Source organism: Amblyraja radiata, chromosome 40 (assembly GCF_010909765.2).
Source record: "Amblyraja radiata isolate CabotCenter1 chromosome 40, sAmbRad1.1.pri, whole genome shotgun sequence".
In the NCBI taxonomy this organism is placed as follows: domain Eukaryota; kingdom Metazoa; phylum Chordata; class Chondrichthyes; order Rajiformes; family Rajidae; genus Amblyraja; species Amblyraja radiata.
Window position 1 is genome coordinate 9736744 of NC_045995.1, and position 72089 is coordinate 9808832.

Here is a 72089-nt window from a genome sequence, read left to right on the forward strand (position 1 = left end):
TAATTTCTTTCAGTTCTCTTAAATTTTAAGAAAGTTATCGGCTTTTAATTATTTAATTAGTTATCGGCTTGTTCTCGATCACAGCTTTTGTGTTAAGTCAATGAAAAAGCAATAGGGAACAAGATGCCAATTTCCAAGTATTAAAATGGCCATAACTTTTTTAATACTGAAGATATGAAAGTGAATTAGGTGTCAAATTAAACTTCTTTTTATGCTTTATCTGATGGGATAAATTACAGACTTGATTTTTAAAATCTCAAAATTTTGTAACATTGCTACATAGTCTCAGAATTAAAGAGCGTGCCTTTAGAAAGGTGAGGAGGAACTTCATTGCCACAGAGGGCTGTGGAGTCCAAGTCAGTGGATATTTTTAAAGCAGAGATGGACAAATTCTTGATTAGAACGGGTTATTTTTGGAACAGGGGAGGGTTGTTGGGTGGAGGTTGCTATGACAGGAATCTGCAATCTCTATCCCTCGATGATTTCTGCCAATTTACCTCAACCCTGTACAATAAAAAACCACGCTACAATTTCCCAGCAGAGCCCATTGCTGCTTTTTGGTCATGATGTGTCAATTATTAAGTTAATGCAGAGAACAGGAGTTACTGAGACATTTTTAACACCTTGTCCCCAAGACAGATACTCTCACACCATTTACAAAGTATCAGGACAAGTACCTGAATCAGCAGGTCCTCGGGCAGTGTGATCAAATGCAACACAAAATATGCTTTCTCCGATTTCCTCTAAATCTTTATTTGCTTAAAAACTTATACCCTCTGGATTTAGGCACCTCTGTAAGCTACAGGCAAATGCTGCCAAATGGGATTAGTTGTATGGGTACTTGATGGCTGACGTGGACGTGTTGGGCACAAAGGGCCTGTTTCTGTGCTGTATGACTTCATAAGTGGAATTAAAAAATCTAAACTCAATTGAATCTACTGGCAATCTACATTCAGGTGAGAGGAATGGGGAGCATAAAGCATCGTAGTTTGGTTAAAGCAGATGGAAGGAGCCCAATTTTCCTTCAGGAAGGATATTTTTGCTACGGAGGGATCACATCAAAAGTGCAGCAGATTAACTGTAGGGATGGCAGGGCTGACGTCTGAAGAGCAATCTGGTCAATATTCACTTGGGTTTGGAAGGAATGATAATTTTATAGAAACCTACACAATTTAGAAGTTCTAACAGGACTGGAAAGATTAGAGGTAAGATGTTCCTGATGCTGGGGAGTTTCAGGACCAGTTTCACAGTGTTCAAAAAGGAGTCTGAAGAAGGGTTTCGGCCCGAAACGTCGCCTATTTCCTTCGCTCCATAGATGCTGCTGCACCCGCTGAGTTTCCCCAGCAATTTTGTGTACCTTCCAGTTTCACAGTGCAAGGATAAGGCGAGGTCATGTAGAACTCAGAGGGGGAGAAATCTCTTCATCCAGAGTAGTGAACTACCACCTCCAGTTTAAATTCCATTTGGAATATTTTGGAGGACCAAGAACCAAGAACCAAGAATTCTCTATCATGGAATGCAATTGAAATCAGATCGTTCAATATACTCATGTGTTAAATATTGTTTTTGTAGCTAGAGGGACCAAGAGGTATGGGGAGACCCCCAACTGGGGATCAATTTGGATGATCAGCCATGATCACACGGAGGGGTTGAGTGGGCTTGAAGGGCCACATTGCTTACTCCTGTTCATAATTTCCATGTTTCTATTCCATATTCCAGAACTGTGGTACTGAACAAGCACGCATGATGGGCCAATGCATGACATTTGTTGACATATATATCAATACCTTGCATTCTTCTGACTGGGAAGAACTATTATGCAGACAGAGTATGTTTCACATAAACCTGGGGAAAAGCAGAAGACACACACTAGTTGTGGTGCCCCCAACAGCAAATCTTGAAGTTGTGGACCTATAGCGTCTATACATTTCTGCTTCTAGGAGAGGATTTGAAGGTCACTGCTTTCAAGACAGAAGGGAGCAGCAGTAAAAGGATTATATACCTGAATGGCAGCTCTGGGTGAGTGAGATTGGTACCACAGTGGAAAGACAAACAGACTAAGAAGAGCAGTCTTGGTCTCTAACGTCTCTGTGCAGAGCGTGTGGATCACAGTGCCACCTAACAAGAGAAAGAATAATCATAATCATATCACTGAATGGACAAAGTTAATCATGAATCCTTCAAGAAATATGCAGGTTTGCAGAGAACTGCAAAACTCTGGCAGAGGGATTGGAAAGTTTTTGCTTGAGTGCTGCCCACTAAGAAGAATTTTCCAATTAGTCCAAGAACTCAACACATCCAGCACAACTGCAGAAATAATTTAATGTTACAATCGCAATTGTTTAAGTAAACTTGAAAGCTAATTTTCATACAATGTCCAACAGGTTGCACAGAATCCAGCTGAAACTTTAAATGTACAGTTGAATGGCCACCAGGTGGCAGTGGTTGGATATGTACCCTCCCAAATCTCAACCATTTACTTGCTCTCATTATTTTTCCATTCTATACAACTATAATAAACAAGGAGCTATTTTTGCAAAACATTAAGCACAATGAGAAAGATTTCTGTAACATAAAATGGAAGCAAAACTTCTACCCGCTGACCAAGATATAAAAATATTGTTATTTGTGGACAGTTAGCTGGGAACATGTGCAACAAATGACTGCTGTCTGCATAGGTTATTTTCTCAATTATATAAAGCCATATAGCATTACATCTGACCTAGTTTAGAGACTTACCAGAAAGGACAATTTATATTGTAGAACATATATTTTTCATATATTGTAGAACATATATTTACATCGCAGGAACAGGCCTTTTTGGCCCACTGTGTCTGCACCGACCATGATGTCAGCCTAACTCATCCCATCTGACTGGACATGGTCTACATCCCTCTACTCCCTGTCTGTACATGTTTCTGTCCAAATGCCTTTTAAAGATTACTGTTGTATCTGCTTCCACCACCTCCCCCAACAACAAACCTACAGCTGTGCAAGAAAAACTTGCCTCACACATCTCCTTTAAACATCTCCCCCTCTCACCTTAACCCGATGCCCTCGCGTATTTGACATTTCCACCATGGGGAAAAGACTGCCGACTCCATCTATATATCTCTCATAATTTTATATACTTCTATCGTCTCGTCTCAGCCTCTGACGCTCCAGCAAAAACATTCCATTTGTCCAACCTCCCCTTATAGCTAATATTCTATTCTAGCATTCTGTCTAATCCAGGCAGTATCCTGGTCATTCTGCAGATGGCTGAAACCTAAAGCAGATCTTCAGTTTTCTACACAATTCCAATTAAATCTAATATTAGCTTGAGAAGACCCAAGCTTCTATCTACATTTCAAACCATGAGCTTGTCTTCTTTTCTTGCACTTATACAGGTGTTTAGAAACATAGAAACATAGAAAATAGGTGCAGGAGTAGGCCATTCGGCCTTTCGAGCCTGCACCGCCATTCAATATGATCATGGCTGATCATCCAACTCAGTATCCTGTACCTGCCTTCTCCACCAATCCAGCTGGTATCGACGTTCATCTCAAATGTCTCCTGGTCTCCAGTCTATCTATTTTGTTCTCACTTTCTCTGCAACTTAAACTTTGCTTCAAGGAATAAAACTGGCTAACCAACAGAAGAGCACAGCACAGGGAAGCACAGTGACGGATCGGTAGATCTCCTGCCTGACAACACCACAGATTTGGGTTTGATCCTGACTATGGGTGCTGTCTGTACGGAGTTTGTACATTCTCCCTGTGACCGCATGGATTTTCTCCCATTTCCTCCCACACTCCAAAGATATACAGGCATGTAGGTTGATTGTAAGTTGTAAAATTGGCCAGAGGGCAGAATAAAATCCACCTTTTCTTCATACGCATTAAATGACTGAGTTCCAGATTTGCAGATAATACTGTGAGCTGGGGATATTAATGGAATTCGAGGCAAATACAGAATAGGGTTTGAACAGGCTAGTAACAGTTATTATTCAAATGTGAAATATTTCATTTTGGGAGGAGGAATAAGGCAATGTAAACTAGAGGGCACAATTCTAAAAGGAGTGAAGAAACAACAGTGTCTCAGGAATGGGTGACGTTTCGGGTTGAGACGCTTCATCAGACCTTCACATCCTTCTTACACACATGGGTGATATATGTGCCTAGTTTACTGAAAGAAGGAAGTTTAGGATGTTGTTTAAAAACTCCTGTACTTTATAAATAACGGCTTAGGGTAGAAGAGCAAAGAAGTGATGGGGAACTTTGTAAAACACAGGCTTGGCCACAGCTGGAGTAGTGCATCCAGTCCTGGCCACAGCTGGAGTAGTGCATCCAGTCCTGGCCACAGCTGGAGTAGTGCATCCAGTCCTGGCCACAGCTGGAGTAGTGCATCCAGTCCTGGCCACAGCTGGAGTAGTGCATCCAGTCCTGGCCACAGCTGGAGTAGTGCATCCAGTCCTGGCCACAGCTGGAGTAGTGCATCCAGTCCTGGCTGCCTTGCCCTCAGAAAGGCATGAAGCTTTGGAGAGAGTGCACAAGAGATTAACCAATGTGTTTACAGGGATGGTGGAGCAGTGGACAGAATGAAGATGGCCGATGGTGCCCCAGGGCAATGCCATCCAACCGATGGCTCGGCCTTTAAATTAGTTGTGGCTGGCGCAACATCAAACAGTTACAAGTTAAATTAACATTCAGCAGTGTGAACCTCAGCAGCTCTGGGGAAACGTGTACTGTGAACATAGATTTGTACTTGCCTATTCAGGGCATATCGCCCAGTGTGAAAGAGTACCCCATTCCACAGGAGCAAGTCAAACATGACTAAAGTGCCAGCCCACACAACACCCTTTCAGTCTGTTACATTCACCGTTTTACTTGGCCCCGGCTTTTATCTGATACTTACCAGCAGATTCCAGTGCATAATCCACCAATCCAACCCTGTCAGCGCTGTACAATTTCAGGACTTGCTCCACAATGCTTTCCACTTCCTACCAAAGGAAAAAATAACAATAATCTGGGGTAAGAAGGGGGCAGTAGAGTGCAATAGAATGTAGAGCCCACACACATACAGAAACCAGACGTGCAATGCTCCCTTCAACAGTTCCCACAAAATGTTCACTCTTATCCATTCCCATAATCTGGAATTAGCAAGGTCTAATAAGAGTGAGCAATGGAGAAGGCGGCATACTGCATAGAAGGCGGCAGGATCATGTGATCAGGTCAATGATTATTAAAGTACATTGACATGGATAGGACAGGTTTGGAGGGATATGGGTCAAACGCAGGCAGGTGGGACTAGCGTAGCTGTTGGCCGATGTAGACTTATACAATGTTCCATTCAGATTGACATTGCCTCACTACCTGTCCTTCACAGAAAGGTTCCTGAAGAAAACTACCATTGACCACAAGTGACCAACAAGTGAGGTACAGGCACCGTGGGAAAAGGACTCGATGGATCCCATCAGATGGCTCCCCAATCAGACAGAGGAACTCACCAACAGTAGTGTGAGGAGCCCTCCCAGTAAGACCCTGCCTGCTCGGTCAGAAAAGTACCCCACTGCACGCTGCCATTGAGATGGTCGTGGTGTGGACAACATTCACCTCCTTATGCACTGGGTGTTTGACAGGAATGTCAGAAATTAATTTAATGCAAGGGCTCTTGTCATGGTTCATCCTGAGCAGTTGTGCATCAGTGATCTAGGAGCTGTTCACAGGGACGCACAACAAGATAAATGTCAACTGCTGCTGGAAGATCATTATCTCAGCGGAATACTCACTTTGGTCTGCCCAAAAATTGATCTTCCTGCACAAGATGTCGGTAAATTAATTGCTATCGACTGGCACATTCCAGGGTGCGAGGGTATGTGGTGTGTGGGACACACTGAAGGTCAGTGCCGTCACCGCGGAGGCTGTGGGGTAGTGGCCTTGGTCTAAGGTCCAGCCATCACTAGACACTGAGGGACTCTCAAACACTTCATGGAAGCACTGTTTAAGGATGTGGTGTTCATTGACACATTGCAAGCGAAAGTGCTGAATTGATGGAATGTAGAAGCCCCAATTTCATTAACTGTATATATTATGAATAAATTACTTTTCTGAAATGCAATAGTCTGTTCCAGAGTTAGAGCCACTGGCTGCTTGCATGCTTGAACCTTAATAATCCCTGCTCTGACAGCTGCCTCCGTTGCCAGACCAGGATATAGTGAAGCATCAGAGCGGATCCTCTTCTCCAACCCAGCAAGGAGGGCCTCGAGTTCCTGGCGATGGACCAGCTGTGCTGTCAGAGGTTCCCCGGTGCTGTCTTGTGAGGAACCAAACAGCAGCTTGTTGACAAGTGGGAGCAACGCCTTCTCATTCTAAACACACAAGAGCAAGATAGTCAGTGTAAACATTGAAATCAATGCACAGCAGTATCTGTCATCGTAAAAAAACATTATTTTACAATTGTTGATCCTTTGGTGAGGAAGACAAGGCTAGGGAATACATTATAGCTGAAAGGATATTGAACCATGGTGGGGAACAGAAATATCTTGGAGAGATTGTTGTGTAGGAAGGAAATGCAGATGCTGGTTTACACTGAAGATAGACACAAAATGCTGGAGTTACTCAGCAGATCAGGCAGCATCTAATGCTCCAGAGATGCTGTCCGTCCCACTGAGGTACTCCAGCATTTTGTGTCTATCGTTGGAGAGCTTGTTCATGGGTCTTTGAAGGCAGAGGGACATTCATCTTGGAACTGTGGAAAACATTAGCTCAGAAGTACCTGTAACATTGTGTGGATTCTAGTTGCCATTCTACAGGATTGATGGGAGTGCACTAGAGAGGCACAAGAAAGGTTTACAACATTGGCAGAACTGGAGAAGAAAGGTTGCAAGGAGAGAGTCGCCAGGAACTGCAGGAGGTAGATTGCTTGAGTGGTTATAATATTATAGAAAAAGAGACAAAATGCCAGAGTAACTCAGCAGGACAGGCAGCATCTCTGGAGAGAAGGAATGGATCATGTTTCCGATTGAGACCCTTCTTCAGATGTCTTATTCCGAAATGTCATCCATTCCTCCACCCTAGAGATGCTGCCTGTCTCGCTGATGTCTATCTGTGGTGTAAACCAGCATCTGCAGTTGCTTCTTACACATAATGTTATGATATTCTGACTGGTCCATTCAGAGTAAACAAGGTAACCATCTTTCCTACACAAAATTGGAAATGTAATTCAATTGGCACAAGGGTTTGATCCAATTAGTACAGTGGGCCAAGGGTTCACTGCCTGAATGGTTGTTGGAAGCAGAACTCACATTTACTGGGCACCTGGACCAGCAGTAGAAGAGGATGTGAGCGAGATTCACCTGGCCTCACAGCACGTAAAACAGAAGCTGGGAACTATAGGTCAATTGACAGGTACAGGGATAGGACAGGTTTGGAGGGATATGGACCAAACGCAGGCAGGTGGGACTAGTGTAGCTGGGACATGTTGGCGAGTGTGGGCGAGTTGGGCCGAAGGGTCTGTTTCCACACTGTATCACTCTATGCTTCTAATTCATCCAGCACTCTTCGTTCGCAAGAGGAAATAACTAATCATTTGGTGAGCTGAATCTAATCAAATGCAGCCGACATGGTTTAATGAAAATCATGTGTGACAAAACTTGACAGGATGTGATAGGGAGTTGATCAGGGAAACCTGTAAATGGAGCAGGAAGGAACTGTAAATGCTGGTTTAAACCAAAGATAGACACAATACGCTGGAGTAACTTAGCGGCTCAGATAGCATCTCTGGAGAAAAGGAATTTTCTATTTGTTTTCTCCAGCGATGCTGTCTGACCCGCTGAGTTACTCCAGCATTTAGTGTCTGTCTCCTGTAAATGTAGTGTGTATTTTGATCTCCAAAAGGCATTTACCACATATGAGGCTGTTGCAAAAAAATTAAGAACCCAAGATATTGGAGGACGTGTGCTAACATGGACTGAAAGGTGGCAGTCGTATATGAAAAAAAATTAGAATAAATACGTGGAAACTGCAGATGGAATATATCTGGAAAAAAAAATGCTGGGAGCACTCGGGTCAGGCTGCATCTGTAGCCAGAGAAACAGAATTCACGTTTCAAGTCAAAGACCCTTCGTCAGAACTGGGGAGGCGACAAAATAAACTTGTAAAGCTGCACAGGTGGGTGGATGGCACTGATAGTGTAAAACCAGATGACCATGGCGATAAGCTGCAAGCGAAGCTCTCTGGTCAAGGAGTGAATAGGAGCGGTTAGGTGATAAGAAAAATAGACAAAAGATCGTAGCAGTTGTAAAATGCAGAGCAAGACATGTCTAGGAAGGAATGGCAGATGCTGGATTAAACCAAAGATAGACAACGGGACAGGCTGCATCTCTGGAGAGAAGGAATGGGTGATGTTTCAGGTGGAGACGCTTTTCAAACAAGACATGCCAGGCAGGTCACGATGCACATGCACTTCTAGTTTTCTCTTTTTTCTTTTTGTCCTCCTTTTCCTTTTTCTTTTTTTTCTAGTTTTTCTCTTTTTTTCTTTTTTTACCTCCTTTTCCTATTTTTAATTTATTTTTCTCGTTTAAAAAATTATTTTTTTTTGTCTTTTTTTCTGTTTTCTCTCTTTTCTTTTTTCCTCTTCCTATTTTTTTCTAGTTTTTCTCTTTTTCCCCTCCTTTTTCTATTTTTCTTGTTTTTCTTTTTTCTTTTTACTTTTTTTCTTTTTTTCTTTCACTCTTTTCTCGTTTTTCATTTTTCTTCCCTTTTTTTTTCTTCTCTTTTTTGTCTTTTTTTTCTCGTTTTCTCTCGATTTTCTTTTTTCTTCTTTTTGTCTTTTTTTTCTACTCATTTTTCTATTTTTTCCTCCTTTTCCTATTTTTTCTAGTTTTGTCTTTTTTCTTTTTTTCATTTATCTTTTTTCTCGTTTTTCTTTATTTAAATCTTTTTTGCCTTTTTTTCTTGTTTTCTCTTTTTTCTTGTTTTGCTTTTTTCCTCCTTTTCCTCCTTTTCCTATTTTTTGCCTTTTTTCTCATTTCTCTTTTTTGTCTTTTTTCTAGTTTTCTCTTTTTTCTTTTTATCCTCCTTTTCCTCCTTTTTCTATTTTTTCTCTTTTTTCCTCCTTTTTCTATTTTTATTTATTTTTCTCGTTTAAAAAAAAATCTTTTTTGTCTTTTTTTTTTCTTTTTTTCCTCCCTTTCCTCCTTTTTCTATTTTTTTCTCTTTTTTCTTTTTTTCCCTCCTTTTCCTCCTTTTCTTATTTTTGTCTTTTTTTCTAGTTTTCTCTTTTTTCTTTTTATCCTCCTTTTCCTCCTTTTTCTATCTTTTCTCTTTTTCCTCCTTTTTCTATTTTTATTTCTTTTTCTCGTATAAAAAAAAATAAATAAAATAAAAAAACTTTAATATAACACATTCATTTGTAGGATGTACAAAGTTGAATAAATATTGGAGTGATATATTTGATATATTTACAAAGCTCTTCAAGTCAAGAATAGAACCCAAAATGGAATGGATTATATTTGGAATAATAGGAGAAGATACCAATTTAAATAAAGACCAAAATGTTTTTTTTAATTATGGGTTAATAATTGGAAAAGAAATTGATACTTAAATTTTGGAAAAATACAACCATACCAACTGTTAAAATGTGGATTAGGAATATGATGGACATAGCACGCCTTGAAGAAATGAGACTCCGACTAATAGATAGTTTTAGTCCTTTAGTCCTTTTCCTCCTTTTTCTAATTTTTCTAGTTTTTCTCTTTTCTTTCTCTTTTTTCTCGTTTTACCTTTTTTCCTCCTTTTCCTCCCTTTTTTCCTCCTTTAACTCCCTTTTTTTCCTCCCTTTTCCTCTTTTCTTTTTTATTTCTTTTTCTCGTTTTTCTTTTTTTTAAAATATTTTTTGTCTTTATTTCTAGTTTTCTTTTTTCTTTTTTTCCTCCTTTTTCTATTTTTTTTCTTTTTTCTTTTTTCTTTTTTTTAATTTCTCTTTTTTCTATTTTTCCTCCTTTTCCTCCTTTTTCTAGTTTTTTCTAGTTTTTCTTTTTTAAAATCTTTTTTGTCTTTTTTTCTAGTTTTCTTTTTTCTTTTTGTCCTCCTTTTCCTCCTTTTCCTATTTTTTCTTTTTTTTCCTCCTTTTCCAGTTTTTTATTTCTTTTTCTCGTTTAAAAAAAATATTTTTTGTCTTTTCTCTATTTTTCTCTTTTTACTTTTTGTCATCCTTTTCCTATTTTTTTCTCCTCCTTTTCCAGTTTTTATTTCTTTTTCTCGTTTAAAAAATCTTTTTTGTCTTTTTCTCTAGTTTTCTCTTTTTTCTTTTTGTCCTCCTTTTCCTCCTTTTTCTATTTTTTCTCTTTTTTCTTTTTTACCCTTTCTGAAATAGAGGGAAAGGAAAATTACTGAAGGGTTGATTAGAGACAGCCGTGCGTTGTGACAGCATATGTAAGAAAGGCCTATGACAGTGTCAAAAATATTATACATCTTGCAGGGCTCTCACTTAATTTTTTTTCTCTGTTGTCATCCGGGCAACCTTGGCAGCTTTTTAAGTTGCCAAATGACAGTTTAAGTGGTCATTTAAGACGGCTTGCAAGATGCGTGCGATAATGTGCTCGGACGAAGTGCGTAGTTACCAGTCGGAATTATGCTCAATGAAGCATTTACATATTATTTCTGCTTCAAATAAAGTCACAAACTAAACATATTCACCAATCAAGACATTATATACCAAAATGACATGCAGCAAAATCATAATACAGTATCTCAACTCTTTTTACACGTTTCAATGAATGCAAGTCTATTATTTCTTTCCACTTCCAAACAAAAATGCGATTCAGCCTATGATCAACCTCGGTGAGACCAAGCGTAGGCTTGGCAATCGCTTCGCATAACACCTACACTCAGTTTGCAATAACCAACCTGATCTTCCGGTGGCTCAACACTTCAACTCCCCCTCCCATTCCGAATCCGACCTTCCTGTCCGGGGCCTCCTCCACGGCCAGAGTGAGGCCCACCACATATTGGAGGAGCAGCCCCTCATATTTTGCTTGGGTATTTTACACCCCAGCGGTATGAACATTGGCTTCTCTAATTTCAGGTAGTCCTTGCTTTCTCCCTCCTTCCCCTCCCATTCCCAGTTCTTCCACAGCCTACTGTTTCTGCATCTTCCTTTCTTTTTCGTGTCCCCCCCCACAACATCAATCAGAAGAAGGGTCTCGACCCGAAACGTCGTCTAGTCCTTCGCTCCACAGATGCTGCCTTACCCGCTGATTGTCTCCACCTTTTTTGGCTACCAACGGGATCCCATTGGCCACATCTTCCCATCTCCTCCCTGTTGGCTGCCCCATGGAGTTCTCCTGCACAATTAAAGCATGGAATAGTCTTCACACTACCATAGTTACCCAACCAGACGCAACTAAATTTAAGGCACCTCTTTTTTCCCCCAAGAACCCTTTTTGGTTAAGTCAAGAGTCAAGAGAGTTTTATTGTCATGTGTCCCAGATAGGACAATGAAATTCTTGCTTGCTGCAGCACAACAGAATATGTAAACATAATACAGAACAGGAGATAAAAGTTAATTATGTTTATATACCATAGACCATATATATACACAATAAATAAACAGATAAAATGCAATAGGCTGTTATTGTTCAGCCCTTTACCATCTCCAGTTTAAATTCCATTTAGAATATTTATGGAGGACCAGGAAACCAGAAACAAGAGAGTTACTCCAGGGAGTTACTCCAGATCCAGGGTCAGGGAGTGATTCTGCGTTGGTTTTCAGCGGTTGCGGCGAGGTGGCGACCGGACAGCAATGGCGGCCAGATACCCCACAAAGTGCCGAGCGCCGAACAGTTGCCATGGCAGCGCGCAAGCGCAGGGCGGCTGATGATGCGCTGGCCGTGGATGAGAAGCGAGAGGAGAGCGGGAACCCTGCAGCCCGGACACAGATACGGATGGTGGGTGGAGACGGAGAGTTGACAGACAGAGAGATAAAGAGATAGCGAGGGGGGGGGGGCGCCCAGAGTTGAACGCCAGGTATCCTGCCTTGGCCGGAGGTCGCCTAGATTTCGATGCCCTAGGCTTCAGCCTATGAAGCCTAGTGGTGAATCCGGCTCTACCAGGCCACCCTAGATCTTGAGGCCGTAAACTTAAGCTTGCCAAGCTTATACGTAAATCCAGCCCTGCACTGATGCAAAATGAAGGTAGACAGAGGCTAATGCCCAGGATTAGCACAGGACCTTCAAGAGAGCGTGAAGGTTCCATACTGTTTCCAAAACAGCAGCCTTTGGCCTCTCCTTGAACTGGACACCGCAGTGTATGATCCACCAAACCAAACGGTGGATCATATTGACAATAATAAACGTAAACTATAAACTTGTGATCCAAAGTTAAAGTGCCAGAGAAGAAGCTGCAAATCCTCACAGCGATAATACACCTTAATGGTGTAAATACAGACTATTATTAGTATCTTGTACAATACCTCTTTAAAATGGGCGGTTGGTTCGTTCAGCGGTGAAGCGCCTCTTGGCTCTGACAGCGCTGCCGTGGGTCGGTGTTTAAGGGGAGGCAGTCAAGGGGGTGAGGCTGGGAGCCACCCCCGTCCACAGGGCCCCCAACACGGGGAAGAGCGGTCACCTGTGCAGGGCCAGGGACCGACATGACAGACTCACGGTGTGATGGTCCCTGCGGGTCCGAGCGGCAGAAGCTTCCCCGCGGCGCTGGGAATAAGGAGCGGGAGCGTGGCCACTTCAACCACTCCCCTTCTGGTGAGGGTAGGGTAGGGTGGGGTCGGGTAGAGATGGTTGAGCTAAACAGAGCAAACACGACCTCCTCCAACGCCGTCTGTCTGTGTCTGTGTCTGTTTATCTTCCTGCCCATTGTGTGCATCGTTCAAAATGCTACATTATAGAATGTTAGTTTGTGTCAAGGTTCCATCTCCCCGGGACTGCGGCAACATCACCCCAACATTCCAACCCGCCCCTCCAGGCATGGACATCGCTATCAAAACATGCGGGGGACACCATTTCTTGCCACACTTTCACAACTCTGCTTGCTACCCAGCTGTGTGGTTCCTGTCACAGAGTGGTACAGCAGATGATAGACCTTTGACTAACTTCCTGTTATTTGGGGTTTCGTAACTAAACTAAGATCGATATAACCATAGCATGAGTATATTGTATTAGAGACAAGCATGCTTTGAATGGGTAGAGCTGTGATTGATATGTTAGACGTCATTGCTGCCATTCTGTATGAACATGTGACTATGTTTCCAAAACAGTATAAAAAGATGCTGTATGTCTTCATTCATTAGAGTGATGGCCTGGGAGGAGTTAAGCATCTGCTATATGCTTGACTTTGTATCTCCTAGCACTCTCTAGCTAAATGATCATTAAAGCTTGTATTGGTTTTACCCAACATTGTAAGTTGTCTGTTTTAAGAAAATGAACCTTAACATTGGTAAAGTCGCAGCAGAATACACATTAGATGAGCCATAAGCATCTGAATTTTTCTGAGCCAAGTCTAAAGAGTAAGCTTGATTGTAAGCTGACTGTAAATCCAAGGTTTTTTCTAATAGTCTCCTGTCGTATTAAAGGCGATGCCAAATCATTGATAAAAGTGTCTCGAATAACTTCCTGTCGATATTGATCAGCCGTAGCTGCTTTGAAGGCACAGTCTTTACTAAGTCTTTGAAGTTCTTGTAAAAATTCATCAAGTGATTCACCAGGTTTTTGTTTCCGAGTAGCAAGGAGGTGTCGAGCGAATATCACGTTGGGTGTCTTAACGAAGAGTTTGCTTAGTACATCAATAGCAGAATCATAAGTTGTACATTCTTCTATGTAATCATATACATCACAAGAGACAAATCTTATTAATGTCTTGAGTCTGTCTGGTGCATCATTGCCACACTCATCAAAGCAGTTTTCAAGAAGGAACTGCAGATGCTGGAAGATCGAAGGTACACAAAAATGCTGGAGAAACTCAGCAGGTGCAGCAGCATCTATGGAGTGAAGGAAATAGGCGACGTTTCAGCCGAAACCCTTCTTCAGACTGATGGGGGGTGGGGGGGAGAAGGAAGGAAAAAGGGAGGAGGAGAAGCCCGAGGGCGGGGGGATGGGAGGAGACAGAGCAAAGGTTAAGGAAGGGGAGGAGACAGCAAGGGCTAGCAAAATCACTCAGTCACTCTACACCTCCATCCCCCACCAGGATGGCCTCAAAGCCCTCTGGTTCTTCCTCGACCAGAGGAGCAACCTATACCCAGCCACTGACACTCTCCTCCGTCTAGCGGAGTTGGTCCTCACCCTCAACAACTTTACGTTTGACTCCTCACATTTCCTCCAAACACAAGGTGTAGCTATGGGCACATTCATGGGCCCCAGCTACGCCTGCCTCTTTGTTGGGTACGTTGAACAATCCTTGTTCAATACATACCAGGGCCCCATCCTCGACCTCTACCTCCGTTACATTGACGACTGCTTTGGGGCCACCTCCTGCACCCACACACAACTGACTGACTTTATCCACTCCACCACCAACTTCCATCCGGCACTCCAATACACCTGGACCATTTCCGACACTTCCCTACCATTCCTTGACCTCACCATCTCCATCGCAGGGGACAGACATCTGACCGACATACACTACAAACCAACTGACTCACATGGCTATCTGGACTACACGTCTTCCCACCCTGCCTCCTGTAAAGACTCCATCCCCTACTCCCAATTCCTCCGCAGACGCCGCATCTGTTCCCAGGATGAGACGTTCCACACCAGGGCATCGGAAATGTCCTCGTTCTTCAGGGAACGGGGATTCCCCTCCGCCACCATAGATGAGGCTCGCACCAGGGTCTCATCCATACCCCGCAACACTGCTCTCTCCCCATCCCCGCACTCGCAACAAGGGCAGAGTCCCCCTAGTCCTCACCTTTCACCCCACCAGCCGGTAAATGCAACACATAATCCCCTGCCATTTCCGCCACTTCCAACGTGACCCCACCACTCGCCACATCTTCCCATCTCCCCCTATGTTTGCCTTCTGCAAAGACCGCTCCCTCCGCAACTCCCTTGTCAATTCTTCCCTTCCCTCCCGTACCACCCCCTCCCCGGGCACTTTCCGCTGCAACCGCAAGAAATGCAACACCTGTCCCTTCACCTCCCCCCTCGACTCCATTCAAGAACCCAAGCAGTCGTTCCAGGTGTGACAAAGGTTCACCTGTATCTCCTCCAACCTCATCTACTGCATCCGCTGCTCTAGATGTCAGCTGATTTACATCGGGGAGACTATGCGGAGATTGGGCGATCATTTCGCCGAACACCTCCGCTCAGTCTGCAATAACCTACCTGAACTCCCGGTGGCTCAGCACTTCAACTCCCCGTCCCATTCCCAATCCGACCTCTCTGTCCTGGGTCACCTCCATTGCCAGAGTGAGCAACACCGGAAATTGGAGGAACAGCACCTCATATTCCGCCTGGGTTGCTTGCGTCCGATGGCATGAACGTTGAATTCTCCCAATTTGGCTAGCCCTTGCTGTCTCCTCCCCTTCCTTAACCCTCGAGCTGTCTCCTCCCATCCCCCCCCCCCCCCCCCGCCCTCGGGCTCCTCCTCCTCCCTTTTTCCTTCCTTCTCCCCCACACCCCCCATCAGTCTGAAGAAGGGTTTCGGCCCGAAACGTCGCCTATTTCCTTCGCACCATAGATGCTGCTGCACCCGCTGAGTTTCTCCAGCATTTTTGTGTACCTTTCATCAAAGAAGTTATTTAGTTTACGAAGCCAGTGCTTCCAATCCTTTGCAGCAACAGCAGGTGAGTTGGGATCCAGATCCAAGCATTGTGGTTTCAGTAGTTTCTCCATTCCAAGTCGGACTGTTTGACTTCTAAGATTAAGTTGCTTAAATTGTTGTGAGATAAATGAAACTTTCACTACTCGTAATTTACTTAACTTTATTTAAGCTTTAAGCAACTTATTTGTTTAATACATAAACTCACAAACGTCTGGCAAACATGGCTGATTCCGCAGGCTTTTCCCGCCCAAAATACTTTGCACATGCGCACACTCCGGAAATGTCCTGCACATGCGCACTCTCTAGAAGAGCTCCGCACATCCGCACATGCGCCGGCTTCACTGCTACATTAAATATGCAGGAAGGCAGGCAATTAGCACATGTTGTATTTGTTTTAAACTTCCTACTTATCTTGTGTGCTCCTTCCTTTCTCATCCTCGCATCTCCGATAATTAACACAGTCCTCGATGGTTATTAAGTGCATGTTTGTTTACTTTCTGCAGCTGAATCCATTGTCTTTGAAGACATACAGGCAGCTTTCAGAGGTGGTTTTAACTCTCCTCTTTGTTAAACTGTTTACAATGGGCACCAAACGTGGGCTGCTGGGATCAATTTGTTGAGCCCATTTTTAGGAACCCAACAAAGGTACAGACCAAAGATCTTATAGTGGATCTTTGCTGCACAATCTAGTCAGTTGTGTGCTCGTAGAATAAAACCATCCTTAAGTTAGACATCATTTGTAAATCTTGCTCAAAACAAATTTAATTTTGTGAAATTCTTCAATTAGATAACCCCACCATTACAGACAGATCTCATTCCACTCTCTGGCTTTTGGGAAGACCAGACCCCTTTTTATTTGTGGAGAAACAACTCCATAGTAAATAGAAAATAAGCACAAAAACATTAAGTAACATTCCAGGGCTAGAGCAACTGGAATCTTCATATTGCTATTATTTTCCCAAATACTGCAGATGTGAACAGTGTGATTACATTAGTGTGATTAGATGAATGAATTACAGAGTGCAAGTGTAATACAAACATCATCTCAAACACAGCTTATGTGCCATTTAACCTTATAACCATATAACAATTACAGCACGGAAACAGGCCATCTCGGCCCTTCTAGTCCGTGCCGAACACTTATTCTCCCCTAGTCACATCAACCTGCACTGAGACCATAACCCTCCATTCCTTTCCCGTCCATATACCTATCCAATTTATTTTTAAATGATAAAATTCGAACCTGCCTCCACCACTTCCACTGGAAGCTCATTCCACACAGCTACCACTCTCTGTGTAAAGAAGTTCCCCCTCATGTCACCCCTAAACTTCTGTTCCTTAATTCTCAAATCATGTCCTCTTGTTTGAATCTTCCCCACTCTCAATGGGAAAAGCTTATCCACGTCAACTCTGTCTATCCCTCTCATCATTTTAAAGACCTCTATCATCCCCCTTTAACCTTCTGCGCTTCAAAGAATAAAGACCTAACTTGTTCAACCTTTCTCTGTAACTTAGTTGCTGAAACCCAGGCAGCATTCTAGTAAATCTCCTCTGTACTCTCTCTATTTTGTTGACATCCTTCCTATATTTAGGCGACCAAAATTGTACACCATACTCCAGAATTGGCCTCACCAATGCCTTGTACAATTTTAACATTACATTCCAACTTAAAAAGAAATGATTTAAAGAACATTAAAAGAGACAATTACCAGTCAAATTTTATTCTTTAACAAGAATTAACTTGTATGGACTAACAGAATTATGAATCTAACCCTATATCACACACACAAACCGTTCCCCTGCAACATTGATTACACTGTGAGTCGGGTCGGATAGGTTCCGGGTTACTAAAATGGGCGGAATAAATGCCCAGGTTCCCCTCCGTAGCTACTACACGTCAGACCATTGCATTTCGCAGCAGTGGCCTATCTTGCTCCGCTATAGGATCTTTGATACATCCCACACACAGTATTGTGTTCACATACGCACGTACATATTCACAGGGCCTATGAGAGAGTGGGGTGCAGGGGGTACATCGGACCTGAGCCCAGAGTCCAAAAGGGGGCCCGGCATTTCCTGAAATCTCAGAAAATGTTTGCATATATTTTGTGAGACATAGAAACATAGACAATAGGTGCAGGAGTAGAGGCCATTCGGCCCTTCGAACCTGCACCGTCATTCAATATGATCATGGCTGATCATCCAACTCAGTATCCAGTACCTGCCTTCTCTCCATACCCCCTGATCCCTTTAGCCACAAGGGCCACATCTAACTCCCTCTTAAATATAGCCAATGAACTGTGGCCTCAACTACCTTCTGTGCCAGAGAATTCCACAGATTCACCACTGTGGACAAAATGTTTTTCCCATCTCGGTCCTAAAAGATTTCCCCCTTATCCTTAAACTGTGTGTGGCCCCTTGTTCTGGACATCCCCATCATCGGGAACAATCTTCCTGCATCTAGCCTGTCCACCCCCTTAAGAAGTTTGTATGTTTCTATAAGATCCCCCCTCAATCTTCTATATTCTAGCAAGTACAAGCCGAGTCTATCCATTCTTTCTTCATATGAAAGTCCTGACAACCCAGGAATCAGTCTGGTGAACCGTCTCTGTACTCCCTCTATGGCAAGAATGTCTTTCCTCAGATTAGGAGACCAAAACTGTATGCAATACTCCAGATGTGGTCTCACCAAGACCCTCTACAACTGCAGTAGATCCTCCCTGCTCCTACACCAGTCATTGAAAGTAGACACACAAAAATGCTGGAGAAACTCAGCGGGTGCAGCAGCATCTATGGAGCGAAGGAAATAGGTAAAGTTTTGGACCGAAACCCTTCTTCAGACTGGAGGCATTGAAAGTAGGCATGCAGGTGCAGCAGGCAGTGAAGAAAACGAATGGTATGTTAGCATTCATAGCAAAAGGATTTGAGTATAGGAGCAGGGAGGTTCTACTGGCAGTCTGTCATTGCAGTCCATTGGGTGTGAAGGCCTGGGCGGCCATCTTAGCTACTGGCAGTTTTCCATTGGAGCCAATGGGAGGTGAAGCCCAGGGAGGCGGCCATCTTGACTACTGGCACCCCCATTGAAGTAAAAGGGAGTGATGCCCAGGGTGGCCATGTTAGGTACTGGCATGACATGTGAAGTGTCCTTAAGGTGACACAGACAGGTAGAATTCTTCAAGTAGACGAAAAGGCCTTTATTTGCAAACATCGGCTGGAACATTCAGGGAAGACGCCCGCCCGCTTTTTATTACAGTTTTACAGCCATATCTCCTCTACCTTATCTTGCATGTTCCACACTCCTCTTGCATCAATCCATCTTCTATCCTGACATTCTAAACTCCAGTGAATACAAGCCCAGTCTCTTCAATCTTTCCTCATATGACAGTCCCGCCATCCCAGGAATCAATCTGGTGCGTATAGTTTTGGTCTCCTAATCTGAGGAAAGACATTCTTACCGTTGAGGAAGTACAGAGAAGGTTCACCAGACTGATTCCTGGGTTGTCAAGACTTTCATATGAAGAAAGACTGGATAGACTCGGCTTGTACTGGCAAGAATTTAGAAGATTGAGGGGGCGATCTTATAGAAACGTACAAAATTCTTAAGGGGTTGGACAGGCTAGATGCAGGAAGATTGTTCCCGATGTTGGGAAGTCCAGAACAAGGGATCACAGTTTAAGGATAAGGGGGAAATCTTTTAGAACCAACATTTTTTTTCACACAGAGAGTGGTGAATCTCTGGAATTCTCTGCCACAGTAAGTAGTTGATGCCAGTTCATTGGCTAGATTTAAGAGGTAGTTAGATGTGGCCCTTGTGGCTAAAGGGATCAGTGGGATAACCTCCCATTTATCTATATTATACTGCATCTGCCATGCATCTGCCCACTCACACAACCTGTCCAGGTCATCCTGCAACCTCCTAACATCCTCTTCACAGTTCACACTGCCACCCAGCTTTGTGTCATCCGCAAACTTGCTAGTGTTGCTCCTAATTCCCTCTTCCAAATCATTAATATATATGGTAAACAGTTGCGGCCCCAACACCGAGCCTTGCGGCACTCCACTCGCCACTGCCTGCCATTCTGAAAAGGACCCGTTCACTCCTATTCTTTGCTTCCGGTCTGCCAACCAATTTTCTATCCAAGTCAACACCCTACCCCAATACCATGTGCTCTAATGTTAGTCACCAGTCTCCCGTGCTGGACCTTATCAAAGGCTTTCTGAAAGTCGAGATACACTACATCCACTGGCTCACCCCTTCATCCATTTTACTTGTCACATTATCAAAAAAATTCAGAATGTTAGTCAAGCATGATTTCCCTTTCATAAATCCATGTTGACATGGACTAATCCTTTTACTGCTATCCAGATGCCCCATTATTACCTCTTTAATAATTGACTCCTGCATCTTTCCCACCACCGGTCAGGCTAATGGGTCTGTAATTCCCCGTTTTCTCTCTCGTTCCTTTCTTGAAAAGTGGGATAACATTACCTATCCTCCAATCCACAGGAACTGATCCTGAATCTATTGAACATTGGAAAATGATCACCAATGCTTCCACTATTTCTAGAGTCACCTCCCTGAGGACCCTGGGATGCAGACCATCAGGCCCAGGGGATTTATCATCCTTCAGTCCCATTAGCCTACCCAATACTATTTCTCACCTGAAAATGTATTTGTTCCTCTACCCCATTAGATCCTCTGTCCTCCAGTACATCTGGGAGATTGTTTGAAAGACTGAATAGACTCGGCTTGTACTCGCTAGAATTTAGAAGATTGAGGGGGGATCTTATAGAAACTTACAAACTTCTTAAAGGGTTGGACAGGCTAGATGCAGGAAGACTGTTCCCGATGTTGGGGAAGTCCAGGACAAGGGGTCACAGTTGAAGGATAAGGGGGAAATCTTTTAGGACCGAGATGAGAAAAACATTTTCCACACAGAGAGTGGTGAATCTGTGGAATTCTCTGCCACAGAAGGTAGTTGAGGCCACAGTTCATTGGCTATATTTAAGAGGGAGTTAGATGTGGCCCTTGTGGCTAAAGGGATCAGAGGTATGGAGAGAAAGCAGGGACAGGATACTGAGTTGGATGATCAGCCATGATCATATTGAATGGCGGTGCAGGCTCGAAGGGCCTAATGGCCTACTCCTACACCTATTGTCTACGTTTCTATGTTTCTGTGCCAAACTTAGTAAAAGCCTTGAAACCAGGGAAGATTTGGGATGTAAATCAAGGAACAGCAGATGCAGTTTCTATGTTTCTATGACTGCAATTTGAACAGGTTCATATAGATGTAAACTTTCATATATTTTCCTGCAATAACCCTTTAGATCTATGTAATTCTCTAGCAGGGTTGCAGGCAATCAAAGTTGTTAATGATATTCTGCAGCCCCTCTTCCATTCTCTTGCAAACACCTTCCACAGGTCATGTGTTTGAAGTTCGAATCTTGTCTCCAAATGCAGCGTTAAATATGCAGGAAGGCAGGCAATTAGCACATGTTGTATTTGTTTTAAACTTCCTACTTATCTTGTGTGCCCCTTCCTTTCTTATCCTCGCAGGCCGACAATTAACACAGTCCTCAATGGTTATTAAGTACATGTTTGTTTACTTTCTATAGCTGAATCAATTGTCTTTGGAGACATACAGGCAGCTTTCAGAGATTGTTTCAACTCTCCTCTTTGTTAAACTGTCTTTCTCAGGCTACAGAATAAATTGGAATAAAAATGAAATGATGTCGATAAAACCAAAAGACTCAACACACTTCTTAAATTTCCCTTTTAAAATAGCTACAAAAAATTTGAATATTTGGGAATTGAAATCACTAGAAAATATCAAGCTATGTTTAATGCAAATTATAGTCCCCTACTTAAGAAATTAAATACTTTAATTAAATTCTGGAAATCTCTTCCGATGTCTTTAATAGGTCGTATAAATGCTATAAAAATGATCTTTCTACCACAAATTCTATACCTATTCCAATCAATTCCTATATACCTTCCAAAAAAGTTTTTAAAAAACTGGACTCAGACATTACAAATTTTACATGGGATTATAAATCCCACAGAATACAAAGAACTCACTTGAGCAAACCCAAACAATTGGGCGGTTTAGCACTTCATAACTTTATGTACTATTATTGGGCAGTAAATATCAAAAATATGATTCACCTGCTGGACAACTCTGCCCAGCAGGTGGATTGGTTTATAATGGAGAGGGAGGATTGCTCCCCTTGCAATATAGGACCGATCCTCCTCTCACCAATGAATCTGAATAACACAAAATACAATAAAAATCCAATTATACACAGTACAATTAGAACTTGGAAACAAATAAAATATAACCTAAAATTAAATTTGTTAAACTGTTTACAACGGGCACCAAATCTGGGGGCTGCTGAGACCAATTTGTTGAGGCCATTTGTAGGAACCTAACAAAGGTACACGACCACACACAATATTGTGTTTATGTGCACACGTACATATTCACAGGGCTCGATGAGAGAGTGGGGTGCGGGGGGAACATCGGACCCGGGTCCAGAGTCCAAAAGGGGGCCCGGAATTTCCTGAAATCTCAGAAAATATTTCCATATATTTAGTGAAACATAGACAATAGGTGCAGGAGTAGAGGCCATTCTGCCCTTCGAGCCTGCACCGCCATTCAATATGATCATAGCTGATCATCCAACTCAGTATCCTGTACCTGCCTTCTCTCCATACCCCCTGATCCCTTTAGCCACAAGGGCCACATCTAACTCCCTCTTAAATATAGCCAACGAACTGTGGCCTCAACTACCTTCTGTGGCAGAGAATTCCACAGATTCACCACTCTCTGTGTGTGAAAAAAAATGTTTTTCTCATCTCGGTCCTAAAAGATTTCTCCCTTATCCTTAAACTGTGTGTGGCCCCTTGTTCTGGACTTCCCCAACATCGGGATGCATCTTCCTGCATCTAGCCTGTCCAACCCTTTAAGAATTTTGTAAGTTTCTATAAGATCCCCCCTCAATCTTCTAAATTCTAGCGAGTACAAGCCGAGTCTATCCAGTCTTTCTTCATATGAAAGTCCTGCCACCCCAGGAATCAGTCTGGTGAACCTTCTCTGTAGAATAACTGTAGAGGGAGAAACAGCAGCAGGTGAGAAGATTCTACATTCACCTCAAAATATCAAACACTGGATGGACAGGGCCGGGAAAAATAATTCTAGGCCCAATGTTTCAAGGTCAGTTTATCGTCACATGTACCAATTAAGGTCCAGTGAAATTTAAATGTGTCTGCAGTAGTGAATCCTACAGGGTAGAAGAATACATTGAGTACTTTCATAATCAGCCTGGCACAGCAACATGCCAGCTATATCAAAGAGAACACTTCACACAAACAGTGAACTCCCCGACAGAGTTGCCCAATGCTGTAACTCTTACTATGGGCATCAAACCCTGTACACAATTAGTGAACTCCCTCACAGAGTTGCCCACCAAACCTGTTCTCTTTACTAAGGGCATCCTGCCTGACCCGCTGAGTTACTCCAGCACTCTGTGAAACGTCACCTATCCATGTTCTCCACAGATGCTGCCTGACCCGCTGAGTTATTCTTGCCATAGAGGGAGTACAGAGAAGGTTCACCAGACTGATTCCTGGGATGTCAGGACTTTCATATGAAGAAAGACTGGATAGACTCGGCTTGTACTCGCTAGAATTTAGAAGATTGAGGGGGATCTTATAGAAACTTACAAAATTCTTAAGGGGTTGGACAGGCTAGATGCAGGAAGATTATTCCCAATGTTGGGGAAGTCCAGAACAAGAGGTCACAGTTTAAGGATAAGGGAGAAATCTTTTAGGTCCGAGATGAGGAAAACATTTTTCACACAGAGAGTGGTGAATCTGTGGAAATTTCTGCCCCAGAGGATAGTTCAGGCCACACAGTTCATTGGCTATATTTAAGAGGGAGTTAGATGCGGCCCTTGTGGCTAAAGGGATCAGGGGGTATGGAGAGAAGGCAGGTACAGGATACTGAGTTGGATGATAAGTCATGATCATATTGAATGGCGGTGCAGACTCGAAGGTCCGAATGCCCTCTATTCCTGCACCTATTATCTATGTTTCACCAGCACCCTGTGAAACGACACCTATCCATGTTCTCCACAGATGCTGCCTGACCCGCTGAGTTACTCCAGCACTGTGCCTTATTTTTGTCAACCAGCACCTGCAGTTCCTTGATTTTCATCCCAAACTTCCCTGGTTTCAGGGCTTTTACTAAGTTTGGCATCTGTGCAATGGGGGCATTATGGGGAAAGGTAAAGGGTCACAGAGCAACAAAGAACCATTTTGCAGTAAAGAGCATAATTATATCTAATTTGTAGACAGCAACTCCTAAAATGTAGTGAATTCACATAACAGGTCGCTCCAATTTGTGGTCAACACTCCCACCGTGTGGATTAAGAAAGAACTGCAGATGCTGGTAAAATCAAAGATGGACAAAAATGCTGGAGTAACTCAGCGGGTGAGGCAGCATCCATGGAGAGAAGGAATAGGTGACTTTTCAGGTCGAGACCCTTCTTCAGACTGAAGTTGGGGTGGGCAGGATAGAGGAAGGAAGAGGCAGAGACAGTAGGCTGTGGGAGAGCTTGGAAAGAGTAAGGAGGGAGAAAACACTGAAATTGGAGAATGGGAAGATGTGGCCAATGTTGGGATCCTGCTGGAGGTGGCGAAATGTTGGAGGATTATCTGTTGTATGTGACGGTGGAAGGTGAGGACAATAGACAACAGGTGCAGGAGTAGAGGCCATTCGGCCCTTCGAACCAGCACCAACATTCAATGTGATCATGGCTGATCATCCACAATCAGTACCCTGTTCCTGCCTTCTCCCCATATCCCCTGACTCCGCTATCTTTAAAAGCCCTATCTAGCTCTCTCTTGAAAGTATCCAGAGAACCGGCCTCCACCGCCTTCTGAGGCAGATAATTCCAGATTCACAACTCTCTGTGAGAAAAAGTGTTTCCTCATATCTGTTCTAAATGGCTTACTCCTTATTCTTAAACTGTGGCCCCTGGTTCTGGACTCCCCCAACATCGGGAACATGTTTCCTGCCTCTAGTGTGTCCTCTCATCCTTCTAAATTCCAGAGAGTACAAGCCCAGCCCCTCCATTCTCTCAGCACATGACAGTCCCGCCATCCCGGGAATTAACCTGGTGAACCTACGCTGGGCTCCCTCAATAGCAATAATGTCCTTCCTCAAATTAGGGGACCAAAACTGCACACAATACTCCAGGTGTGGTCTCACTAGGGCCCTGTACAACTGCAGAAGGACCTCTTTGCTCCTATATTTGATTCTTCTTGTTATAAAGGCCAACAGGCCATTCGCTTTCTTCACTGACTGCAATGGGGGGCATGGGGACTCTGTCCTTGGTACGAGTAACAATGATAAGAGTTCTGGAGAAACTCAGCTGGTCAGGCACCATCTCAGGAGGAAAAGGATGGGTGATATTTTGTGTAAGAACCCTTTTATTCCATCCCAAAATCTCTTGTTTCGCCAGAGATGCTGCCTGACCCACTGAGTTACTCCAGCATTGTGTCTATCTTTGGAATAAACCAGCTTCTACAAATCTTTGTTTCTATATTTACATCAGCCAGATTCAATTTCAGTTGTGATAAGGTTAGGGTATCATCACTTTAGTAAACATAGAAAATAGGTGCAGGAGGAGGCCATTTGGCCCTTCGAGCCAGCACCACCATCCATTGCGATCATGGCTAATCATCCCCAATCAATAACCCATGCCTGCCTTCTCCACATATCCCTTGATTCCACTAGCCCCTAGAGCTCCATCTCTCTCCTAAATCCATCCAGTGATTTGGCCTCCACTGCCGTCTGTGGCAGGGAATTACACAAATAAGATTCCAAAGTTACATCCTTTTATTCTGACACTGTGCCCTCTGGTGCGAGACTCTCCCACTAGTGGAAACATCCGTTTAGTTTGGAGATAGAGCACAGAAACAACACAATTCCAGTTGTACCAGAAAAATATCAACATTAAAAACCCTGGACACTTCAAATGACAACAATTGAAAGTAAAAGTCAGCACAATTAATCAAAGATGCAAACACAATTCAGTAGAAAGCGATAGTGTTCTCACCGACCTCATGCCCTGGAGATGTAGATCCACATCAGGCACAAGGGGAGACTCCCTGTCAGGGGACCACTGTTCCCATCCACACCCCAGGACCACTGCTCCCATCCACAGCCCAGAACCACTGCTCCCATCCACAGCCCAGGACCACAGCTCCCATCCATCCACAGCCCAGGACCACTGCTCCCATCCACAGCCCAGGACCACTGCTCCCACCCATCCACAGCCCAGGACCACTGCTCCCATCCATCCACAGCCCAGGACCACTGCTCCCATCCATCCACAGCCCAGGACCACTGCTCCCATCCATCCACACCCCAGGACCACTGCTCCCATCCACAGCCCAGGACCACTGCTCCCATCCATCCACAGCCCAGGACCACTGCTCCCATCCATCCACAGCCCAGGACCACTGCTCCCATCCACAGTCCAGGACCACTGCTCCCATCCATCCACAGCCCAGGACCACTGCTCCCATCCATCCACAGCCCAGGACCACTGCTCCCATCTACAGCCCAGGACCACTGCTCTCATCCATCCACAGCCCAGGACCACTGCTCCCATCCATCCACAGCCCAGGACCACTGCTCCCATCCATCCACAGCCCAGGACCACTGCTCCCATCCATCCACAGCCCAGGACCACTGCTCCCATCCATCCACAGCCCAGGACCACTGCTCCCATCCACAGCCCAGGACCACTGCTCCCATCCATCCACAGCCCAGGACCACTGCTCCCATCCATCCACAGCCCAGGACCACTGCTCCCATCCATCCACAACCCTGCTCCATGGAGTTCTCCTGCACAATTAAAGCATGGAATAGTCTTCACCCTACCATAGTTACCCAACCAGACGCAACTAAATTTAAGGCACCTCTTTTTTCCCCCAAGAACCCTTTTTTGGTTAAGTCCAAGTCAAGAGTCAAGAGAGTTTTATTGTCATGTGTCCCAGATAGGACAATGAAATTCTTGCTTGCTGCAGCACAACAGAATATGTAAACATAATACAGAACAGGAGATAAAAGTTAATTATGTTTATATACCATAGACCATATATATACACAATAAATAAACAGATAAAATGCAATAGGCTGTTATTGTTCAGCCCTTTACCATCTCCAGTTTAAATTCCATTTAGAATATTTATGGAGGACCAGGAAACCAGAAACAAGAGAGTTACTCCAGGGAGTTACTCCAGATCCAGGGTCAGGGAGTGATTCTGCGTTGGTTTTCAGCGGTTGCGGCGAGGTGGCGACCGGACAGCAATGGCGGCCAGATACCCCACAAAGTGCCCAGCGCCGACCAGTTGCCGTGGCAGCGCGCAAGCGCAGGGCGGCCGATGATGCGCTGGCCGTGGATGAGAAGCGATAGGAGAGCGGGAACCCTGCAGCCCGGACACAGATACGGATGGTGGGTGGAGACGGAGAGTTGACAGACAGAGAGATAAAGAGATAGCGAGGGGGGGGCGCCCAGAGTTGAACGCCAGGTATCCTGCCTTGGCCGGAGGTCGCCTAGATTTCGATGCCCTAGGCTTCAGCCTATGAAGCCTAGTGGTGAATCCGGCTCTGCGAGGCCACCCTAGATCTTGAGGCCCTAAGCTTAAACTTGCCCAGTTTATACGTAAATCCAGCCCTGCACTGATACAAAAAGAAGGTAGACAGAAGCTAATGCCCAGGATTAGCACAGGACCTTCAAGAGAGCGTGAAGGTTCCATACTGTTTCCAAAACAGCAGCCTTTGGCCTCTCCTTGAACTGGACACCGCAGTGTATGATCCACCAAACCAAACGGTGGATCATATTGACAATAATAAACGTAAACTATAAACTTGTGATCCAAAGTTAAAGTGCCAGAGAAGAAGCAGCAAATCCTCACAGCGATAATACACCTTAATGTAGCAATGTCACAAAATTTTGAGATTTTAAAAATCAAGTCTGTAATTTATCCCATCAGATAAAGCATAAAAAGAAGTTTAATTTGACACCTAATTCACTTTCATATCTCAAGTATTTAAAATGTTATGGCCATTTTCATACTCGGAAATGAGCATCTTGTTCCCTATTGATTTTCTATGGACATAACAAAAAAGCTGTGATCGTGAACAGTCAAAAGCCCATAACTTTCTTAAAAATTAAGAGAACTGAATGAAATTTTCAGTTATCATAGATTGAAGCATTCTGAAACAAATATAAAATAATCTTACTTGGATGACCTGAAATTAAAGCATATAATTAGTTAGTTACCTAATTGTAGCTAATTTCAGACTTCAATTACTAGATCTAAACATCTATCCATTTCTTAATAAATGATTAACATTTTTAAATAGCCTAAATGTCCAAATAATATTCACAAATAATTCACAATAAAACATGATTTTTAAATCTCATTTACATTAATTTATAGGCCAAATGGAAGGAATTTAGTGTTCAATTGCTGTAAATAAATGGCCATTTAAATCAGCTTTCCAGTGGGTCCCTGTGGAACGCGCTGGTTTAGAACGTTCATATTGCGGTAGATTTGTGCCCCCAAATGCCCAGAAAAATACTGCGGGATATAATGGGCCCAAAATGAGCTTCTCGCAATATTAAACTTTGTATAAAGGGATCTTAAGAAGCCCTTTTTAATGTAAAAATATACAACCTACCTTCAGTTGCCTGCTTTATGAGACCCTGCGGTTGCTGGCGGTCGCGGGTTTAGAGATTGATTTTTAAACTATTATAACTATTATACGAGGCCTTTAAAACTAATAATAGCTTTTGCGACGGGGACTTCCAGCGATTTTTCGTTAATAATTAACTAGGCTGAACATCTTCGATTTGAACAGCCTAGAGAAAATCGTGTTTTAAACCCGCCCCCCTCTAAACGGCGCCAAAATCGCGCACACCCGCAGCGGCAGATTTTCAACGACGCTTCAGGTAGGCTTTGCAACATACCTACTTAATGGTGTAAATACAGACTATTATTAGCATCTTGTACAATACCTCTTTAAAATAGGCGGTTGGTTCATTCAGCGGTGAAACGCCTCTTGGCTCTGACAGCGCTGCCGTGGGTCGGTGTTTAAGGGGAGGCAGTCAAGGGGGTGAGGCTGGGAGCCACCCCCGTCCGCAGGGCCCCCAACACGGGGAAGAGCGGTCACCTGTGCAGGGCCAGGGACCGACATGACAGACTCACGGTGTGATGGTCCCTGCGGGTCCGAGCGGCAGAAGCTTCCCCGCGGTGCTGGGAATAAGGAGCGGGAGCGTGGCCACTTCAACCACTCCCCTTCTGGTGAGGGTAGGGTAGGGTGGGGTCGGGTAGAGATGGTTGAGCTAAACAGAGCAAACACGACCTCCTCCAACGCCGTCTGTCTGTGTCTGTGTCTGTTTATCTTCCTGCCCATTGTGTGCATCGTTCAAAATGCTACATTATAGAATGTTAGTTTGTGTCAAGGTTCCATCTCCCCGGGACTGCGGCAACATCACCCCAACATTCCAACCCGCCCCTCCAGGCATGGACATCGCTATCAAAACATGCGGGGACACCATTTCTTGCCACACTTTCACAACTCTGCTTGCTACCCAGCTGTGTGGTTCCTGTCACAGAGTGGTACAGCAGATGATAGACCTTTGACTAACTTCCTGTTATTTGGGGTTTCGTAACTAAACTAAGATCGATATAACCATAGCATGAGTATATTGTATTAGAGACAAGCATGCTTTGAATGGGTAGAGCTGTGATTGATATGTTAGACGTCATTGCTGCCATTCTGTATGAACATGTGACTATGTTTCCAAAACAGTATAAAAAGATGCTGTATGTCTTCATTCATTAGAGTGATGGCCTGGGAGGAGTTAAGCATCTGCTATATGCTTGACTTTGTATCTCCTAGCACTCTCTAGCTAAATGATCATTAAAGCTTGTATTGGTTTTACCCAACATTGTAAGTTGTCTGTTTTAAGAAAATGAACCTTAACATTGGTGTAGTCGCAGCAGAATACACATTAGATGAGCCATAAGCATCTGAATTTTTCTGAGCCAAGTCTAAAGAGTAAGCTTCATTGTAAGCTGACTGTAAATCCAAGGTTTTGTTTTCTAATAGTCTCCTGTCGTATTAAAGGCGATGCCAAATCATTGATAAAAGTGTCTCGAATAACTTCCTGTCGATATTGATCAGCCGTAACTGCTTTGAAGGCACAGTCTTTACTAAGTCTTTGAAGTTCTTGTAAAAATTCATCAAGTGATTCACCAGGTTTTTGTTTCCGAGTAGCAAGGAGGTGTCGAGCGAATATCACGTTGGGTGTCTTAACGAAGAGTTTGCTTAGTACATCAATAGCAGAATCATAAGTTGTACATTCCTCTATGTAATCATATACATCACAAGAGACAAATCTTATTAATGTCTTGAGTCTGTCTGGTGCATCATTGCCACAATCATCAAAGCAGTTTTCAAGAAGGAACTGCAGATACTGGAAGATCGAAGGTACACAAAAATGCTGGAGAAACTCAGCAGGTGCAGCAGCATCTATGGAGTGAAGGAAATAGGCGACGTTTCGGGCCGAAACCCTTCTTCAGACTGATGGGGGGTGGGGGGGAGAAGGAAGGAAAAAGGGAGGAGGAGGAGCCCGAGGGCGGGGGGATGGGAGGAGACAGAGCAAGGGTTAAGGAAGGGGAGGAGACAGCAAGGGCTAGCAAAATCACTAAGTCACTCTACACCTCCATCCACCACCAGGATGGCCTCAAAGCCCTCTGGTTCTTCCTCGACCAGAGGAGCAACCTATACCCAGCCACTGACACTCTCCTCCACCTAGCGGAGTTGGTCCTCACCCTCAACAACTTTACGTTTGACTCCTCACATTTCCTCCAAACACAAGGTGTAGCTATGGGCACATTCATGGGCTCCAGCTACGCCTGCCTCTTATTCGGGTACGTTGAACAATCCTTGTTCAATACATACCAGGGCCCCATCCTCGACCTCTACCTCCGTTACATTGACGACTGCTTTGGGGCCACCTCCTGCACCCACACACAACTGACTGACTTTATCCACTTCACAACCAACTTCCATCCGGCACTCCAATACACCTGGACCATTTCCGACACTTCCCTACCATTCCTTGACCTCACCATCTCCATCGCAGGGGACAGACATCTGACCGACATACACTACAAACCAACTGACTCACATGGCTATCTGGACTACACATCTTCCCACCCTGCCTCCTGTAAAGACTCCATCCCCTACTCCCAATTCCTCCGCAGACGCCGCATCTGTTCCCAGGATGAGACGTTCCACACCAGGGCATCGGAAATGTCCTCGTTCTTCAGGGAACGGGGATTCCCCTCCGCCACCATAGATGAGGCTCGCACCAGGGTCTCATCCATACCCCGCAACACTGCTCTCTCTCCCCATCCCCGCACTCGCAACAAGGGCAGAGTCCCCCTAGTCCTCACCTTTCACCCCACCAGCCGGTATCCCCTGCCATTTCCGCCACCTCCAACGTGACCCCACCACTCGCCACATCTTCCCATCTCCCCCTATGTTTGCCTTCTGCAAAGACCGCTCCCTCCGCAACTCCCTTGTCAATTCTTCCCTTCCCTCCCGTACCACCCCCTCCCCGGGCACTTTCCGCTGCAACCGCAAGAAATGCAACACCTGTCCCTTCACCTCCCCCCTCGACTCCATTCAAGAACCCAAGCAGTCGTTCCAGGTGTGACAAAGGTTCACCTGTATCTCCTCCAACCTCATCTACTGCATCCGCTGCTCTAGATGTCAGCTGATTTACATCGGGGAGACTACGCGGAGATTGGGCGATCATTTCGCCGAACACCTCCGCTCAGTCTGCAATAACCTACCTGAACTCCCGGTGGCTCAGCACTTCAACTCCCCGTCCCATTCCCAATCCGACCTCTCTGTCCTGGGTCACCTCCATTGCCAGAGTGAGCAACACCGGAAATTGGAGGAACAGCACCTCATATTCCGCCTGGGTTGCATGCGTCCGATAGCATGAACGTTGAATTCTCCCAATTTTGCTAGCCCTTGCTGTCTCCTCCCCTTCCTTAACCCTCGAGCTGTCTCCTCCCATCCCCCCCCCCCCCCCCCCCCCGCCCTCGGGCTCCTCCTCCTCCCTTTTTCCTTCCTTCTCCCCCATCAGTCTGAAGAAGGGTTTCGGCCCGAAACGTCGCCTATTTCCTTCGCACCATAGATGCTGCTGCACCCGCTGAGTTTCTCCAGCATTTTTGTGTACCTTTCATCAAAGAAGTCATTCTACAATCATACCGTCGCATTGCTGAACTCGGAGTCCCGCCGATAGATTCCTCCGGTCCCTCCGTCCCCATTGTTTAATTATTCTGTATTTTTTATTATTCTGTATCCTCTTTTTTTTTTTTAATTTCTATATTGCACTACTACGGACTGACGCAAAACTGCATTTCGTTGTACCCATACTCAGTATTTGTGCAATGACATTAAAGTTGAATTGAATTGAATTGAAGAAGGAACTGCAGATGCTGGAAGATCGAAGGTACACAAAAATGCTGGAGAAACTCAGCAGGTGCAGCAGCATCTATGGAGTGAAGGAAATAGGCGATGTTTCGGGCCGAAACCCTTCTTCAGACTGATGGGGGGTGGTGGGGAGAAGGAAGGAAAAAGGGAGGAGGAGGAGCCCGAGGGCGGGGGGTTGAGTACACCCGCTGAGTTTCTCCAGCATTTTTGTGTACCTTTCATCAAAGAAGTTATCTAGTTTACGAAGCCAGTGCTTCCAATCCTTTGCAGCAACAGCAGGTGAGTTGGGATCCAGATCCAAGCGTTGTGGTTTCAGTAGTTTCTCCATTCCAAGTCGGACTGTTTGACTTCTAAGATTAAGTTGCTTAAATTGGTGTGAGATAAATGAAACTTTCACTACTCGTAATTAACTTAACTTTATTTAAGCTTTAAGCAACTTATTTGTTTAATACATAAACTCACAAACGTCTGGCAAACATGGCTGATTCCGCAGGCTTTTCCCGCCCAAAATACTTCGCACATGCGCACACTCCGGAAATGCCCTGCGCATGCGCACTCTCTAGAAGAGCTCCGCACATCCACACATGCGCTGGCTTCACTGCTACATTAAATATGCAGGAAGGCAGGCAATTAGCACATGTTGTATTTGTTTTAAACTTCCTACTTATCTTGTGTGCTTCTTCCTTTCTCATCCTCCCATCCCCGATAATTAACACAGTCCTCGATGGTTATTAAGTGCATGTTTGTTTACTTTCTGCAGCTGAATCCATTGTCTTTGAAGACATACAGGCAGCTTTCAGAGGTGGTTTTAACTCTCCTCTTTGTTAAACTGTTTACAATGGGCACCAAACGTGGGCTGCTGGGATCAATTTGTTGAGCCCATTTTTAGGAACCTAACAAAGGTACAGACCAAAGATCTTATAGTGGATCTTTCCTGCACAATCTAGTCAGTTGTGTGCTCGTAGAATAAAACCATCCTTAAGTTAGACATCTTTTGTAAATCTTGCTCAAAACAAATTTACTTTTGTGAAATTCTTCAATTAGATAACCCCACCATTACAGACAGATCTCATTCCACTCTCTGGCTTTTGGGAAGACCAGACCCCTTTTTATTTGTGGAGAAACAACTCCATAGTAAATAGAAAATAAGCACAAAAACATTAAGTAACATTCCAGGGCTAGAGCAACTGGAATCTTCATATTGCTATTATTTTCCCAAATACCGCAGATGTGAACAGTGTGATTACATTAGTGTGATTAGATGAATGAATTACAGAGTGCAAGTGTAATACAAACATCATCTCAAACACAGCTTATGTGCCATTTAACCTTATAACCATATAACAATTACAGCACGGAAACAGGCCATCTCGGCCCTTCTAGTCCGTGCCGAACACTTATTCTCCCCTAGTCCCATTAACCTGCACTGAGACCATAACCCTCCATTCCTTTCCCGTCCATATACCTATCCAATTTATTTTTAAATGATAAAATCGAACCTGCCTCCACCACTTCCACTGGAAGCTCATTCCACACAGCTACCACTCTCTGTGTAAAGAAGTTCCCCCTCATGTCACCCCTAAACTTCTGTTCCTTAATTCTCAAATCATGTCCTCTTGTTTAAATCTTCCCCACTCTCAATGGGAAAAGCTTATCCACGTCAAGTCTGTCTATCCCTCTCATCATTTTAAAGACCTCTATCGTCCCCCTTTAACCTTCTGCGCTCCAAAGAATAAAGACCTAACTTGTTCAACCTTTCTCTGTAACTTAGTTGCTGAAACCCAGGCAACATTCTAGTAAATCTCCTCTGTACTCGCTCTATTTTGTTGACATCCTTCCTATAATTAGGCGACCAAAATTGTACACCATACTCCAGAATTGGCCTCACCAATGCCTTGTACAATTTTAACATTACATCCCAACTTAAAAAGAAATGATTTAAAAAACATTAAAAAAGACAATTACCAGAGTCAAATTTTATTCTTTAACAAGAATTAACAGAAGTATGGACTAACAGAATTATGAATCTAACCCTATATCACACACACAAACCGTTCCCCTGCAACATTGATTACACTGTGAGTCGGGTCGGATAGGTTCCGGGTTACTAAAATGGGTGGAATAAATGCCCAGGTTCCCCTCCGTAGCTACTACACGTCAGCCCATTGCATTTCGCAGCAGTGGCCTATCTTGCTCCGCTATAGGATCTTTGATACATCCCACACACAGTATTGTGTTCACATACGCACGTACATATTCACAGGGCCTATGAGAGAGTGGGGTGCAGGGGGTACATCGGACCTGAGCCCAGAGTCCAAAAGGGGGCCCGGCATTTCCTGAAATCTCAGAAAATGTTTGCATATATTTTGTGAGACATAGAAACATAGAAAATAGGTGCAGGAGTAGAGGCCATTGAAGTAAAAGGGAGTGATGCCCAGGGTGGCCATGTTAGGTACTGGCAGTACATGTGAAGTGTCCTTAAGGTGACACACACAGGTAGAATTCTTCAAGTAGACGAAAAGGCCTTTATTTGCAAACATCGGCTGGAACATTCAGGGAAGACGCCCGCCCGCTTTTTATTACAGTTTTACAGCCATATCTCCTCTACCTTATCTTGCATGTTCCACACTCCTCTTGCATCAATCCATCTTCTATCCTGACATTCTAAACTCCAGTGAATACAAGCCCAGTCTCTTCAATCTTTCCTCATATGACAGTCCCGCCATCCCAGGAATCAATCTGGTGCGTATAGTTTTGGTCTCCTAATCTGAGGAAGGACATTATTACCGTTGAGGAAGTACAGAGAAGGTTCACCAGACTGATTCCTGGGATGTCAAGACTTTCATATGAAGAAAGACTGGATAGACTCGGCTTGTACTGGCAAGAATTTAGAAGATTGAGGGGGCGATCTTATAGAAACATACAAAATTTTTAAGGGGTTGGACAGGCTAGATGCAGGAAGATTGTTCCCGATGTTGGGAAGTCCAGAACAAGGGATCACAGTTTAAGGATAAGGGGGAAATTTTTAGAACCAACATTTTTTTTCACACAGCGAGTGGTGAATCTGTGGAATACCCTGCCACAGTAGGTAGTTGAGTCCAGTTCATTGGCTAGATTTAAGAGGTAGTTAGATGTGGCCCTTGTGGCTAAAGGGATCAGTGGGATAACCTCACATTTATCTATATTATACTGCATCTGCCACGCATCTGCCCACTCACACAACCTGTCCAGGTCATCCTGCAACCTCCTAACATCCTCTTCACAGTTCACACTGCCACCCAGCTTTGTGTCATCCGCAAACTTGCTAGTGTTGCTCCTAATTCCCTCTTCCAAATCATTAATATATATGGTAAACAGTTGCGGCCCCAACACCGAGCCTTGCGGCACTCCACTAGCCACTGCCTGCCGTTCTGAAAAGGACCCGTTCACTCCTACTCTTTGCTTCCGGTCTGCCAACCAATTTTCTATCCATGTCAACACCCTACCCCCAATACCATGTGCTCTAATGTTAGTCACCAGTCTCCCGTGCTGGACCTTATCAAAGGCTTTCTGAAAGTCGAGATACACTACATCCACAGGCTCACCCCTTCATCCATTTTACTTGTCACATCATCAAAAAAATCCAGAATGTTAGTCAAGCATGATTTCCCTTTCATAAATCCATGTTGACATGGACTAATCCTTTTACTGCTATCCAAATGCCCCATTATTACCTCTTTAATAATTGACTCCTGCATCTTTCCCACCTCCGGTCAGGCTAATGGGTCTGTAATTCCCCGTTTTCTCTCTCGCTTCTTTCTTGAAAAGTGGGATAACATTAGCTATCCTCCAATCCACAGGAACTGATCCTGAATCTATTGAACATTGGAAAATGATCACCAATGCTTCCGTTATTTCTAGAGTCACCACCCTGAGGACCCTGGGATGCAGACCATCAGGCCCAGGGGATTTATCATCCTTCAGTCCCATTAGCCTACCCAATACTATTTCTCACCTGAAAATGTATTTGTTCCTCTACCCCATTAGATCCTCTGTCCTCCAGTGCATCTGGGAGATTGTTTGAAAGACTGAATAGACTCGGCTTGTACTCGCTAGAATTTAGAAGATTGAGGGGGGATCTTATAGAAACTTACAAACTTCTTAAAGGGTTGGACAGGCTAGATGCAGGAAGACTGTTCCCGATGTTGGGGAAGTCCAGGACAAGGGGTCACAGTTGAAGGATAAGGGGGAAATCTTTTAGGACCGAGATGAGAAAAACATTTTTCACACAGAGAGTGGTGAATCTGTGGAATTCTCTGCCACAGAAGGTAGTTGAGGCCACAGTTCATTGGCTATATTTAAGAGGGAGTTAGATGTGGCCCTTGTGGCTAAAGGGATCAGGGGGTATGGAGAGAAGGCAGGTACAGGATACTGAGTTGGATGATCATCCATGATCATATTGAATGGCGGTGCAGGCTCGAAGGGCCGAATGGCCTCTACTCCTGCACCTATTTTCTATGTTTCTGTGTTTCTATGTGTCTTCCTTAGTGAAGACAGATCCGAAGTACCTGTTCAACTCTTCTGTCATTTCCTTGTTGCACATAATAATTTGACCCGTGTCTGCCTTCAAGGGACCCACATTTGACTTTGCTACTCTTTTACCCCTAACATATCTAAAGAAAGCAGCACACCATCCTCGAATCCCGTCTTTCCCCGCAGACACCGCTGTTGTAGAGAACTGTACAGACACAGTCTGGTGTTCAAAGTCAGCTTTAATCATCAGTCACACCACAGATAATCCTCCAACATTTCGCCACCTCCAGCGGGATCCCAACATTGGCCACATCTTCCCATTCTCCAATTTCAGTGTTTTCTCCCACCTTCCCCTTCCAGCTCTCCCACAGCCGACTGTCTCTGCCTCTTCCTTCCTTTATCCCGCACCCACCCCCCCCCGACATCAGTCTGAAGAAGGGTCTCGACCTGAAACGTCACCTATTCCTTCTCTCCATAGATGCTGCCTCACCCGCTGAGTTACTCCAGCATTTTTGTCCACCTTTGATTATTCCAGCATCTGCAGTTCTTTCTTAATCCACACGGTGGGAGTGTTGACCACAAAATGGAGCGACCTGTTGTGTGAATTCACTGCATATTGGGAGTTGCTGTCTACAAATTAGATATTGTGCTCTTTACTGCAAAATGACCCTTTACCTTTCCCTGTAATACACCCATTGCCCATATGCCAAACTTAGTAAAAGCCCTGAAACCAGGGAAGATTTGGAATGACACAACAGTGATTGGGCTGATCAACAACAGTGATGAAACAAAGTACAGAGCGGAGGTGCAGAACCTGGCGGACTGGTGCTCACGTAACAACTTGTCACTAAACACCTCCAAGACCAAGGAGCTGATTATTGACTTCAGGAGGTCACATAATGGAGAATACGCCCCAATCTCTAGCAATGTTACAAATTTTTGAGATTTTAAAAATCAAGTCTTTAATTTATCCCATCAGATAAAGCATAAAAATAAGTTTAATTTGACACCTAATTCACTTTCATATCTTCAGTATGAAAAAAGTTATGATCATTTTCATACTCGGAAATTAGCATCTTGTTCCCTTTTGCTTTTTCATTGACTTAACACAAAAGCTGTGATTGAGAACATTTAAAAGCCGATAACTTCATTAAAAATTAAAATGAATGAAATTTTCAGTTATTATAGATTGAAGCATTCTGAAACAAATATGAAACAATCTTACTTAGATGACTTGAAATTAAAACATATAGTTAGTTAGTTACCTAATTGTAGCTAATTACAAAATTCAATTACTAGATCTAAACATCTATCAATTTCTTAAGAATAGATTAACGTTTTTAAATAGCCTAAGTGTACAAATAACATTCACACAAGAATTCAGAATATAACATAATTTTAAAATCTCATTGTCATGGGTTTATAGGCCAAATAGAAGGAATTTAATGGTTAATACCTGTAAATTAATGGCCATTTAAATCAGCTTGGGAGTGTGATTTTCTGGAACGGGACCAGTTAGAACGTTCAGGCTGCGGTGAATTTATACCGCATATCGGCAGCAAATACACTGCCGGTTCTTCGGGGGAGAAAAATCACCGTTTCGCAACGTAAAATGTGAATTAAATACATCTTAAGCAACACTTTTATACATAAAAATAAACTACTTTTTTTTAAACCTGGTCCTGCATAAAATCCGTCCCAGTTTTCGATATTGACGGCTTCAGAAGCTGATTTTAAAATCATTCCAGCGATGAACTTGTCGGGTGAATTTTTTTAAAAAACACACAGAACGGCCGTAGGAACGATACTTTAGCAACATCTTGCACTCCAACAAAATATAATTCATGACCAGGTCGGAACAAAACCCCGTTTTAACCCCGCCCCCCCTCAAACGCGCCAAAATCGCGCACATGGCCAGAGGCAGAATTACAGCCCCCGCCGCTGAAGGTAAGTTTTGTAACATACCTACAATCTCCATCTATGGCGAAAGTGTGGAGAGAGTGTCCAGCTTTAAGTTTCTGGGCACTCACATCTCAGAGGACCTCACATGGTCCACCAACTGCGCTGGTCAAGAAGTCACAGCAATGACTGTTCTTCCTGAGGACATTAAAAAAGACTGGTCTGCCCCCACACCTTCTACCGCTGCACCACAGAGAGCACATTAATGTATGGCATCCCTGTGTGGCATCTCAGCTGCACGGAGGCGGAGAGGAGAGCTCTTCAGCGCGTTGTCCACTGAGGGCATCTACCACACACGGTGCCTCAGGAAGGCCATCAGCATCCATAAAGACTTCGCAGGTGCAGCAGGCAGTGAAGAAAGCAAATGGTATGTTAGCTTTCATAGCAAAAGGATTTGAGTGTCGGGACGACAGATGGCACAATGGGCTAAGTGTTCGGCTGGCAACCGGAAGGTAGCCGGTTCGAATCCCGCTTGGAGTGCATACTGTGGTTGTGTCCTTGGGCAAGACACTTCACCCACCTTTGCCTGTGTGTGAATGTGTGTGAGTGATTGGTGGTGGTCGGAGGGGCCGTAGGTGCAGATTGGCAGTCACGCTTCCGTCAGTCTGCCCCAGGGCAGCTGTGGCTACAGAAGTAGCTTACCACCACCGAGTGTGACTGAGGAGTGAATGAATAATGCGATGTAAAGCGCCTTAAGTATTAGAAAGGCGCTATATAAATCCCATCCATTATTATTATTATAGTATAGGAGCAGGGAGGTTCTACTACAGTTGTACAGGGTCTTGGTGAGACCACACCTGGAGTATTGCGTACAATTTTGGTCTCCAAATCTGAGGAAGGACATTATTGCCATAGAGGGAGCACAGAGAACGTTCACCAGACTGATTCCTGGGATGTCAGGACTTTCATATGAAGAAAGACTGGATAAACTCGGCTTATACTCGCTAGAATTTAGGAGATTGAGGGGGGATCTTATAGAAACTCTTATAAAATTCTTAAGGGGTTGGACAGGCTAGATGCAGGAAGATTGTTCCCGATGTTGGGGAAGTCCAGAACAAGGGGCCACAGTTTAAGGATAAGGGGGAAATCCTTTAGGACCGAGATGAGAAAAACATTATTTTCCACACACAGAGAGTGGTGAATCTGTGGAATTCTCTGCCACAGAAGGTAGTTGAGGTCAATTCATTGGCTATATTTAAGAGGGAGTTAGATGTGGCCCTTGTGGCTAAAGGGATCAGGGGGTATGGAGAGAAAGCAGGGACAGGATACTGAGTTGGATGATCAGCCATGATCATATTGAATGGCGGTGCAGGCTCGAAGGGCCGAATGGCCTACTCCTACACCTATTGTCTACGTTTCTATGTTTCTGTGCCAAACTTAGTAAAAGCCTTGAAACCAGGGAAGATTTGGGATGTAAATCAAGGAACAGCAGTTACAGTTTCTATGTTTCTTTGACTGCAATTTGAACAGGTTCATTTAGATGTAAACTTTCATATTTTTTCCTGCAATAACCCTTTATATCTATGTAATTCTCTAGCAGGGTTGCAGGCAATCAAAGTTGTTAATGATATTCTGCAGCCCCTCTTCCATTCTCTTGCAAACACCTTCCACAGGTCATGTGTTTGAAGTTCGAATCTTGTCTCCAAATGCTGCGTTAAATATGCAGGAAGGCAGGCAATTAGCACATGTTGTATTTGTTTTAAACTTCCTACTTATCTTGTGTGCCCCTTCCTTTCTTATCCTCGCAGGCCGACAATTAACACAGTCCTCAATGGTTATTAAGTACATGTTTGTTTACTTTCTGTAGCTGAATCAATTGTCTTTGGAGACATACAGGCAGCTTTCAGAGATTGTTTCAACTCTCCTCTTTGTTAAACTGTCTTTCTCAGGCTACAGAATAAATTGGAATAAAAATGAAATGATGTCGATAAAACCAAAAGACTCAACACACTTCTTAAATTTCCCTTTTAAAATAGCTGCAAAAAATTTAAATATTTGGGAATTGAAATCACTAGAAAATATCAAGCTATGTTTAATGCAAATTATAGTCCCCTCCTTAAGAAATTAAATACTTTAATTAAATTCTGGAAAACTCTTCCGATGTCTTTAATAGGTCGAATAAATGCTATAAAAATGATCTTTCTACCACAAATTCTATACCTATTCCAATCAATTCCTATATACCTACCAAAAAAGTTTTTTAAAAACTGGACTCAGACATTACAAATTTTACATGGGATTATAAATCCCACAGAATACAAAGAACTCACTTGAGCAAACCCAAACAATTGGGCGGTTTAGCACTTCATAACTTTATGTACTATTATTGGGCAGTAAATATCAAAAATATGATTCACCTGCTGGACAACTCTGCCCAGCAGGTGGATTGGTTTATAATGGAGAGGGAGGATTGTTCCCCTTGCAATATAGGACCGATCCTCCTCTCACCAATGAATCTGAATAACACAAAATACAATAAAAATCCAATTATACACAATACAATTAGAACTTGGAAACAAATAAAATATAACCTAAAATTAAATTTGTTAAACTGTTTACAACGGGCACCAAATCTGGGGGCTGCTGAGACCAATTTGTTGAGGTCATTTGTAGAAACCTAACAAAGGTACACGACCACACACAATATTGTGTTTATGTGCACACGTACATATTCACAGGGCTCGATGAGAGAGTGGGGTGCGGGGGGAACATCGGACCCGGGTCCAGAGTCCAAAAGGGGGCCCGGAATTTCCTGAAATCTCAGAAAATATTTCCATATATTTAGTGAAACATAGACAATAGGTGCAGGAGTAGAGGCCATTCTGCCCTTCGAGCCTGCACCGCCATTCAATATGATCATAGCTGATCATCCAACTCAGTATCCTGTACCTGCCTTCTCTCCATACCCCCTGATCCCTTTAGCCACAAGGGCCACATCTAACTCTCTCTTAAATATAGCCAACGAACTGTGGCCTCAACTACCTTCTGTGGCAGAGGATTCCACAGATTCACCACTCTCTGTGTGTGAAAAAAATGTTTTTCTTGTCTCGGTCCTAAAAGATTTCCCCCTTATCCTTAAACTGTGTGTGGCCCCTTGTTCTGGACTTCCCCAACATCGGGATAAATCTTCCTGCATCTATCCTGTCCAACCCTTTAAGAATTTTGTAAGTTTCTATAAGATCCCCCCTCAATCTTCTAAATTCTAGCGAGTACAAGCCGAGTCTATCCAGTCTTTCTTCATATGAAAGTCCTGCCATCCCAGTAATCAGTCTGGTGAACCTTCTCTGTAGAATAACTGTAGAGGGAGAAACAGCAGCAGGTGAGAAGATTCTACATTCACCTCAAAATATCAAACACTGGATGGACAGGGCCGGGAAAAATAATTCTAGGCCCAATGTTTCAAGGTCAGTTTATCGTCACAATTTAAATGTGTCTGCAGTAGTGAATCCTACAGGGTAGAAGAATACATTGAGTATTTTCATAATCAGCCTGGCACAGCAACATGCCAGCTATATCAAAGACAACACTTCACACAAACAGTGAACTCCCCGACAGAGTTGCCCAATGCTGTAACTCTTACTATGGGCATCAAACCCTGTACACAATTAGTGAACTCCCTCACAGAGTTGCCCACCAAACCTGTTCTCTTTACTAAGGGCATCCTGCCTGACCCGCTGAGTTACTCCAGCACTCTGTGAAACGTCACCTATCCATGTTCTCCACAGATGCTGCCTGACCCGCTGAGTTGTTGCCATAGAGGGAGTACAGAGAAGGTTCACCAGACTGATTCCTGGGATGTCAGGACTTTCATATGAAGAAAGACTGGATAGACTCGGCTTGTACTCGCTAGAATTTAGAAGATTGAGGGGGGATCTTATAGAAACTTACAAAATTCTTAAGGGGTTGGACAGGCTAGAAGCAGGAAGATTATTCCCGATGTTGGGGAAGTCCAGAACAAGCGGTCACAGTTTAAGGATAAGGGAGAAATCGTTTAGGACCGAGATGAGGAAAACATTTTTCACACAGAGAGTGGTGAATCTGTGGAATTTTCTGCCCCAGAGGATAGTTCAGGCCACACAGTCCATTGGCTATATTTAAGAGGGAGTTAGATGTGGCCCTTGTGGCTAAAGGGATCAGGGGGTATGGAGAGAAGGCAGGTACAGGATACTGAGTTGGATGATCAGCCATGATCATATTGAATGGCGGTGCAGACTCGAAGGTCCGAATGCCCTCTACTCCTGCACCTATTATCTATGTTTCACCAGCACCCTGTGAAACGACACCTATCCATGTTCTCCACAGATGCTGCCTGACCCGCTGAGTTACTCCAGCACTGTGCCTTATTTTTGTCAACCAGCACCTGCAGTTCCTTGATTTTCATCCCAAATCTTCCCTGGTTTCAGGGCTTTTACTAAGTTTGGCATCTGTGCAATGGGGGCATTACGGGGAAACGTAAAGGGTCACAGAGCAACAAAGAACCATTTTGCAGTAAAGAGCATAATTACATCTAATTTGTAGACAGCAACTCCCAATATGCAGTGAATTCACATAACAGGTCGCTCCGATTTGTGGTCAACACTCCCACCGTGTGGATTAAGAAAGAACTGCAGATGCTGTAAAAATCAAAGGTGGACAAAAATGCTGGAGTAACTCAGCGGGTGAGGCAGCATCTATGGAGAGAAGGAATAGGTGACTTTTCAGGTCGAGACCCTTCTTCAGACTGAAGTTGGGGTGGGGGGGGGGGGGGGTGCGGGATAGAGGAAGGAAGAGGCAGAGACAGTAGGCTGTGGGAGAGCTTGGAAAGAGTAAGGAGGGAGAAAACACTGAAATTGGAGAATGGGAAGATGTGGCCAATGTTGGGATCCTGCTGGAGGTGGCGAAATGTTGGAGGATTATCTGTTGTATGTGACGGTGGAAGGTGAGGACAATAGACAACAGGTGCAGGAGTAGAGGCCATTCGGCCCTTCGAACCAGCACCACCATTCAATGTGATCATGGCTGATCATCCACAATCAGTACCCTGTTCCTGCCTTCTCCCCATATCCCCTGACTCCGCTATCTTTAAAAGCCCTATCTAGCTCTCTCTTGAAAGTATCCAGAGAACCGGCCTCCACCGCCCTCTGAGTCAGAGAATTCCAGATTCACAACTCTCTGTGAGAAAAAGTGTTTCCTCATATCTGTTCTAAATGGCTTACTCATTATTCTTAAACTGTGGCCCCTGGTTCTGGACTCCCCCAACATCGGGAACATGTTTCCTGCCTCTAGTGTGTCCTCTCATCCTTCTAAACTCCAGAGAGTACAAGCCCAGCCCCTCCATTCTCTCAGCACATGACAGTCCCGCCATCCCGGGAATTAACCTGGTGAACCTACGCTGGGCTCCCTCAATAGCAAGAATGTCCTTCCTCAAATTAGGGGACCAAAACTGCACACAATACTCCAGGTGTGGTCTCACTAGGGCCCTGTACAACTGCAGAAGGACCTCTTTGCTCCTATATTCAATTCTTCTTGTTATAAAGGCCAACAGGCCATTCGCTTTCTTCACTGCCTGCAATGGGGGGCATGGGGACTCTGTCCTTGGTACGAGTAACAATGATAAGAGTTCTGGAGAAACTCAGCAGGTCAGGCACCATCTCTGGAGGAAAAGGATGGGTGATATTTTGTGTAAGAACCCTTTTATTCCATCCCAAAATCTCTTGTTTCGCCAGAGATGCTGCCTGACCCACTGAGTTACTCCAGCATTGTGTCTATCTTTGGTATAAACCAGCTTCTACAAGTCTTTGTTTCTATATTTACATCAGCCAGATTCAATTTCAGTTGTGATAAGGTTAGGGTATCATCACTTTAGTAAACATAGAAAATAGGTGCAGGAGGAGGCCATTTGGCCCTTCGAGCCAGCACCACCATCCATTGCGATCATGGCTAATCATCCCCAATCAATAACCCATGCCTGCCTTCTCCACATATCCCTTGATTCCACTAGCCCCTAGAGCTCCATCACTCTCCTAAATCCATCCAGTGATTTGGCCTCCACTGCCGTCTGTGGCAGGGAATTACACAAATAAGATTCCAAAGTTACATCCTTTTATTCTGACACTGTGCCCTCTGGTGCGAGACTCTCCCACTAGTGGAAACATCCGTTTAGTTTGGAGATAGAGCACAGAAACAACACAATTCCAGTTGTACCAGAAAAATATCAACATTAAAAACCCTGGACACTTCAAATGACAACAATTGAAAGTAAAAGTCAGCACAATTAATCAAAGATACAAACACAATTCAGTAGAAAGCGATAGTGTTCTCACTGACCTCATGCCCTGGAGATGTAGATCCACATCAGGCACAAGGGGAGACTCCCTGTCAGGGGACCACTGCCCCCATCCACAGCCCAGGACCACTGCTCCCATCCACAGCCTAGAACCACTGCTCCCATCCACAGCCCAGGACCACTGCTCCCATCCATCCACAGTCCAGGACCACTGCTTCCATCCATCCACACCCCAGGACCACTGCTCCCATCCATCCACTGCCCAGGACCACTGCTCCCATCCATCCACAGCCCAGGCCCACTGCTCCCATCCATCCACAGCCCAGGCCCACTGCTCCCATCCACAGCGCAGGACCACTGCTCCCATCCATCCACAGCCCAGGACCACTGCTCCCATCCACAGTCCAGGACCACTGCTCCCATCCATCCACACCCCAGGACCACTGCTCCCATCCATCCACAGCCCAGGACCACTGCTCCCATCCATCCACAGCCCAGGACCACTGCTCCCATCCATCCACAGCCCAGGACCACTGCTCCCATCCATCCACAGCCCAGGACCACTGCTCCCATCCATCCACAGCCCAGGACCACTGCTCCCATCCATCCACAGCCCTGCTCCATGGAGTTCTCCTGCACAATTAAAGCATGGAATAGTCTTCACCCTACCATAGTTACCCAACCAGACACAACTAAATTTAAGGCACCTCTTTTTTCCCCCAAGAACCCTTTTTTGGTTAAGTCCAAGTCAAGAGTCAAGAGAGTTTTATTGTCATGTGTCCCAGATAGGACAATGAAATTCTTGCTTGCTGCAGCACAACAGAATATGTAAACATGATACAGAACAGGAGATAAAAGTAAATTATGTTTATATACCATAGACCATATATATACACAATAAATAAACAGATAAAATGCAATAGGCTGTTATTGTTCAGCCCTTTACCATCTCCAGTTTAAATTCCATTTAGAATAGTTATGGAGGACCAGGAAACCAGAAACAAGAGAGTTACTCCAGGGAGTTACTCCAGATCCAGGGTCAGGGAGTGATTCTGCGTTGGTTTTCAGCGGTTGCGGCGAGGTGGCGACCGGACAGCAATGGCGGCCAGATACCCCACAAAGTGCCCAGCGCCGACCAGTTGCCGTGGCAGCGCGCAAGCGCAGGGCGGCCGATGATGCGCTGGCCGTGGATGAGAAGCGAGAGGAGAGCGGGAACCCTGCAGCCCGGACACAGATACGGATGGTGGGTGGAGACGGAGAGCTGACAGACAGAGAGATAAAGAGATAGCGAGGGGGGGGGCGCCCAGAGTTGAACGCCAGGTATCCTGCCTTGGCCGGAAGTCGCCTAGATTTCGATGCCCTAGGCTTCAGCCTATGAAGCCTAGTGGTGAATCCGGCTCTGCGAGGCCACCCTAGATCTTGAGGCCCTAAGCTTAAACTTGCCCAGCTTATACGTAAATCCAGCCCTGCACTGATGCAAAATGAAGGTAGACAGAGGCTAATGCCCAGGATTAGCACAGGACCTTCAAGAGAGCGTGAAGGTTCCATACTGTTTCCAAAACAGCAGCCTTTGGCCTCTCCTTGAACTGGACACCGCAGTGTATGATCCACCAAACCAAACGGTGGATCATATTGACAATAATAAACGTAAACTATAAACTTGTGATCCAAAGTTAAAGTGCCAGAGAAGAAGCAGCAAATCCTCACAGCGATAATACACCTTAATGGTGTAAATACAGACTATTATTAGCATCTTGTACAATACCTCTTTAAAATGGGCGGTTGGTTCATTCAGCGGTGAAGCGCCTCTTGGCTCTGACAGCGCTGCCGTGGGTCGGTGTTTAAGGGGAGGCAGTCAAGGGGGTGAGGCTGGGAGCCACCCCCGTCAGCAGGGCCCCCAACACGGGGAAGAGCGGCCACCTGTGCAGGGCCAGGGACCGACATGACAGACTCACGGTGTGATGGTCCCTGCGGGTCCGAGCGGCAGAAGCTTCCCCGCGGCGCTGGGAATAAGGAGCGGGAGCGTGGCCACTTCAACCACTCCCCTTCTGGTGAGGGTAGGGTAAGGTGGGGTCGGGTAGAGATGGTTGAGCTAAACAGAGCAAACACGACCTCCTCCAACGCCGTCTGTCTGTGTCTGTGTCTGTTTATCTTCCTGCCCATTGTGTGCATCGTTCAAAATGCTACATTATAGAATGTTAGTTTGTGTCAAGGTTCCATCTCCCCGGGACTGCGGCAACATCACCCCAACATTCCAACCCGCCCCTCCAGGCATGGACATCGCTATCAAAACATGCGGGGGACACCATTTCTTGCCACACTTTCACAACTCTGCTTGCTACCCAGCTGTGTGGTTCCTGTCACAGAGTGACGAGAACTGCCCCCCCCTCCCCCCCCACCCCACACCACACCCTCGCCAATCTCCCCCTCCCTCCATCCTCAAAACAATGACCAGAACTGCCTCTTCCTCTCCCCCTCACCACTCTCCCCTTCCCCTCCACTCACAGTGACCACAACTGCTCGCCATAAGCAGATAGCTCAGAGAAAGCAGGACAGAGGCAGGGAGGGAGCAACAGATGGATACGGATAAGATGCAGTGTCTGTCGAGCAGAGTCCCTCCAGCATGTTGTCCCAGCAAAGAATGAAAAACTGGAACTAGACAAAGCTATTCACAGCCGTTTCAGGAGTGCCACAGGTGGAGAAGGTGGAAATCCATTTCCTAAAGATGGGGAAACTAGCTGAGTATGATGTTCACTAGTTATTTAAACAACCTGTTTGGAAATTTGCCAAATTAAGATGAGTATTCCTTAATCCCATAGGTTTAAGGTGAAGGGGAAATTATTTAATAGGAATCTGAGGGTAACTTTTTCACACAAAGGGTGGTGGGTGTATGGAAAAGGCTGCCAGAGGGGTTAGCTGAGAAAGGGACTGTCACAACATCTAAGAAACAGTTAGACAGGTACATGGATAGGACGGGGAAGAAGATTACAACCTTCACGTGGTCCGCCCTGTTTCGACTAATACAATCAACTCGACATGCACAAACGGAAGATCAAATAGAACAAGTTGATCAACAACTTTAGGCTGTGCACGCCACACAAAATAAGAAGAAGATGGATAGGACAGGTTTGGAGGGATATGGGCCAAACGCAAGCAGATGGGACGTGTAGCTGGGACATGTTGGCTGGTGTGGGTAAGTTGGGCCAGAGGGCCTGTTTCCACACAATCACTCTATGGCTCAGCACACATAACCTTTGGGGTAAGACAGATAATATCCTAGTTAATAATGGAATACTTTATGTATTTAATTAAGTGAAGATTAAATTGGGTTTTGGGTTCTGAGTAAATGAAAGCTTTAAAATTGGGTTCTGTAGATCAGGAAATTGGAGGCCAGTATTCAAACTGCATCCAAGCTGCTTCATGTTGTGCCCAAGCAAAAGATATTGACAATGGTGAGAACGTTCTGGCTTCTGTAAACACAAGCCTTGGGAGCTTGGGAACTTCCTGAGAATTATGTATCCTCGACTAGCAGAAACATCTGTGGGCAACTGATAAGGATCCTTACATGTTTAAGAAGGTACAGCAGATGATAGACCTTTGACTAACTTCCTGTTATTTGGGGTTTCGTAACTAAACTAAGATCGATATAACCATAGCGTGAGTATATTGTATTAGAGACAAGCATGCTTTGAATGGGTAGAGCTGTGATTGATATGTTAGACGTCATTGCTGCCATTCTGTATGAACATGTGACTATGGTTACAAAACAGTATAAAAATATGCTGTATGTCTTCATTCATTAGAGTGATGGCCTGGGAGGAGTTAAGCATCTGCTATATGCTTGACTTTGTATCTCCTAGCACTCTCTAGCTAAATGATCATTAAAGCTTGTATTGGTTTTACCCAACATTGTAAGTTGTCTGTTTTAAGAAAATGAACCTTAACATTGGCGTAGTCGCAGCAGAATACACATTAGATGAGCCATAAGCATCTGAATTTTTCTGAGCCAAGTCTAAAGAGTAAGCTTGATTGTAAGCTGACTGTAAATCCAAGGTACACAAAATTGCCGGGGAAACTCAGCTGGTGCAGCAGCATCTATGGAGCGAAGGAAATAGGCGACGTTTCGGGCCGAAACCCTTCTTCAGACTAGCGGAACTCATTGAGATGGGGACGGAGGGGGACAAAGGTGAGACCTCTGCTGAGGACAGACCGTTGGGTGGGGGAGAGGGGGAGGTCGGGGGGGATGGTGAACACCCGGCAGGAGTGGGAGTTGGGGCCAGAGGAAGGCAGGTGGGTAGACTGGGGACGGGGCGATGTGTGGGGGGGGGGTGGTTGTGGGTGTTGGAGGAGTGGTGGGTGGTCAGGGGGTGGGGGGGAGAGAGGGCTGTAATGTGGGTGGGGAAGAGCGGGTGTGACATGGTTGGGGGGGGATGGGGGAGGGTCAGTGGAGCAGCCACTGAGGTTAGCACGGCTGGGCAGACGGGCGCTAGGACCCAGTGGAGTTAAGTCCAAGAGAGTGGGAGTAAGCAGCGTGGAAGCTGCAGGCCCAGTGCAGAGTCCAGGCTCCAGGTTAGGCGACGGCTGTGGGTTGCTGGAGGGGGGTGGAGTGGCGCGGGTCACCGGACCCGATGGTCGGAGTCCAGTGGCGCGGGTCACCGGACCCGATGGTCGGAGTCCAGTGGTGGTTGAGTCGGGGTCCGCGGCGAGATGAATCGGGTGCCTGGCGGCGGCCATGTTGAGAGAGCCCCAGTTCGGCGGCGACGTCGGGTCGGGCGGCGATGTCGGAGGAATCGGCGATGGGGAGGGAGTCCAAGTTACCGTAGAAGCTGCGAGGCTGGGCGTCATCGGTCGGCAGGTGAGGGTCGGCGGCGGCATCGATGTGGAGGTCGGTGAAGGCGGCGTCCCGGTGAGTATGGAAGTCGCTCCTAGTGGCCAAGATGGCGTCGCGGGACTCGGGCAGGCGATGCGGGCCAGAGTTGGGGCCAGAGTTGTAAATCGAAGGTTTTGTTTTCTAATAGTCTCCTGTCGTATTAAAGGCGATGCCAAACCATTGATAAAAGAGTCTCGAATAACTTCCTGTCGATATTGATCAGCCGTAACTGCTTTGAAGACACTGTCTTTACTAAGTCTTTGAAGTTCTTGTAAAAATTCATCAAATGATTCACCAGGTTTTTGTTTCGGAGTAGCAAGGAGGTGTCGAGCGAATATCACGTTGGGTGTCTTAACGAAGAGTTTGCTTAGTACATCAATAGCAGAATCATAAGTTGTACATTCCTCTATGTAATCATATACATCACAAGAGACAAAGCTTATTAATGTCCTGAGTCTGTCTGGTGCATCATTGCCACACTCATCAAAGAAGTTATTTAGTTTACGAAGCCAGTGCTTCCAATCCTTTGCAGCAGCAGCAGGTGAGTTGGGATCCAGATCCAAGCGTTGTGGTTTCAGTAGTTTCTCCATTCCAAGTCGGACTGTTTGACTTCTAAGATTAAGTTGCTTAAATTGTTGTGAGATAAATGAAACTTTCACTACTCGTAATTTACTTAACTTTATTTAAGCTTTAAGCAACTTATTTGTTTAATACATAAACTCACAAACGTCTGGCAAACATGGCTAATTCCGCAGGCTTTTCCCGCCCAAAATACTTTGCACATGCGCACACTCCGGAAATGTCCTGCGCATGCGCACTCTCTAGAAGAGCTCCGCACATCCGCACATGCGCTGGCTTCACTGCTACATTAAATATGCAGGAAGGCAGGCAATTAGCACATGTTGTATTTGTTTTAAACTTCCTACTTATCTTGTGTGCTCCTTCCTTTCTCATCCTCGCATCCCCGATAATTAACACAGTCCTCGATGGTTATTAAGTGCATGTTTGTTTACTTTCTGCAGCTGAATCCATTGTCTTTGAAGACATACAGGCAGCTTTCAGAGGTGGTTTTAACTCTCCTCTTTGTTAAACTGTTTACAATGGGCACCAAACGTGGGCTGCTGGGATCAATTTGTTGAGCCCATTTTTAGGAACCTAACAAAGGTACAGACCAAAGATCTAATAGCGAATCTTTGCTGCACAATCTAGGCAGTTGTGTGCTCGTAGAATAAAACCATCCTTAAGTTAGACATCTTTTGTAAATCTTGCTCAAAACAAATTTAATTTTGTGAAATTCTTCAATTAGATAACCCCACCATTACAGACAGATCTCATTCCACTCTCTGGCTTTTGGGAAGACCAGACCCCTTTGTATTTGTGGAGAAACAAATCCATAGAAAATAGAAAATAAGCACAAAAACATTAAGTAACATTCCAGGGCTAGAGCAACTGGAATCTTCATATTGCTATTATTTTCCCAAATACCGCAGATGTGAACAGTGTGATTACATTAGTGTGATTAGATGAATGAATTACAGAGTGCAAGTGTAATACAAACATCATCTCAAACACAGCTTATGTGCCATTTAACCTTATAACCATATAACAATTATAGCACGGAAACAGGCCATCTCGGCCCTTCTAGTCCGTGCCGAACACTTATTCTCCCCTAGTCCCATTAACCTGCACTGAGACCATAACCCTCCATTCCTTTCCCGTCCATATACCTATCCAATTTATTTTTAAATGATAAAATCGAACCTGCCTCCACCACTTCCACTGGAAGCTCATTCCACACAGCTACCATTCTCTGAGTAAAGAAGTTCCCCCTCATGTTACCCCTAAACTTTTGTCCCTTATTTCTCAAATCATGTCCTCTTGTTTGAATCTTCCCTGCTCTCAATGGGAAAAGCTTATCCACGTCAACTCTGTCTATCTCTCTCATCATTTTAAAGACCTCTATCAAGTCCCCCTTTAAACTTCTGCGCTCCAAAGAATAAAGGCCTAACTTGTTCAACCTTTCACTGTAACTCAGTTGCTGAAACCCAGGCAACATTCTAGTAAATCTCCTCTGTACTCTCTCTATTTTGTTGACATCCTTCCTATAATTAGGCGACCAAAATTGTACACCATACTCCAGAATTGGCCTCACCAATGCCTTGTACAATTTTAACATTACATCCCAACTTAAAAAGAAATGATTTAAAAAACATTAAAAAAGACAATTACCAGTCAAATTTTATTCTTTAACAAGAATTAACAGAAGTATGGACTAACAGAATTATGACACAAACAAACTGTTCCCCCGCAACATTGATTACACTGCGAGTCGGGTCGGATAGGTTCCGGTTACTAAAATGTGCGGAATAAATGCCCAGGTTCCCCTCCGTAGCTACTACACGTCAGCCCATTGCATTTCGCAGCAGTGGCCTATAGGATCTTTGATACATCCCACACACAGTATTGTGTTCACATACGCACGTACATATTCACAGGGCCTATGAGAGAGTGGGGTGCAGGGGGTACATCGGACCTGAAATCTCAGAAAATGTTTGCATATATTTTGTGAGACATAGAAACATAGACAATAGGTGCAGGAGTAGAGGCCATTCGGCCCTTCGAGCCTGCACCGCCATTCAATATGATCATGGCTGATCATCCAACTCAGTATCCTTTACCTGCCTTCTCTCCATACCCCCTGATCCCTTTAGCCACAAGGGCCACATCTAACTCCCTCTTAAATATAGCCAATGAACTGTGGCCTCAACTACCTTCTGTGCCAGAGAATTCCACAGATTCACCACTGTGGACAAAATGTTTTTCCCATCTCAGTCCTTAAAGATTTTCCCCTTATCCTTAAACTGTGTGTAGCCCCTTGTTCTGGACTTCCCCAACATCAGGAACAATCTTCCTGCATCTAGCCTGTCCACCCCCTTAAGAAGTTTGTATGTTTCTATAAGATCCCCCCTCAATCTTCTATATTCTAGCAAGTACAAGCCGAGTCTATCCATTCTTTCTTCATATGAAAGTCCTGACAACTCAGGAATCAGTCTGGTGAACCTTCTCTGTACTCCCTCTATGGCAAGAATGTCTTTCCTCAGATTAGGAGACCAAAACTGTATGCAATACTCCAGGTGTGGTCTCACCAAGACCCTCTACAACTGCAGTAGAACCTCCCTGCTCCTACACCAGTCATTGAAAGTAGACACACAAAAATGCTGGAGAAACTCAGCGGGTGCAGCAGCATCTATGGAGTGAAGGAAATAGGTAACGTTTCGGACTGAAACCCTTCTTCAGACTGGAGGCATTGAAAGTAGGCATGCAGGTGCAGCAGGCAGTGAAGAAAGCGAATGGTATGTTAGCATTCATAGCAAAAGGATTTGAGCATAGGGGCAGGGAGGTTCTACTGGCAGTCTGTCATTGCAGTCCATTGGGTGTGAAGGTCTGGGCGGCCATCTTAGCTACTGGCAGTTTTCCATTGAAGCCAATGGGAGGTGAAGCCCAGGGAGGCGGCCATCTTGACTGCAGGCACTCCCATTGAAGTAAAAGGGAGTGATGCCCAGGGTGGCCATGTTAGGTACTGGCATGACATGTGAAGTGTCCTTAAGGTGACACAGACAGGTAGAATTCTTCAAGTAGACGAAAAGTCCTTTATTTGCAAACATCGGCTGGAACATTCAGGGAAGACGCCCGCCCGCTTTTTATTACAGTTTTACAGCCATATCTCCTCTACCTTATCTTGCATGTTCCACACTCCTCTTGCATCAATCCATCTTCTATTCTGACATTCTAAACTCCAGTGAATACAAGCCCAGTCTCTTCAATCTTTCCTCATATGACAGTCCCGCCATCCCAGGAATCAATCTGGTGCGTATAGTTTTGGTCTCCTAATCTGAAGAAAGACATTCTTGCCGTTGAGGGAGTACAGAGAAGGTTCACCAGACTGATTCCTGGGATGTCAAGACTTTCATATGAAGAAAGACTGGATAGACTCGGCTTGTACTGGCAAGAATTTAGAAGATTGAGGGGGCGATCTTATAGAAACGTACAAAATTCTTAAGGGGTTGGACAGGCTAGATGCAGGAAGATTGTTCTCGATGTTGGGAAGTCCAGAACAAGGGGTCACAGTTTAAGGATAAGGGGGAAATCTTTTAGAACCAACATTTTTTTTCACACACACAGAGTGGTGAATCTGTGGAATTCTCTGCCACAGAAGGTAGTTGAGGCCAGTTCAATGGCTAGATTTAAGAGGTAGTTAGATGTGGCCCTTGTGGCTAAAGGGATCAGTGGGATAACCTCACATTTATCTATATTATACTGCATCTGCCACACATCTGCCCACTCACACAACCTGTCCAGGTCATCCTGCAACCTCCTAACATCCTCTTCACAGTTCACACTGCCACCCAGCTTTGTGTCATCCGCAAACTTGCTAGTGTTGCTCCTAATTCCCTCTTCCAAATCATTAGTATATATGGTAAACAGTTGCGGCCCCAACACCGAGCCTTGCGGCACTCCACTCGCCACTGCCTGCCGTTCTGAAAAGGTCCCGTTCACTCCTACTCATTGCTTCCGGTCTGCCAACCAATTTTCTATCCATGTCAACACCCTACCCCCAATACCATGTGCACTAATGTTAATGTCTTTTTATAATGTCTTTTATTTATATAGCACATTTTTAGTCAACTTGCATTGACCCCAAAGTGCTTCACACAATTACTTCCATACAGACAGGCAAAGGTGGGTGAAGTGTCTTGCCCAAGGACACACACAGGCAAAGGTGGGTGAAGTGTCTTGCCCAAGGACACAACAAGGTCACCAGTCTCCCATGCTGGACCTTATCAAAAGCTGTCTGAAAGTCTAGATACACTACATCCACTGGCATCCCTTCATCCATTTTACTTATCACATCCTCAAAAAAATCCAGAAGGTTAGTCAAGCATGATTTCCCTTTCATAAATCCATGTTGACATGGACTAATCCTTTTACTGCTATCCAAATGCCCCATTATTACCTCTTTAATAATTGACTCCAGCATCTTTCCCACCACCGGTCAGGCTAACTGGTCTGTAATTCCCCGTTTTCTCTCTTGCTCCTTTCTTGAAAAGTGGGATAACATTAGCTATCATCCAATCCACAGGAACTGATCCTGAATCTATTGAACATTGGAAAATGATCACCAATGCTTCCACTATTTCTAGAGTCACCTCCCTGAGGACCCTGGGATTTATCATCCTTCAGTCCCATTAGCCTACCCAATTCTATTTCTCACCTGAAAATTTCTTTCAGTTCCTCTACCCCATTAGATCCTCTGTCGTCCAGTACATCTGGGAGATTGTTTGAAACACTGAATAGACTCGGCTTGTACTCGCTAGAATTTGGAAGATTGAGGGGGGATCTTATAGAAACTTACAAACTTCTTAAAGGGTTGGACAGGCTAGATGCAGGAAGACTGTTCCCGATGTTGGGGAAGTCCAGAACAAGGGGTCACAGTTTAAGGATAAGGGGGAAATCTTTTAGGACCGAGATGAGAAAAACATTTTTCACACAGAGAGTGGTGAATCTGTGGAATTCTCTGCCACAGAAGGTAGTTGAGGCCTGTTCATTGGCTATATTTAAGAGGGAGTTAGATGTGGCCCTTGTGGCTAAAGGGATCAGGGGGTATGGAGAGAAGGCAGGTACAGGATACTGAGTTGGATGATCAGCCATGATCATATTGAATGGCGGTGCAGTGTCTGCCCTTAACATATCTAAAGAAAGCAGCACACCATCCTTGAATCCCGTCTTTCCCCGCAGACACTGCTGTTGTAGAGAACTGTACAGACACAGTCTGGTGTTCAAAGTCAGCTTTAATCATCAGTCACACCACAGATAATCCTCCAACATTTCGCCACCTCCAGCAGAATCCCAACATTGGCCACATCTTCCCATTCTCCAATTTCAGTGTTTTCTCCCTCCTTCCCCTTCCAGCTCTCCCACAGCCGACTGTCTCTGCCTCTTCCTTCCTTTATCCCACCCCCCCCCCGACATCAGTCTGAAGAAGGGTCTCGACCTGAAACGTCACCTATTCCTTCTCTCCATAGATGCTGCCTCACCCGCTGAGTTACTCCAGCATTTTTGTCCACCTTTGATTTTTCCAGCACCTGCAGTTCTTTCTTAATCCACACGGTGGGAGTGTTGACCACAAAATGGAGTGACCTGTTATGTGAATTCACTGCATATTGGGAGTTGCTGTCTACAAATTAGATATTGTGCTCTTTACTGCAAAATGACCCTTTACCTTTCCCTGTAATACACCCATTGCCCATATGCCAAACTTAGTAAAAGCCCTGAAACCAGGGAAGATTTGGAATGACACAACAGTGATTGGGCTGATCAACAACAGCGATGAAACAAAATACAGAGCGGAGGTGCAGAACCTGGCGGACTGGTGCTCACGTAACAACTTGTCACTAAACACCTCCAAGACCAAGGAGCTGATTATTGACTTCAGGAGGTCACATAATGGAGAATACGCCCCAATCTCTAGCAATGTTACAAATTTTTGAGATTTTAAAAATCAAGTCTTTAATTTATCCCATCAGATAAAGCATAAAAATAAGTTTAATTTGACACCTAATTCACTTTCATATCTTCAGTATTAAAAGAGTTATGATCATTTTCATACTCGGAAATTAGCATCTTGTTCCCTTTGCTTTTTCATTGTCTTAACACAAAAGCTGTGATTGAGAACATTTAAAAGCCGATAACTTTATTAAAAATTAAAAGAACTGAATGAAATTTTCAGTTATTATAGATTGAAGCATTCTGAAACAAATATGAAACAATCTTACTTAGATGACTTGAAATTAAAACAGTTAGTTAGTTACCTAATTGTAGCTAATTACAAAATTCAATTACTAGATCTAAACATCTATCAATTTCTTAAGAATAGATTAACGTTTTTAAATAGCCTGTGTCCAAATACACATAATCCTCCGCCATTTCCGCCACCTCCAACGTGACCCCACCACTCGCCACATCTTCCCATCTCCCCCCATGTCTGCCTTCCGCAAAGACCGCTCCCTCCGCAACTCCCTCGTCAATTCTTCCCTTCCCTCCCGCACCACCCCCTCCCCGGGCACTTTCCGTTGCAACCGCAAGAAATGCAACACCTGTCCCTTCACCTCCCCCCTCGACTCCATTCAAGGTCCCAAGCAGTCGTTCCAGGTGCGACAAAGGTTCACCTGTATCTCCTCCAACCTCATCTACTGCATCCGCTGCTCTAGATGTCAGCTAATTTACATCGGTGAGACCAAGCGTAGGTTGGGCGACCGTTTCGCCGAACACCTCCGCTCAGTCCGCCTTAACCTACCTGACCTCCCGGTGGCTCAGCACTTCAACTCCCCCTCCCATTCCCAATCCGACCTCTCTGTCCTGGGTCTCCTCCATTGCCAGAGTGAGCAACAGCGGAAATTGGAGGAACAGCACCTCATATTCCGTCTGGGGTCCTTGCGCCCTTATGGCATCAACATTGAATTCCCCCAATTTGGCTAGCCTGTGCTGTCCCCTCCCCTTCCTTCACCCTCTAGCTGTCTCCTCCCATCCGCCCACCCTCGGGCTCCTCCTCCTCCCTTTTTCCTTCTTTCTTTCCCCACCCCCCATCAGTCTGAAGAAGGGTTTCGGCCTGAAACGTCGCCTATTTCCTTCGCTCCATAGATGCTGCTGCACCCGCTGAGTTCCTCCAGCAATTTTGTGTACCTCCAAATAACATTTATTTATTTATTTGTTCCGAACAAGTAAAGACATAAATAGGAATAAATAACAACAACAAAATCGAAATAGTCAAACAATTGGACATTCCAGGCAATATTTGCAAAGCAATGAAAAGCATAAAGCAACATTTAAATGTCCAACACTTTTTCTTTACAAGCTCGAAAAAGAGTGAGAAGAATAACTTATTTAATCTCACCCCTTCTCCCTAAACCCTTCTTCCATATTTAATAATTAATTAATAATAATAATACCCCAGGCAATTTTTAGAGATGCCTACAGACATATATATACATACAACTGATATACACATACAAGTAATATGTATGAAGTAACCAAAAAACATAAATAAATAATAAATAAAATAATAAATAAACATTAACCCCTGTTTGTCAACCAGCCCCTTCATCCCTGTACCTTGTGGAAAAAAGTTTTTTGTATGTCATTTTGAACTGGTTCATGTTTGGACATTGCTTTAACTCCACATTCAAACTGTTCCACAATCCTACTCCACAGACCGAAATACAAAAAGTTTTTCTGGTCGTGCGGACTCTTTGTACCTTAAAATTAAATATTCTTCTTAAATTATAACCCCCCACTCGCTCATTGAATAATTTTTATATATTTCCAGGTAAGTTTTTATTTTTGGCCCTAAACATTTGTTGTTTTAAATGCAACCAAATCTTCTAATTTTAATAATTTTGACTGTAAGAATAATGGATTAGTGTGACCCAGATACCTGACATTGTGGATAATACGTATTGCTCTTTTTTGCAGAATAGTTAATGAATGTAGCGAACTTTTATAGTTATTGCCCCAGACTTCTGCACAGTAATTTAAATAGGGTAAGATTAGTGAGCAGTAGAGAATGCGGAGTGATTTGTGATCCAGAACCTGCTTAACTTTGTGTAATACAGAAATGCTTTTTGACAGTTTGGATTGTACATGTTTAATGTGTGACTTCCAGCTGATTCTACATTCACACAAGAATTCAGAATATAACATAATTTTTAAATCTCATTGTCGTGGGTTTATGTGCCAAATAGAAGGAATTTAATGGTTAATACCTGTAAATTAGCTTGGGAGTGTGATTTTCTGGAACGGGACCAGTTAGAACGTTCAGGCTGCGGTGAATTTATACCGCATATCGGCAGCAAATACACTGCCGGTTCTTCGGGGGAGAAAAATCACCGTTTCGCAACGTAAAATGTGAATTAAATACATCTTAAGCAACACTTTTATACATAAAAATAAACTACTTTTTTTTAACCTGGTCCTGCATAAAATCCGTCCCAGTTTTCGATATTGACGGCTTCAGAAGCTGATTTTAAAATCATTCCAGCGATGAACTTGTCAGGTGAATTTTTTTTAGATGTTAGATGTGGCCCTTGTGGCTAAAGGGATCAGGGGGTATGGAGAGAAAGCAGGTACAGGATACTGAGTTGGATGATCAGCCATGATCATATTGAATGGCGAATGGTGCAGGCTCGAAGGGCCGAATGGCCTCTATTCCTGCACCTATTATCTATGTTTCTATGTCTCCTGGTTAGCTGTCCAATTGTGTTTTAATTGGGGCACTCACTTTATGAAGACTGGTTTTCTGTTGATGACATTGTTGTGATTAAGTAGACAGCGAGGAATATAAAGTGGATCTACATTGTACTTGGTTGAGGAAAGTTAATGTGAACTAGTTGTTAACCACTTGTGTGAAATGGTTAATGTTAAATTCCCTAATCACAGCATGTTTATTGTGAGTTCTTGTGCAGGATTTTCAGGTGAAAGGAATGTGCGTGTGATGTGTGGAGTGGTCATTCATTGAGCTTTGGACTGGACAGACTGTTGTAGAGATATTTGGATACTCTTGCTCAAAAGACAAAGTTCTGGAGTAACTCAGCGGGTCAGGCAGCATCTGTGGAGGACATGGATAGGTGACGTTTCACAGAGTGCTGGAGTAACTCAGCGGGTCAGGTAGGATGCCCATAGTAAAGAGTACAGCTTTGGTGGGCAACTGTGAGGGAGTTCACTGTTTGTGTGAAGTGTTGTCTTAGAAACATAGACAATAGGTGCAGGAGTAGAGGCCATTCGGCCCTTCGAGCCTGCACCATTCGCCATTCAATATGATCATGGCTGATCATCCAACTCAGTATCCTGTACCCGCCTTCTCTCCATACCCCCTGATCCCTTTAGCCACAAGGGCCACATCTAACTCCCTCTTAAATATAGCCATTGAACTGTGGTCTCAACTACCTTCTGTGGCAGAGAGTTCCACAGATTCACAACTCGCTGTGTGTGCAAAAAAATGTTTTTCTCATCTCGACTTCCCCGTTATCCTTAAACTGTGTGTGTGGCCCCTTGTTCTGGACTTCCCCAACATCGGGAACAATCTTCCTGCATCTAGCGTGTCCAACCCCTTAAGAATTTTGTACGTTTCTATAAGATCCCCCCTCAATCTTCTAAATTCTAGCGAGTACAAGCCGAGTCTATCCAGTCTTTCTTCATATGAAAGCCCTGACATCCCAGGAATCAGTCTGGCGAACCTTCTCTGTACTCCCTCTATGGCAAGAATGTCTTTCCTCTGATTAGGACTGCTGTTTCTCCCTCTACAGTTACTCTACTTGTTTCTCGTTGATGAGTCAATGTCTTTGGAGATCTTCTAATGTCCCCAGTTTTCTATGGTTTGTGATAGATGGGCTTTGTCAACTTGCTGTTCCAAGTACTACTTGTGAGAGAGTGTATCCTGACTGCACTTGTGAGTACCTGCTTATTTTATGTCTTCAGTAGCTCAATAATGTTCTTTTAGCCATGAAAGATATTCTTGCCATAGAGGGAGCACAGAGAAGGTTCACCAGACTGATTCCTGGGATGTCAGGGCTTTCATATGAAGAAAGACTGGATAGACTCGGCTTGTAATCGCTAGAATTTATAAGATTGAGGGGGGATCTTATAGAAACTTACAAAATTCTTAAGGGGTTGGACAGGCTAGATACGTGAAGATTGTTCCCGATGTTAGGGAAGTCCAGAACAAGGGGTCACACACAGTTTAAGGATAAGGCGGAAGTCTTTTAGGACCGAGATGAGAAAAACATTTTTTTTCACACAGAGAGTGGTGAATCTGTGGAATTCTCTGCCACACAAGGTAGTTGAGGTCAATTCGTTGGCTATATTTAAGAGGGAGTTAGATGTGGCCCTTGTGGCTAAAGGGATCAGAGGTATGGAGAGAAGGCAGGTACAGGATACTGAGTTGGATGATCAGCCATGATCATATTGAATGGCGGTGCAGGCTCGAAGGGCCAAATGGCCTCCTCCTACACCTATTGTCTATGTTTCTGTGCCAAACTTAGTAAAAGCCTTGAAACCACGGAAGATTTGGGATGTAAATCAAGGAACAGCAGATGCAGTTTCTATGTTTCTATGACTGCAATTTGAACAGGTTCATATAGATGTAAACTTTCATATTTTTTCCTGCAATAACCCTTTATATCTATGTAATTCTCTAGCAGGGTTGCAGGCAATCAAAGTTGTTAATGATATTCTGCAGCCCCTCTTCCATTCTCTTGCAAACACCTTCCACAGGTCATGTGTTTGAAGTTCGAATCTTGTCTCCAAATGCTGCGTTAAATATGCAGGAAGGCAGGCAATTAGCACATGTTGTATTTGTTTTAAACTTCCTACTTATCTTGTGTGCTCCTTCCTTTCTTATCCTCGCAGGCCGACAATTAACACAGTCCTCAATGGTTATTAAGTACATGTTTGTTTACTTTCTGTAGCTGAATCAATTGTCTTTGGAGACATACAGGCAGCTTTCAGAGATTGTTTCAACTCTCCTCTTTGTTAAACTGTCTTTCTCAGGCTACAGAATAAATTGGAATAAAAATGAAATGATGTCGATAAAACCAAAAGACTCAACACACTTCTTAAATTTCCCTTTTAAAATAGCTACAAAAAATTTAAATATTTGGGAAATGAAATCACTAGAAAATATCAAGCTATGTTTAATGCAAATTATAGTCCCCTACTTAAGAAATTAAATACTTTAATTAAGTTCTGGAAAACTCTTCCGATGTCTTTAATAGGTCGAATAAATGCTATAAAAATGATCTTTCTACCATAAATTCTATACCTATTCCATTCAATTCCTATATACCTACCAGAAAAGTTTTTTAAAAACTGGACTCAGACATTACAAATTTTACATGGGATTATAAATCCCACAGAATACAAAGAACTCACTTGAGCAAACCGAAACAATTGGGCGGTTTAGCACTTCATAACTTTATTGGGCAGTAAATATCAAAAATATGATTCACCTGCTGGACAACTCTGCCCAGCAGGTGGATTGGTTTATAATGGAGAGGGAGGATTGTTCCCCTTGCAATATAGGACCGATCCTCCTCTCACCAATGAATCTGAATAACACAAAATACAATAAAAATCCAATTTGTACACAGTACAATTAGAACTTGGAAACAAATAAAATATAACCTAAAATTAAATTTGTTAAACTGTTTACAACGGGCACCAAATCTGGGGGCTGCTGAGACCAATTTGTTGAGGCCATTTGTAGGAACCTAACAAAGGTACACGACCACACACAATATTGTGTTTATGTACATGCGTACACACGTACATATTCACAGGGCTCGATGAGAGAGTGGGGTGCGGGGGGAACATCGGACCCAGGCCCAGAGTCCAAAAGGGGGCCCGGAATTTCCTGAAATCTCAGAAAATATTTCCATATATTTAGTGAAACATAGACAATAGGTGCAGGAGTAGAGGCCATTCTGCCCTTCGAGCCTGCACCGCCATTCAATATGATCATAGCTGACCATCCAACTCTGAGTGCACGGACATGGACATTTTCACGACAGCAGCCACTCATAACGAAAACATCAATGTGGATGAGTCAGTGTCGGGATACATACAGAAGTGCATGGAGGACGTCACTGTCATCAGGAACATCACAACCCGGGCCAGCCACAAACCTTGGATTACTGCAGATGTGCGTGCCATGCTGAAAGCACGAAATGCGGCTTTTAAATCTGGTGATTTGGGAGCTCTGAGAACAGCGAGAGCCAACCTCAACCGCGAAATTAGGAAAGCAAAGCGCGCCCACGGACAGAAAATCCAGGGTTTCTTCCAGGATGATACCAACACCAGGAACATGTGGGAAGGCATCCGGGCCATAACAAACTACAAGGCCCCTCAGATGTCTTGTAAGGATGACACAGACTTTCTAAATGAACTAAATAATCATTTCGGCAGGTTTGAGGCACTGAACACCACTACAATGAGGAAATTAGAGCCTCAACCAGGAGAACAGACACTGTCTTTTGAAACTGCTGAAGTCCGCAAAATCTTGGAGGGTATTGACCAGCGAAAGGCAGCCGGACCGGATAACATACCGGGGCGTCTGCTCAGGGGATGTGCCGACCAGCTGGCTCTGGTTCTGACAGACATTTTTAACATCTCCCTGAACCAGGCCATTGTTCCATCATGTTTCAAGACAGCCACCATCATACCAGTTCCCAAAAAGTCTACAATAACCTGCCTGAATGATTACCGCCCCGTAGCACTCACACCAATAATAATGAAGTGCTTTGAGAGGCTTATTAAGCAGCACATGGTCTCTAAACTCCCCTCCAGTTTTGACCCGTTCCAGTTTGCTTATCGCCCGAACCGCTCCACAGAGGATGCTATTTCCTCTGCAGTCCACCTGAGCCTACAACACCTGGAGGAGAGGAACACCCACGTGCGGATGCTGTTTGTTGATTTCAGCTCAGCATTTAACACGATAATCCCCCAGCATCTGGTGAGCAAACTGGCACCCCTAGGTTTCAATACCATACTATGCAACTGGATCCTGGATTTCCTTTCTGAAAGACCCCAGTCTGTGCGGGTGGGGAAGAACACCTCCTCGGTCATCACACTGAGCACCGGATCCCCTCAGGGCTGTGTCCTGAGTCCACTGCTCTTTACATTGATGACACATGACTGTGTCGCCAGGTCCACTACTAACCATATCATCAAATACGCGGATGACACAACAGTAGTGGGCCTCATCCGCAATAACGACGACCAGGCATATAGAGAGGAGGTGGAACAGCTCGTGAGCTGGTGCAGCAGGAACAACCTTCTCCTAAATGTGAACAAAACCAAGGAGATTGTCGTCGATTTCAGAAGGAAAATTCAGCCCAGTCACACTCCACTTTGTATCAACAACTCAGCAGTGGAGCAGGTGAAAAGGATCAAGTTCCTGGGGGTGCATATAACGGACACCTTAAACTGGTCCACAAACATTACATCACTGGCAAAACGGGCACAGCAGCGGTTGTACTTCCTCCGCAGGTTGAGAAGTTTACACCTCCACCCTCCCATCCTCGCCACTTTCTACAGAAGCACAATTGAGTCGGTCATGACCAGCTGCATCTCTACGTGGTGCGGCAGCTGTACAGCGGCGGACTGGAAGTGCCTTCAGAGAGTGGTGAGGACAGCGGAAAAAATCATTGGGACTTCTCTTCCTTCCATCATGGGCATGGGGTACAAGCGCTGTCTGATTAGAGCTAAGGGCATTACCAGAGCCCCCACACACCCACAATTTGGACTGTTTATACTGCTTAACTCTGGGAGGAGGTACCGCAGCATGAAGAGCGGGACAACCAGGTTCTGCAACAGCTTCATCCCCCAGGCCATAAGATTACTGAACAATCAACAAAACCGAGGCTAGAACTTTTTAAATGTCGACACTTTTAAAAAACTTTTTATATATATTTATTTTACAGAACCATGCACATGAGGCATTTTTATGGACACACCTAGCACTTTTACTTTTACTATTTACCTGATTGGAGAGTCAAATGCAACGAAATTTCGTTCAAGGTGCACTGTGTCTAGGTGTATATCTGAATGACAATAAAGTTTTCATTCACTCATTCATTCATTCATTCATTCATTCATTCATTCATTCATTCATTCATTCATTCATTCATTCATTCATTCATTCATTCAACTCAGTATCCTGTACCTGCCTTCTCTCCATACCCCCTGATCCCTTTAGCCACAAGGGCCACATCTAAATCCCTCTTAAATATAGCCAATGAACTGTGGCCTCAACTACCTTCTGTGGCAGAGAATTCCACAGATTCACCACTCCATGTGTGAAAAATGTTTTCCTCATCTCGGTCCTAAAAGATTTCTCCCTTGTCCTTAAACTGTGTGTGGCCCTTGTTCTGGACTTCCCCAACATCGGGAACAATCTTCCTGCATCTAGCCTGATGCACCAACTTCCTGCATCTAGCCTGATCTACGTTTCTATAAGATCCCCCCTCAATCTTCTAAATTCTAGCGAGTACAAGCCGAGTCTATCCAGTCTTTCTTCATATGAAAGTCCTGCCACCCGAGGAATCAGTCTGGTGAACATTCTCTGTAGAATAACTGTAGAGGGAGAAACAGCAGCAGGTGAGAAGATTCTACATTCACCTCAAAATATCAAACACTGGATGGACAGGGCCGCGAAATATAATTCTAGGCCCAATGTTTCAAGGTCAGTTTATCATCACATGTACCAATTAAGGTCCAGTGAAATTTAAATGTGTCTGCAGTAGTGAATCCTACAGGGTAGAAGAATACATTGAGTATTTTCATAATCAGCCTGGCACAGCAACATGCCAGCTATATCAAAGAGAACACTTCACACAAACAGTGAACTCCCCGACAGAGTTGCCCAACGCTGTAACTCTTACTATGGGCATCAAACCCTGTACACAATTAGTGAACTCCCTCACAGAGTTGCCCACCAAACCTGTTCTCTTTAAAGGGCCTTTTCACGGGGCGAGTTGACGCAAGATGTCACCAGAGTGAAGAGGTCGTGGTCCAGCACGAGTCTCGCACGATATAACGGCAGTAGATAAAGAGTTCCCACGGTACTCGGCATTTATGTTATTCGTGCGAGTGACTTGGCCGTTTCCCGAGCTGTCGCGTTAAATCTTGAATGAACATCGTGAACTACACGTGACACAAATGATGTAACTTTTTTTTTCACACACTATATATATCCTCCCTTGGTTGAATCGGCTCATTTGGAAACATGCCTTTACGAAATAATTTCGAGTACAGGATGTTGGTTTTTTTCATTGACGCGCTGCATGCAGCTGCCCACTATGTGCATCGAAAACGCTTGCTTGAAGGCAGAAGGGAGAGATTAATTAAAAAGAGAATTAAGAGGAAGTCTCACTGGGTGAAGCCCATCTTTCAACGGAGAGCTCAATTTGGACAATATGAGCAACTGCTTAATGTGCTGTGCGAAGAGGATACAAGTGCATTCAAAAACTTTGTCAGAATTTCACCCGAGCTCTTTAATGAGTTAAAGAATAATTTGGGACCTCTGCTGAAGAAGACTGACACTGTAATGAGAAAAGCACTGGAACCAGGGTTGCGCATAGCAATCACCCTCCGCTACTTGGCCTCAGGCGATTCTTATACTGCGACTTTTTTACTTTGCAGCTGCAGGGCAGACAGACAGACTTATAAGAGAAGTTTAAGTTAACTGCAAACACAGCACTTTTACATCAATAGCAATGTATGTTTTTAAATCTTGGATAACATTAAATGATTCTCCTCTTGATGAACTTATATATCGTTATATAAACTCACATGAGCACTCGGGAAACTCGGCAGCCTTCGTCTCCAGCAGGTTCCTTTTTCTCTCCCTGTTTCTATAATCCTCTCTGGATTTATCGTACAGAATCTCGTTAAATTGGAACCATTCTACAAGTTCCCCCTCTTGTTCCCTGGTAAAGTTATATGACTTTACCTTCTGCCATCAGCCCTTTACGTCTGTAGAGGCTATTCCTACAACGGCTACTGGGGAGGCAATCTGAATTGCACCTTGCTCACCCTCTCCCTGCTCCAAGGAGCCCACAGGCAGTGTTATCCGTGGCATCTCCTGTTGCCTCTCCACCTGTCTCTCTTGCTGCGTCTCCTCCTCATTCTCCTGCATGGCAAAACATCTCTGACCCGCTTTACCCCCTTCCTTTGAGATTTTCTGGGAGCCATCTCTGCAAGTGTTCCTGTTAAAAAGATTATCCAACAATGACAATTAGGTGGGACGTCCTCGAAGGACACATGTTCCCATGTGTCCTTTTGAGACCACCTTTTTTAGTCACCCTCTGTCCCCTCTGTCCAGCTTCCGGGTTTACCGTTCGCAGGAGTTCCCACGCGCTATATCTCTAAAATCTGAAGTTATGTAATGTCTAAAGGAACTGCAGACGCTGGTTAATGCTGGTTAATATGCACAGAAGGACACAAAATGTTGGTGTAACTCAGCAGGTAAGTCAGATCTGGGAAGAAAAGCATAAAAAGCTGGAGTAAGTCAGCGGGTCAGGCATCATCTCTGGAGAAAAAGAATAGGTGACGATTCGAATCGGAGCCCTTCTTCAGACATCCTAATCGGAATTGAGTCTGAAGATGTGTCTCGTCCCGAAACATCAGCTTTTTTTCTCCAGAGATGCTGCTTGACTCGCTGAGTTACTCCAGCTTTTTGTGTCTGCCTTCGGTTTAAACCAGCATGTGCAGTTCACTCCTTACACGGGTCTCTGCACAACATTGATTGGTAGCGTTCCGGACCCCTGGACCCGAGGACTCCGACCTGTATCTCTCAAAGAAGTACATGTGAAAAATATCTCACGGACCATAAAAATGCGTAACCTTTCAGTAAAGTCCCTTTTAAAGTCCCTTTTAAAGATTATAGTTATTTTCTTGAATCTCATTAACATAACTCATGAATAAGTTGATGTCCATATGCGGATGTAAATCTTTATTTTTATTTATTTTTTAAATTCAATCCCACTGAAGATAATTTGTAATCACCTTCTGTCCCCTCTGTCCAGCTTCCGGGTTCACCGTTCGCAGGAGTTCCCATGGTACCCGCAAGAGTTATTACGGATATCGCACGGATATCGCACTGGCCACTACGTTCATATAATGTTGCAATACTCAACCACAAGTGTACAAGTCACTCTTGGAGAAATTCAAATTTTCTTGAATTTTCTCCCGAGTGACCAAGTTACACGATGACCTGCCGTTAGCGCTACGGTGGTCCACGGTGGTCCACGAATGCCGCACTGTTATCGCACGAGGTTCCCACGATGTTGAACTCTGGTTAACTCTTGCGTCAAGTCGCCCCGTGTAAAAGCCGCATTACTAAGGGCATCCTGCCTGACCCGCTGAGTTACTCCAGCACTCTGTGAAACGTCACCTATCCATGTTCTCCACAGATGCTGCCTGACCCGCTGAGTTATTCTTGCCATAGAGAATGTACAGAGAAGGTTCACCAGACTGATTCCTGGGATGTCAGGACTTTCATATGAAGAAAGACTGGATAGACTCGGCTTGTACTCGCTAGAATTTAGAATATTGAGGGGGGATCTTATAGAAACATACAAAATTCTTAAGGGGTTGGACAGGCTAGATGCAGGAAGATTGTTCCCGATGTTGGGGAAGTCCAGAACAAGAGGTCACCGTTTAAGGATAAGGGAGAAATCTTTTAGGACCGAGATGAGGAAAACATTTTTCACACAGAGAGTGGTGAATCTGTGGAATTTTCTGCCACAGAGGATAGTTGAGGCCACAGTTCATTGGCTATATTTAAGAGGGAGTTAGTTGTGGCCCTTGTGGCTAAAGGGATCAGGGGGTATGGAGAGAAGGCAGGTACTGGATACTGAGTTGGATGATCAGCCATGATCATATTGAATGACGGTGCAGGTTCGAAGGGCCGAATGGCCTCTACTCCTGCACCTATTGTCTATGTTTCTATGTCTCACAAAATATATGCAAACATTTTCAGAGATTTCAGGAAATTCCAGGCCCCCTTTTGGACTCTGGGCTCAGGTCCGATGTACCCCCTGCACCCCACTCTCTCATAGGCCCTGTGAATATGTACGTGCGTATGTGAACACAATACTGTGTGTGGGATGTATCAAAGATCCTATAGCGGAGCAAGATAGGCCACTGCTGCGAAATGCAATGGGCTGACGTGTAGTAGCTACGGAGGGGAACCTGGGCATTTATTCAGCCCATTTTAGTATGTTTCTATGTTTCACCAGCACCCTGTGAAACGACACCTATCCATGTCCTCCACAGATGCTGCCTGACCCGCTGAGTTACTCCAGCATTCTGTGCCTTTTTTTGTCAACCAGCACCTGCAGTTCCTTGATTTTCATCCCAAATCTTCCCTGGTTTCAGGGCTTTTACTAAGTTTGGCATCTGTGCAATGGGGGAATTACGGGGAAAGGTAAAGGGTCACAGAGCAACAAAGAACCATTTTGCAGTAAAGAGCATAATTACATCTAATTTGTAGACAGCAACTCCCAATATGCAGTGAATTCACATAACAGGTCGCTCCAATTTGTGGTCAACACTCCCACCGTGTGGATTAAGAAAGAACTGCAGATGCTGAAAAAATCAAAGGTGGACAAAAATGCTGGAGTAACTCAGCGGGTGAGGCAGCATCCATGGGATCCATGGAGAGAAGGAATAGGTGACTTTTCAGGTCGAGACCCTTCTTCAGACTGGTTGGGGTGGGGGGGGGGGGGGTGCGGGATAGGGGAAGGAAGAGGCAGAGACAGTAGGCTGTGGGAGAGCTTGGAAAGAGTAAGGAGGGAGAAAACACTGAAATTGGAGAATGGGAAGATGTGGCCAATGTTGGGATCCTGCTGGAGGTGGCGAAATGTTGGAGGATTATCTGTTGTATGTGACGGTGGAAGGTGAGGACAATAGACAACAGGTGCAGGAGTAGAGGCCATTCGGCCCTTCGAACCAGCACCACCATTCAATGTGATCATGGCTGATCATCCACAATCAGTACCCTGTTCCTGCCTTCTCCACATATCCCCTGACTCCGCTATCTTTAAAAGCCCTATCTAGCTCTCTCTTGAAAGTATCCAGAGAACCGGCCTCCACCGCGTTCTGAGACAGATAATTCCAGATTCACAACTCTCTGTGAGAAAAAGTGTTTCCTCATATCTGTTCTAAATGGCTTACTCCTTATTCTTAAACTGTGGCCCCTGGTTCTGGACTCCCCCAACATCGGGAACATGTTTCCTGCCTCTAGTGTGTCCTCTCAGCCTTCTAAACTCCAGAGAGTACAAGCCCAGCCCCTCCATTCTCTCAGCATATGACAGTCCCGCCATCCCGGGAATTAACCTGGTGAACCTACGCTGGGCTCCCTCAATAGCAAGAATGTCCTCCCTCAAATTAGGGGACCAAAACTGCACACAATACTCCAGGTATGGTCTCACTAGGGCCCTGTACAACTGCAGAAGGACCTCTTTGCTCCTATATTCGATTCTTCTTGTTATAAAGGCCAACAGGCCATTCGCTTTCTTCACTGCCTGCAATGGGGGGCATGGGGACTGTCCTTGGTACGAGTAACAATGATAAGAGTTCTGGAGAAACTCAGCAGGTCAGGCACCATCTCTGGAAGAAAAGGATGGGTGATATTTTGTGTAAGAACCCTTTTATTCCATCCCAAAATCTCTTGTTTCGCCAGAGATGCTGCCTGACCCACTGAGTTACTCCAGCATTGTGTCTATCTTTGGTATAAACCAGCTTCTACAAGTCTTTGTTTCTATATTTACATCAGCCAGATTCAATTTCAGTTGTGATAAGGTTAGGGTATCATCACTTTAGTAAACATAGAAAATAGGTGCAGGAGGAGGCCATTTGGCCCTTCGAGCCAGCACCACCATCCATTGCGATCATGGCTAATCATCCCCAATCAATAACCCATGCCTGCCTTCTCCACATATCCCTTGATTCCACTAGCCCCTAGAGCTCCATCTCTCTCCTAAATCCATCCAGTGATTTGGCCTCCACTGCCGTCTGTCATAGGGAATTACACAAATAAGATTCCAAAGTTACATCCTTTTATTCTGACACTGTGCCCTCTGGTGCGAGACTCTCCCACTAGTGGAAACATCCGTTTAGTTTGGAGATAGAGCACAGAAACAACACAATTCCAGTTGTACCAGAAAAATATCAACATTAAAAACCCTGGACACTTCAAATGACAACAATTGAAAGTAAAAGTCAGCACAATTAATCAAAGATGCAAACACAATTCAGTAGAAAGCGATAGTGTTCTCACCGACCTCATGCCCTGGAGATGTAGATCCACATCAGGCACAAGGGGAGACTCCCTGTCTCTACCCAGGACCACTGCTCCCATCCACAGCCCAGGACCACTGTTCCCATCCATCCACAGCCCAGGACCACTGCTCCCATCCACAGCCCAGGACCACTGCTCCCATCCATCCACAGCCCAGGACCACTGCTCCCATCCATCCACAGCCCTGCTCCATGGAGTTCTCCTGCACAATTAAAGCATGGAATAGTCTTCACCCTACCATAGTTACCCAACCAGACGCAACTAAATTTAAGGCACCTCTTTTTTCCCCCAAGAACCCTTTTTTGGTTAAGTCCAAGTCAAGAGTCAAGAGAGTTTTATTGTCATGTGTCCCAGATAGGACAATGAAATTCTTGCTTGCTGCAGCACAACAGAATATGTAAACATAATACAGAACAGGAGATAAAAGTTAATTATGTTTATATACCATAGACCATATATATACACAATAAATAAACAGATAAAATGCAATAGGCTGTTATTGTTCAGCCCTTTACCATCTCCAGTTTAAATTCCATTTAGAATATTTATGGAGGACCAGGAAACCAGAAACAAGAGAGTTACTCCAGGGAGTTACTCCAGATCCAGGGTCAGGGAGTGATTCTGCGTTGGTTTTCAGCGGTTGCGGCGAGGTGGCGACCGGACAGCAATGGCGGCCAGATACCCCACAAAGTGCCCAGCGCCGACCAGTTGCCGTGGCAGCGCGCAAGCGCAGGGCGGCCGATGATGCGCTGGCCGTGGATGAGAAGCGAGAGGAGAGCGGGAACCCTGCAGCCCGGACACAGATACGGATGGTGGGTGGAGACGGAGAGTTGACAGACAGAGAGATAAAGAGATAGCGAGGGGGGGGCGCCCAGAGTTGAACGCCAGGTATCCTGCCTTGGCCGGAGGTCGCCTAGATTTCGATGCCCTAGGCTTCAGCCTATGAAGCCTAGTGGTGAATCCGGCTCTGCGAGGCCACCCTAGATCTTGAGGCCCTAAGCTTAAACTTGCCAAGCTTATACGTAAATCCAGCCCTGCACTGATACAAAAAGAAGGTAGACAGAGGCTAATGCCCAGGATCAGCACAGGACCTTCAAGAAAGCGTGAAGGTTCCATACTGTTTCCAAAACAGCAGCCTTTGGCCTCTCCTTGAACTGGACACCGCAGTGTATGATCCACCAAACCAAACGGTGGATCATATTGACAATAATAAACGTAAACT

At 44.6% G+C, this 72089-nt stretch overlaps 3 long non-coding RNA genes across 3 annotated transcripts; 1 reads left to right on the forward strand and 2 right to left on the reverse strand.

Annotated features, from left to right (window-relative positions):
* Positions 1-18991: 18991 nt before the first annotated feature.
* LOC116967633 lies at positions 18992-34304 on the reverse strand. Its single transcript, XR_004410285.1, has 3 exons — positions 34295-34304; positions 27688-27693; positions 18992-19048 (listed from the first exon to the last, which is right to left on the reverse strand). It is a non-coding gene; the product is annotated as an uncharacterized LOC116967633 (long non-coding RNA).
* A 626-nt stretch (positions 34305-34930) lies between these two features.
* LOC116967610 lies at positions 34931-48864 on the forward strand. Its single transcript, XR_004410271.1, has 3 exons — positions 34931-34967; positions 39167-39169; positions 48854-48864. It is a non-coding gene; the product is annotated as an uncharacterized LOC116967610 (long non-coding RNA).
* LOC116967609 lies at positions 34936-52174 on the reverse strand. Its single transcript, XR_004410270.1, has 3 exons — positions 52165-52174; positions 46737-46742; positions 34936-34975 (listed from the first exon to the last, which is right to left on the reverse strand). It is a non-coding gene; the product is annotated as an uncharacterized LOC116967609 (long non-coding RNA).
* Between the last annotated feature and the right edge of the window lie 19915 nt (positions 52175-72089).